General features: G+C 34.9%; 4 protein-coding genes across 4 annotated transcripts; all 4 read left to right on the plus strand.

Annotated features, from left to right (window-relative positions):
* Positions 1-18458: 18458 nt before the first annotated feature.
* On the plus strand, positions 18459-19342 carry LOC138339228 (adenylate isopentenyltransferase 3, chloroplastic-like). The gene is made up of 3 exons (XM_069290809.1): positions 18459-18603; positions 18778-19032; positions 19179-19342. The coding sequence occupies exons 1-3, from the start codon at positions 18459-18461 to the stop codon at positions 19340-19342; spliced, it is 564 nt and encodes a 187-aa protein (XP_069146910.1).
* Positions 19343-19414: 72 nt separating this feature from the next.
* LOC101254755 (adenylate isopentenyltransferase 5, chloroplastic-like) lies at positions 19415-21948 on the plus strand. The gene is made up of 4 exons (XM_069290810.1): positions 19415-19568; positions 20808-21032; positions 21186-21440; positions 21587-21948. Exons 1-4 carry the CDS (start codon positions 19415-19417, stop codon positions 21946-21948), a joined length of 996 nt encoding a protein of 331 aa, XP_069146911.1.
* A 1272-nt stretch (positions 21949-23220) lies between these two features.
* On the plus strand, positions 23221-24160 carry LOC138339229 (adenylate isopentenyltransferase 5, chloroplastic-like). Its single transcript, XM_069290811.1, has 3 exons — positions 23221-23440; positions 23596-23850; positions 23997-24160. The coding sequence occupies exons 1-3, from the start codon at positions 23221-23223 to the stop codon at positions 24158-24160; spliced, it is 639 nt and encodes a 212-aa protein (XP_069146912.1).
* A 16305-nt stretch (positions 24161-40465) lies between these two features.
* LOC138339230 (adenylate isopentenyltransferase 3, chloroplastic-like) lies at positions 40466-41246 on the plus strand. Its single transcript, XM_069290812.1, has 3 exons — positions 40466-40631; positions 40784-41038; positions 41185-41246. The coding sequence occupies exons 1-3, from the start codon at positions 40466-40468 to the stop codon at positions 41244-41246; spliced, it is 483 nt and encodes a 160-aa protein (XP_069146913.1).
* Positions 41247-72089: the final 30843 nt, after the last annotated feature.

The raw sequence follows: 72089 nt of genomic DNA on the forward strand, positions 1-72089 counted from the left end.
TTAGACGAGGCCGACGCTGCAGCGGTCGCGGTTTTGGGAACCTCAGCAGAGGCGGAGGCTTCCTCCGACCACAAAACTCCTAAGGATCCAGACGCTCCTTCTTCGTTGGTGGCTGACCCAGAAGGTGTTCCGGTCAGTGTGCGCTCCCCATCAAACTGGGAGGCAGTGACTACGCCAGACGCCACCTTTGTGGGTGTGGCTCTGGTGGCACGTGAAGCACGGGAAAGGGTGGAAGTGCCTGGGGGGCGCGTACTTGGGCAGACGGGGCGAAAGACTTCGATCGCCTGCGTGCATATATTCGATCTTGCTTGGGTGCCATAGTAGATAGTACCTGAGAATTAGAGAAAAACCAGATGAAAAGTATTTGGTGACCGAGTTGACACCCACAGCAGCAACTCCGACTAGTAGATGATAACTTTTAGGGCTTTGGAGGATTTTTGGGGAACAATGATCGGTTCGTAGAGGGAGAGATTATTGAAGTTGAAAAGGAAGGGAATAGGCGGAATAGTGAAGGAATGGGGGTGAAATGAGGGGTTTGGGGGAGTTTAAACGGTATGATTTGGAAAAAGACTCTAGCTGGGTCGGGTTGGGTACACCTTATTAATGACGCGATGACTCCCTTACGACGGTCCTTCTCAGTTGTGAAGGTCCGTCGTTGGGTCCGTCGTGTGTGCCCTTGTTTGAGAATAACAGAAAGACATACCTAGCACGAAGGATGCATACGACAGTCCGTCGCAGGTGAAACGATTCATCGCTGTATCCGTTAGTGACTGCTGCAGCGTAATTTTCTGCAGAATTTCCTGGTGATGTGCCTAAAAATTTAAAACCCATTAGTAGAAAAATGCTACCATTACTAAAAAGACTATAAGTATTGGGTTGCCTCCCAACAAGCGCCTGATTTAATGTCGCGGCACGACTGAGGACACTTGATTACTCAGCCTTCATCAAGATGGTATGCCTCTATCACTTCATTCACCGATTCAGCATGCCCGAAATAGGGTTTTATTCGTTCTCTATTCACCTTAAACCGAACTCCCTCCTTGGCTTTTAACTCTACTGCTCCATGAGGGAATACTTGGGTAATCAAGTAAGGGCCAGTCCGTTTGGACTTGAGCTTGTCCGGAAGACAAAGCACCCCAGAAGTGTCTACAAGCACCAAATCCCCAACCATAAACTGTAGTTTTGCACTTTTTTGTTCATTTGCCTTCTTCATCTTTTCTTTGTGGGATATGGCGGATACCAATTGGAGTTCACCACTCTGCCTCATGGTCCTACAAACGTTGAAGGTGGCTTCTTCATTGTTTAACCGCAATTTCATCTGCCCCTTTTCCATATCAACTAAGGCTCTACCTGTAGCAAGGAATGACCTCCAAAAAATAATAGGCACTACACAATCGACTTCACAATCAAGAATAACAAAATCTGCTAGAAATATGAATAACTCCACTTTTACTAGCACATCATGGAGTATCCCTATAGGCCTTTTCACTGTCCGGTCAGCCATCAGTAGCCGCATCGTAGTGTGTGTTTTGGATCCCCCAAACCCAACTTCTTGTAAGTCGATCGGGGCATGAGATTTATGCTATTTATGCTTGCCCCCAGATCACATAATGCTTTCGTAAAATGTAATGACCCAACTGTACAAGGAATAGTGAACGCACCCGGATCTTCTTTCTTTTGTACGAGTGATCTTGTAGCAATAGATTTACAATGCTGCAGTCCATCATCATGCTCGAAAGTGATCGATCTTTTCTTTGTGACCAAATCTTTCATAAACTTGGCATAACCGGGCATTTGTAATAGAGCTTCTACCAAAGGGACATTGATAGAAAGCTGCTTCAGCATTGTTATGAAACGCAGATATTTACCATCCTCGGTCTTTTTCACTAATTTCAGAGGGAAGGGTGGTGGTGGCCTAGGCATGGGAATTACCTTCATAGGTACTTCTGCATCTTTTCCATTACTTTCCTCTTCTTCACCACTACCCTTTACCACCTTATCATCATCCTTTCTTACATTTTCTTCTTTTGACGGTAATAGGTGGATCAATGGTTTGCTTACCACCCCGAGTAATGATTTCCATACAGTGCGCATCATTTTTTGGGTTTTGGATAGTGTTTCTAGGAAGAGTGCCCGGTTGCTGTGTGTTCACTGTTGCAGATAATTGGGCCATTTGCAACTCGATCTTCTTAATCGATATTGCATGTGTATCAACTTTTTGCCCAATACTTGCTAAATCACACCTTAACTCTTTAATGTGCTCACCACTAGCATCGAAACTCCTCATCATTTTGTGAAACATATCCTCAACTAGCGCCATACTTTCTCCACCATCCCTAGGAGTAACTTCACGATTTTGAGGAGGGACATAGGGCCTATTCATATCATTTCTGTTACCGTAGTTACCCCTGTTGAAGTTGTTGTCGCGGTTGTAGTTTCCATCTTGGGCATAATGACCCTCACTGTTGTAGTTACAATAGTTTCGACCTTTGTTCCTTAACCTTGGCGCCAATTATACTGATCTGAGCCTTGGGCGCTTGGTCGAAACCCCCCATCTGCTCATTTACTGCATAGGTGTCCTCCGCATAATAGCATTCATCATTGGGAGGTGGTGGTTTAGACAAATAGTTGACTGCATTTATCTTTTCTGCACCCCAGTGATATGTTTTAGCACCAACCCAAGCTCAGTTCTCAACTGAGCCATTTCTTCGCGAATATCATCTGGGGCTGGGTTGTGAGTGGACTGCACTGCGAAGGTGTTTCTCCCGGTATCTGAATTCCTAGTACTCCAAGCTTTATTATTCCGAGAGATTTTCTCTAATTTTCAGCAATCTCAGCATAAGGACACTCTCCATAAGATCCACCTGCTATAGTGTCCAACACCGCTGTATTATTATCATCTTGTCCCCGATAGAATTATTCCTTCAGTGACTCATCATCTATATGGTGATTTGGGAAACTTCTTAAGAACAAGGTCAATCTATCCCAAGAACTACTAACTGACTCTCCTGGTAGTGCCACAAAGTTGTTCACTCTGTCTTTGTGGTTTAGTTTCTTGGAGACGGGATAGTAGCGTGCTAAGAAGACTTTCCTTAGTTGGTTCCAAGTGAAAATTGAGTCATAAGGGAGCTCAGTGAACCATATAGCAGCCTCTCCCGTCACTGAGAGAGGAAACACTCTGAGCCCTATTACATCTATGTCCAAGTCAGGCCTCCCTACACAGCTTTTACACACTGCCTTTACCTTAGCTATATGGGCATGTGAATCCTCAAAAGGTAGCCCTGAAACCAAACCTCAGGCAGTGAGCATTTGCATCAGGCTGCTAGTTACCACAAAGGTGTGGCCTGTGGGTAGAGGAGGCAAGACAAGTGGCCCATCCGAGTCTACTATGTTATCATAGCCTCTGTAGTATGCTTGGGGCCGTGGAACAGGATTTCGTCCCCTGTGTTGGTGTTCACCCGGAGCATCGGGTAATAACCGACCAAGAAAATCAACCGGCGCTGGGATTTTCTTGTTTGGATCATCATCAATTATTCCCATGTTTTGTACGCTCTAATTCGTGATCGTAGTGAAAAAAGGGTTCTCTTCCTCTTTTTGTATTTGGCATACGAGGAGGTTGGTTCTGCACAAATCAAATACAATAAAACAAAGTAAAATCAAGAAAATATCAACCAAACTATAGTAATAAGTTTAAGTTAATCTAAAAGCTATAAGACCATCGGCAGCGGCGCTAAAATTTGATTAACTCAAACTTATTTCTCAAATAAGAAGTAAAGCGGTCGTGTCAAGTAAATAACCCAACTAGTGAGGTTGGGATCATTCCCACGAGGAAAATAGTTTAGACTTAAATTTAACCTATTATTACTATTTTTTGGTCAATGACTTCCTTGGAAAGTAAAAAACAATAAAAGGGGGGTTTCTATTTCTAAATGAATGAAAATAACTAACGAAATTGACACTTAACAACTTTGAATGTTGGAGTTTAATCATTAATCAAAGTAACTAGGGTTTACGTGTTCCCCACAGGTTCATAACTTGATAATTCTAACTATAACAATTCTTTCCTAGTATCTTGCATGCAAAGTGATAAGTTATGTATTTCTAAATCCTTGGTCCGGCATCTAGAATATCTCACTCCACACCTTGGTCTGGCTACGTGTGTTCCTATCCTAACCCTTATATTTACTTCATATTAAGCATCACATTCGATATTTGACTAAGTTATTACCTCCTACCAATCAATACTAGCCTATTAGATAGTATACACTAAATCTATGTTGATAATTCTTATCTACCTCCTTGGTCTGGAAAGTAGCTTTAAGGCGAGTTCTAACGTTGGCCATCCGTTAAAAAGACTTCTAAGCGAAAGAACTATTAATACATGCAAGACACTATTCTAGAATAGTTATTTTAATTAGGTTTTATCTCATTATTTGCCTATGGTTCCCACAACCCTAGTTATGGAGTTTAGTTAATCATAGTCATAATCACAATATTCAAATATATTAGATAAGAATTCATGTACTTACTTCAATGAGAAAGAGTAAAATCCCAAAGTTTACTTGATTAATCATCAAAAATCACCCACAATAAATGATAAAAATCTCAAGATAATCAATAATCTCTCAAAGAGTCTACAAATTAATCAAGATTCTAACACTAATACACAGAGTCTAATAATGATCCAGAGTCTAACAATATGGATTCTAACAATACGGAGTCTAACCTCAAAAACGAACTCTTTGTAGAAAATAAAAAACCTAATTAAACAAGGACTCTATTTGCTGGAAATCTGCCAAAACGCGACTGGGTCGACGGACCTTGCGACGGATCGTCGTGGTCACGACAGACCATCATGGACTCTGTCGTCCCATACTTATGCAATTTCGTCTGCTTCTCTCTTCATTACCTTCGACGGCAAGTATGACGGACCGTCATAGGCACAACAGTCCGTCGAGGGTCTTCGTTTCAAAACACTTGAACTCTTGGAATATGGGTACTGGGACTACTTCTCTGAACTTCATGACGAACCTGCAGGACAGACCGTCATAGACACGACAGACCGTCATGGACTCCGCAACCCCACACTTGGTAAGACTCCCCCATCTTCCTTCAGCAGCTGCACTACGTTGCCACCTACGGACCGTCACAAGCACGACGGAACGTTACAAGCTCCGTAGGTGGTCTCTTCTGCATTTCTTCGCTCAAAATATCTGCATTCATCTTTCGAAAGATTTCCTGCAAAAATAAAGAGAAACTTATATAAAAATTAGCACAAAAAGTCTTTTGGACACACTAAACTTTTAGGAAAAAGTATTAATAATACCGTAAAACCACGGTATATCAACTATAGACAGTTGAACAAGGTCACAATCAAGAACAAGTATCCCATCCCCTGGTTTGATGACTTGTTTGACCAACTTCAGGGTGCTAGTCATTTCTCAAAGATAGACCTCAAATTGGGTTATCATCAGCTAAGAGTCAGAGATAGTGACATTCCGAAAATAGCCTTCAGAACTAGATATTGTCAGTATGAATTTGCAGTTATGTCGTTTGGACTAACAAATGCTCCTGCAGCTTTCATGGATTTAATGAACAGAGTGTTCAAACAATACTTAGACTTGTTCGTTATTGTCTTCATTGATGATATCCTCATTTACTCTAGGAGTGAGAAAGAACATGGAAGTCATTTGAGAGTTTTTTGAAGACTCTCAAAGATTGCCAGTTATTCGCTAAATTTATTAAATGTGAGTTTTGGTTGCAATCCGTTGCTTTCCTTGGTCACATTGTATCTAGCGAAGGGATCCGCGTTGATTCACAAAAGATAGAAGCAGTGAATTAATGGCCCACACCTACCTCTGCTACAGATATAAGAGGTTTCTTAAGTTTAGCAGGTTATTGCAGAAGGTTCATGGAAGGATTTTCATCCATAGCCTCACCATTGACTAGGTTGACTCAAAAGATGGTCATGTTCCAATGGTCAGATGATTGTGAGAAAAGCTTCGCAGAATTGAACACTAGATTGACTACAACTACTTTCTTAACTCTACCAGAGGGTTCAGATGGTTATGTGATCTATTGGGATGCATCCGGAGTTGTCCTTGATTATGTTGATGCAAAGAGATAAGGTTATATCTTATGCCTCTAGAAAGCTTAAGGTGCATGAGAAGAACTATCCAACTCATGACCTCGAGCTTGCAGCAGTGGTGTTTGCACTCAAGATATGGAGACACTACTTGTATAGTGTTCATGTAGATGTATTCACCGATCGTAAGATCCTTCAGTATGTGTTCACCCAGAAAGAGTTGAATCTTCGCCAGAGGACGTTGCTTGAATTCCTTAAGGATTATGATATGAGTGTGCATTATTAATCTTGAAAGGCGAATGTAGTGGCCGATGCTCTTAGTAGATTATTTATGGTTAGTGTAGCCCATGTTGAGGAAAAAAGAAAGTAGCTAGTGAAGGATGTTCACAGGCTTGCTCGCTTGGGAGTTTGCCTTATGAGCATATCAGACAACGGTGTAATAGTTCAGAATGGGGAAGAATCGTCTTTGGTAGTTGAGGTTAAGGAAAACAAGAGAGTGATCCGATCTTGCTTGAACTAAAGGGTGAAGTCAACAATTACAGAGTGGAGGTTTTCTCCCAAGGGGGAGATAGTGTACTTCGTTACCAAGGTAGATTGTGTGTTCCTTATATGGGAGAGTTGAGGCAACATATTCTTGCAGAAGCTCATAACTCTAGGTATTCTATTCATTCAGGTGCCACTAAGATGTACCGCGATCTGCGGGAAGTCTATTGGTGGAATGGCATGAAGAAGGATATAGCAGACTTTGTGAGTAAGTGCCTCAATTTCCAACAAGTCAAGGTAGAAGATCAGAAACCAGGAGGAATGACTCAAGATATCGATATTCCTACTCGGAAGTGGGATGTGATCAATATTGATTTCATCACAGGTTTACCTCCTACTCGCATACAGCATGACTAAATTTGGGTGATAATTGATAGGATGACTAAGTCTTCTCTCTTTTTGGCGATCAAGACTACCCTATTCGACAGAGTACTACGCCAAGCTTTACATTAATTAAATTGTGAGGTTGCATGGGGTTCCTTTATCTATCATCTCAGATAAAGGTCCTCACTTTACCTCTCATTTCTTGAAGTCATTTAAAAAAGGTCTTGGTACTCAAGTTAACCTTAGTACAACATTTCATCCACAAACGGTTGGGCAAGCACAACATACCATTCAGACCTTAGAGGATATGTTGAGAGCTTATGTGCTTGATTTCAAAGGTAGTTGGGATGATCACCTTCCTCTTATTGAGTTTGCCTACAAGAATAACTACCATTCCAGCATTCAGATGGACCCTTATGAATCTTTATATGGGCGTAGATGTATATCTCCTGTTAGTGGGTTTAAGTACGTGAACCAGCTTTGATAGGGCCAGATTCAATCCTTTATGCTATGGAGAAAGTGCAACTCATTAGAGATAGACCTAAGACAGCCCAAAGTCATTAGAAATCTTATGCAAATATAGGGAGAAGGGAACTAGAGTTCCAAGTTAATGATTGGATTTTTTCTAAAAGTCTCGCCTATGAAAGGAGTAAAGATATTTAGAAAGAAAGTGAAGCTCAGTCCTAGATATTTAGGACCTTACAAGATGTTGAAAAGGATTAGCAAGGTGGCATATGAGTTAGAAATACCAGCAAAATTAGTAGCAGTGCATCCACTCTTCCACATCTCACTCTTGAAGAAGTGCGTGGGTGACCCAGCCTCTATAGTGTCGTTAGAGAGTGTGGCGGTGAGATAGTATTTCTTATGAGGATGTACCAGTTGAGATTCCTGACTGTCAGGTTAGAAGGTTGAGAAACAAAGAAGTCGCTTCAGTCAAGGTTTTGTGGAGGAGTCAGTCAGTAGAGGGAGCTACTTCGGAAGTAGAAGCAGCCATGAAATCCAAGTATCCTTAACATTTTCCTTCCGATTCCACTCTAGCTTGAGGTAATAGTTCCTCTACAGTTTTACAGTCATTTATGCATAAATTCAGTTTTTGAATCATGTTTCCTCAGTTTGGACTTTCATTTTTAGCGTAATTGCATGTACTCAGAACTCATTTCAGTCAGAACTCAGTACTAGATGTTCAGTAGTGGGGTTTACATCTCTCTCCCTCTATTTAATCTAGTTTAGTCTTCATTCGAGGACGAATGTTCCCGAAGGGGAGATATTGTAACTCCCCATAGCAAAAACTGACCAAAAATTAGTTTTTCAGAAAAATCTGCAGGTGCTACCAACTGTGGCATCGACGGACTGTAGCCTGAACCATGGTCTGTCCTGCACAACTGTCGATGGGATCAGAAACTCCAAAAATTTTTCAGCCTAGAAAAATTGGTCCAAAATTTCAGCCTAGAAAAATTGGTTAAGTCTTGGACGACAGACGGATTTACGATCCGTAGGTCAAACGACGGTCCGTAGTCCGTGACCGTCAATCAAGACTCCTTTCATACACTCTCCGACAAGAGTTATGGATGACCAACATTGTTCGTAGGTGGACCTACGGTCTGTGGGTATGACTAGGTGGAAAATTTGCAGCCAGTTAAGGGGAAATGTAGTTGGGCCAGTATAAAATTATCATTACTATTACCACAAAATTTATTAGGTCTCCCATGACTTACCCACATATAGATAATTGAATTATCTTTCTATAGCCACCGACCTTGCTAAAATCAGACCTCCGAGTTAAATGTTATGCCCATGTTAGTAAAGGCCGGTTGAACAGGCCCTCACGAACGGACCCAACGATGGGGCGTCAGCCGCCTGATGGACCGTCAGTCCTGGCCGTCGTGAGGCCCAACAGCAACCTTTCCAGGGGTCTTTTTGACCTGTCCTACTCCATTCAAATCCTAAGTTATGTCGTTTTTACCGTAAATCATCATATTTTTGTCAGTATAAGCCTAGAAACATAATTAAAATATATCCAAGTCAAATCATTTAAATAAAAACATAGAAAATTAGAAGCAAGAGAGGAGAAAAAAAGCTCAAGAACCCTAGTTCAAGAATGTCACAAGCTCCAGCAGCTCCAACCCCTAAACTTATGTATTTTTCCATGGATTATATCACCAAGTATGTGGGATTTCACTAGTGGGTTCCTTTCACCCATTGGGTTTGTAGTTTTCAGTCAGATTCTTGATTCCCATATCATGATTAGACCTAGTGTTTCTAGATCTTCATGAACTTATTATTTATATGTTCCAAATCATATTAACATGTTATTATTCAGTTTATTGCATGAATTTCAGAACCCTATCTTTGTATTTCTTTAGTTCTTTAATTACACATGCTAGGTCATAAGTTTCAGACACTTCAGTTATACATGCCTCAGTTATAAATGCATAATTACCAGATTAATTATTGCATTCTCAGTTTGAATGTTCAGTTTCGAGATTTCCAGTATTTACAAATATATAAATATAATAAGTTAATTTACAAAATTCATTAGGAGTAGAATAATAACAAGTTGGACTAGGGTTTAATGTACCCAATAGTCCCAGAACTACTAGCCGAGTAGGTTGTAAGTCCCCTCTATGGGCAATCAGTTTAGTGATCACGCCAGCACGCCTTTATACCTTTGGAAGGGTATATTAGGTCCTCCCGATGGGGCGTATACATCGGACTCCACATTTAGCTCATGTGGATTTATTATTGGTTATTAGTAGATCCCACAGTTCAGTCAGACTCTCTGCATCGACCATTTATCAATATATTCAGTATTCAATTTCAGCATGTTATAAATTGGTCATTGCATCCAATTAGCTCAAACTCAGCACATCACGTTAAAATTATTATTCGTGTTTTGGTGCTTCTCCAGTTATGTTTTATTTCAGCTTTAATCTATCCTACATGTTCAGTACCTTTCAAGTACTAACGCATATGTGCGCTACATCTTCTCATGATGTAGGTTCAGGTTCTCAGCATCCACATATTCAACAGTTTTAGTGGTGTGTTGTCATTCTCTGAGGACAACGATCATGAATTTCATTGCATTCTTAAGTCATTTAGTTTCAGTTTTGCTAGATTTAGCTTGGGCTAGTCCCAGTATTTCTAGTCTAGTTTAGAGTCTATTTTAAGACATAGATTTTTCTTAGTATTGAGTTAATATTTCTTTTGTATTAAACTCATTGTTTTCAAATATCTCATTATAGAATATGGGTATTCCCCATCTTTTCACTTTAAGTATGATTTAGCTTCCGCCACAGCTTATTATCTTTAGTATGCTAATGATCATGCCAGCAGGGTTAGCTTGGGATCACTTGTGGTCTTAGGTTCTGTGTCCGCGTCGCGGGGGTAGTAGTTCATGGCGTTACACAAACCGTCTATAATAACCAGCAAGGCCTAAGAAACTCCGAATCTTAGTAACTGAAGCAGGACTAACCCAATCTCTAAATGCCTTAATATTCTTAGGATCCACCATGATACCCTCTTTAGACACTATATGTCCTATGAATGCTACCAAACTAAGCCAAAACTCACACTTTGAAAACTTTGCATAAAGCTTCTTCTCCTTTAACATCCCAAGAACGATCCTCAAATGATGTTCATGTTCCTCCTTAGTGCGTGAGTATATCAATATATCCTCTATGAATACACTAACAACGGAATCCAAATACGGTCTGAAAACTCCATTTATCAAGTCCATAAAAGCTACAGAGGCATTAGTCAATCCAAAAGACATCACCAAAAACTCGTAATGGTCATAACGTGTTCGAAAAGCTGTCTTAGGGATATCCTCTGCCCTAACCTTTTAGCTGGTGATAGCCAGATCTAAAATCAATAATGGAGAAAACTGAAGCACCCTGCAACTGATCAAATAAGTCATCAATACGAGGTATCGGGAACTTATTTCTGATGGTTACCTTGTTCAACTGCCGATAGTCAATACACATACACATAGATCCATCTTTCTTCTTTAAAAATAACACTGGAGCACCCCAAGGAGATACACTTGGTCTAGTAAAACGTTTGCCCAACAAATCCTACAATTGCTTCTTCAACTCTTTCAATTCAGCCGGTGCCATATGATAAGGAGGAATAGAAATTGGCTGAGTTCCTAGCTCCACATTAATACAAAAATCAATATCACGATCTGGTGGAAGACCTAGCAAATCGAACGCGAATACGTATGAAAATTCACTCACCGCTGCAATAGACTCAAGCATAAGAGTCTAAACACTAGTATCTCGAATGTGTGACAAGTAAGCCAAACATCCTCTCTGCACTAACTGACGAGTCTTAGGAAATGTTATCACACCCATAGGAGGGTGACTAAGAGAACTTCTCTATTCTACTATAGAAATTCAGGCATAGCTAAAGTAATTGTCTTGGCATGACAATTTAAATTTGCATGGTAAGAATATAAACAATACATACCAAGAATCACATCAAAATCTATCATATCTTATACCTTTAAATTCACATGAGTGGCATACCCCATCAAGGTAACAGTACATAATCGATAAACCCGATCTACAACTACAGAATCCCTGACAGGAGTAGAAACATGTATCGGAAAATCAAGAGACTCACACAATATATCTAGACTAGGAGAAAAATATGTTGACACGTAAGAATAAGTAGATCTTAGATCAAATAATAAGTAGCTGGTCGATGTCAAACCGCAATTATACCTTTGATAATAGCATCTGAAGCCTTAGCATTTGGCCTACCTAGAAAAGCATAACAGTGAGAACGACCTCCATTAGATTGTGAACCTCCACGATTAGCACCTCGACCAGAAGGAGAACCACCTCTACCTGAATGAGAACCACCTCTATCATTCTTTGCACAAGTCCTAGCTGTAGGTTGTGCAACCCTTGAAGTTGAAGCCTGAGAACTCTGATGTAAGCAACCACGTCTTGTCATAGGACAGTCTCTCACAAAGTGTCCCATATCACCTCACTCAAAATAGCCCATACAAGACACAGGCTGATGAGAGGAACATGACCGACCAGAATGCCCTCCACAAACTATAGGCCTAGAAGATGAACATGTGAAGTATGCATTGAGCTCGAAGAACTATGCATAGTGTAACTAGCCTCAAACATAGGTATAGCAGCATGAATGGGTCTGATAGACTACGAGTTATAACCTCTTTCTACAAAACCCCGACTCCTAGGAGGAGCACCACCAAAATCACCTAAATAACGGGTCCTATTGCCCTCACGCTGCTCAAATCCCTCATATCGAATCATCTCCAACTCCGCAGCAGCATCCACCACTTTCTGGAATGGAAGACAAGAAGCATTAACTTGAAAAAATCCTAGACGAATCGGAATAATCAGCCCCTTAACCAACCTTCTTTCTCTCTCAGCCTCCGTAGGAAGTATCATCGAAGCATTTCTTGCCAAGGCATGAAATTTACCCTCATACTTTGCAACTAACATACTACTTTGCTTCAAACCCTCAAACTAGGTCCTCTTGCGCGCCCTCTCACTACATGCAACAAATTTTGATAGAAATGCCTGAGTAAACTGAGTCCAAGATAGTGGAGAGGATCCAGCTAGCCTACTACTAATATAGTCCCTCCACCACTGTTTGGCAGAGCTAGTCATCTAAAAATTGTATCGTCAACTCCATGAGACTCTACCAATCAAAGATTATACAACCTCTCATGACAACTAACTATAAATTCATATGCATCGTTAGTTAAGGCACCAGTATAAGTAGGAGGATTCATTAGTATGAACTTCCCAAACATCTTTTGCTCATCAATTGTCATAGAAGGCTTGTTCACCAAATATGATGTCATATCTGGAAACTCCATACTATCCAAACGAGGAGCTATAGTAGAAGCTGGATGAGTCCAGGGAGTCTGAGAATATGGAGTAACTATCGGATATGAAGTCTGACCTCCGACACGGGTCAGTGAGCCATCAGAAGTGACAAAAAAAGCTCCTGCCTGAGCCATCCCCTCTAGGAGTCCTAGCATACGAGCCAAGGTATCTTGAAGCACTGGGTGACAATAGTACTAGGTGGAGCCTGAGCTGGTCTATCCCCAACGACACGATCTTAACCATCCCCATGAATAACTTCTACATCAGAAGGTACGGTCTTATCACGACCCTGGGTAACTATTGGTCCTTGACCTACCACAGGTGCTGCAATACGTCCCCTACCCCGACCTTGAGCTTTTCTCTTGTCTCTACCTCGTATAGTGTTCGTAGAAGCAAGCGCAGGAATAGGATTCTTACCACCACTTGCCGTTGTACGAGTTCTCACCTTCTTAGAGAATGAGATATCAAAATTAGAATTTCAAAAAGGTCAAGTGTGCACGATAGTTAATGAAAGAATAGAATATTTCCTAAATGTCCTATAGACTCTCAAAGATAGGTATGGACGTCTTCATACTGATTCCCAAGACTCTAGTAGACATTGCTCTTGTACTCGTGAGATCGATGAACCTAGGGCTCTGATACAAAATTTTTCATGACCCAAAAATCACGAGTCGTGATGGCAGCTATGTTCCCAACAAATAGGTAAGCCAACCAACATATTCAAACAAACTTAACTAACTAATTAGTGAAAAGACAAAAATTATCCAAATATCCAACTCTGTGTTTCTTATAAGTACGAATGCGTAAAACTTAAAAAAAGTACTACCCATGAATTGGAGCCATAAGTACAAGAGCTTCTAAAATACGATGCAAGTTTGGAACTAAAATGACAAATATAACATAAGGGATATCCTTCCTGAATACTGAATAACAGAATAAGTAAAAGATAGAGGGGGGTGCGGGCCACAGAACAGCCAAGCCGCTCACCACAACTCCAAGACACTCCAAACTCGGACTCAAACTGCTCCTCGCGATGTGCTCCTATTCGGAATTGAATATGCACCATAGAGAGTGCAACACGTGTAGTATGTGTATGAAGCCACGTGTACCAAGTATGTCTCATTGTCCGACAACGAAGAAGTAGTGACGGGAGTTTATATTTCAAAAATAAATTCTTAAATTATATAAGTATATATATTCTACTACTTTAGTTCAATTAATAAAGGTAATCAAACATCAAGTACTTTTCAAATACCAAACAAAAACATATCACCATCAAGAATGGCTGATGTGATGAAATGCAATGTAATATGATACCATGTGATGATATGTTTTAGAATACCATGTACTTACTCAACCGTATATAAACGATACTCCTCGAAAATACATCGATAGCTCATGACCCATGGGGGAATCGCGAGGTCCATATACCAACATGGATGATCTTCACGTGACTGTGTAGACGATCTAAACGCACTATAATAATATCAAACAATTTCCGCACAGACAGTTTCTACGTGCCCAAATTAAAATCTGAACATCTTATCATCCCTATCACCGACGATCTCCATGTACCAAACTTATACCCAATCTCATGTGAGTGCATGTACACAATATTATTGCAATATAAGGGGATGGTGATGCATCTCACTCAATAAAATATCAACATAATACATAACCACCTCAATTATCACAACTATACGGGTGTAATAAAGAAAACATAATCACACAATAATTTCAAGTAAATAATATATAAGCTAATGCCCATATGGTTTGGAAATTCTCAAGTTACAATCCGCATTATATAGTAGTAACTTTTCATTTTATAACACCGGCACTCATACCAATGCCCATCACACCATTGATACGAGACCCCCATATTTCGCCCTTACCCCTTTGTCTATTTTAATTTTTTATATTTAATTAGGAAAACTTCCTTCAACAAGTCTAAAAAGTCTTAACATACCTAAAGTGCCGAATTCGTGTCACGAATCTTCAAGATAGTTCCTTCCCTTTTCGCAAAGTTTCAGAATGTTCAAATATATATGTATGATATGACCCTTATTTCTATATATTTTACTCTTGTCTTTAAACAAATTCTTATCTATAGATGAAATATTTATTTTAAGTTTCGATCTAAGCCAAAGACCCAAGTCCAAGTCTTCTATATTTAATATATATTAATACAAATACGTACGTAAACAATGACATGACATCACTCATAATGTCATGATAATAGAGTGATAAAATAACAAATCACCATAAATGTTCGGGAAGATTTCACCCTAAAAGGATTTTAAAGAATAGAATTCTTAACCCTATACTTAAAAATGTTACATAGACAAAGAAGATAAAATAGCAAATTTGGAATCTATCAGTAATGAATATATACTACCTAATTCTATCACGGTGATTGAAGCTTGATTCAATAAAATCCTTATCTATTATTATATGGTACACAAGTTATTATAAATACTCGTAATTGAATTAGTTTTTGATAATTGTTCACTTCCCTCTTATTGAATTAGACTTAATACTTATTATGTGTTTTGGAATAGGGTAAGATTTGACGCATTACCACTTCAATATATTCCATCAGAAATATTGTTGAGTTCTTTGTACTATCCTTTTGTAACTACTTGTGATCTCATAACAATATACATCTAGAAACCTTATCCTAAAATAATTTAAGCTTAATCGCCAAAATTTAAGGTGAGATATCTCTAAACTTTTTAATGAACTATTCTTATTCTAAAAGATATGAATTTATATATATTTAATTTTTTTTACTAATTAATAAGTCTATAAAAATCACATTTTTACTCTAAAAGCCCAACTCTATGTGATCTGATAACAATGAACACTAATAACTTTATTAGAAAATATATTTAATAATAATTACCAATATTTAAGTTGACCTATCTATAATCTTTTAAAAGTCATTCTTATCCTAAAATATATCAGTAATTATGAAATTCGTATGTCAATTAATAAGTATACAAAATGATTTTACCATAAAAGCTTAATGTATTTTTTTACTCATCGACCATCAAGTAAATTTATATTTTTTGATAGTATATTCAAAGTCAAGCAAGGTTTCTACTTACTAGCTTTATATTTACAAAATTTTTAATGTCTGACTTTATGAATTAACTATGATAAACTAATTTTTTTTTGTGTGTAGATAAAATGAATACTTTCATCAACAATAAAGAGTTCAACAAGAAGAAAGTTATCTTAAGAATGAGGGCCACAGGAACGGGAAAATCCCGTCTCTCTGTTGACCTTGCCACTCATTTTCGAGTAGAAATAATCAACTAGAATAAAATGAAGGTTTACAAGGGACTTGAAATAGGTACAAACAAGATCACACACAGTGAGAAACAAGGTGTACGACACTATTTGTTAGGTATATATGTTTATTCTCAAGAATACTTACATTAAATGATTTCCTAGATAATTTTATAGTAGTAATTATAGATTCTAGTGAAAAATATACTATACTATTAACAAAATATTTCTTTCAATTCTGAGAAAGTTAATTTGATCAATCTTCGTAGGAGAAATTTAACTAATTCAGACTTCAAAGCTAAAGATTTTTGTTTGCAAGTTGTTTTCTATATAGAAAAAATACTTAAGACTCAACGTGTTCCAATTATTGTTTGAGGGTCAAATTCGTATATTGAAAAACTTGTGGAAGATCGCGTGTTAATGTTCAAATATAAGTATGATAGTTGCTTTATTTTGATTGATGTTGAGCAATGAGTCTTGAACCGTAGAGTTGACATGAGGGTTGATCAAATGGTAAAAGAAGGTACTTTTTATGTATCAATCAAGATATACTATCATGCATCTAGCTAAAAACTTTTCATATATAATTTTGTTAATAACACTGTTGGTTATCAAATATATGTTGTACTAAATAAAACTCTTCTTTAAATTTGTGTTGCATGCAAGGCTAGTGGAGGAGGTGCGACAAATTTTCATTCCAGATGCAGATTACACCAAAGGAATCCGACGGTCCATCGGTGTCCCTGAAATAGACAGATATTTAAGGGAAGAAACAAATATAGACGGAGATGATGAATCAAAGCAGATGATTCTTCAAGCTTCAATTTCAAGTATCAAGCGTAACACTCGTATGTTAATTTGTAACCAACTTGACAAGATTCAACGATTAATAAGCGAGAAAATGTGTTTAGTGCATCATATAATTGCTACGGACGTTTTCAAAGAAGACAGAGAAGAAGATACTGACGAAGCATAGACGAATACAGTTTTGCAACCATGCCTAGATATTGTGAAGAGATTTCTCAAAAGCGATCATCACAATATTATTATTGAGTGTACATAAACTTTCATTATCGCCATCTTCTGTTTTGGTCTCTTTTATTTTTTACTTTGGTACTGTTTGATTCGCATTACAAACATATACGTATGATATGACCATTATATCTATATATGTTACTCTTGTCTGTTAAAAAATTCTTACGTATAGATGAAATATTTATTTTAAGTTTCGATCCAAGCCCAAGACCAAGGTCCAAGTCCAAGTCTTCTATATTTATATATAATAATACAAATACGTACGTACATAATTACATGAGATCACTCATAATGTTAAGCTAATAGAGTGATAAAATAATAACTCACCATAAATGTTCGGGAATGTTCCACCCTAAAAAGATTTTGAAGAATAGAATTCTTTAGTCAATACTTAAAAATGTTACATAGACAAAGAAGATAAAATAGTAAATTTGTAATCTATCGGTAGTAAATATATTTTACCTAATTCTATCAAGGTGATTAAAGCTTGATTCAATAAAGTCCTTATCTATTATTATATGGTGCACAAGTCAATAAAAATACTCGTATTTAAAATAATTATCGATAATTGTTCACTTCCCTCTTATGGAATTAGACTTAACACTTATGATGTGTTGTTAAATAGTGTAAGATTTGACGCATTATCACTTAAATATATTCTGTCAGAAATATTATTGAATTCTTTGTACAATCTATTTATAACTACTTGTGATTTCATAACAATATACATATAGAAACGTCATCCTAAAACAATTTAAGCTTAATCGCCAAAATTTAGGGTGAAATACTCTAAATTTTATATTGAAATATTCTTATTCTTAATGATGTGAATTTGTATTTTAATTTGGTTTGCTAATTAATAAGTCTATAAAAAATTATATTTTTACTATAAAAGTCCAGCTCTTTGTGATCTCCTAACAACGTACACTATTTACTTTATTCTAAAATATATTTCATAATAATTACCAAAATTCAAATTGACATATCTTTAAACTTTAAAAAGTCATTCTTATCCTAAATATATCAGTAATTATGAAATTGGTATGTCAATTAATTAGTCCACAAAAAGATTTTACTATAAAAGCTAAATGTAATTTTTTTTCACTTCCCCCATCAAGAAAATTTTATATTTTTAGATAGTATATTCCAAGTCAAGCAAGGTTTTTATTTACTAGTTTTATATTTACAAGATTTTTTAATGTCTGACTTTATAAATTCACTATTCTAAACTAATTAATATTTTTTTTGTAAATAAAATGAGTACTTTCATCAACAATGAAGAGTTCAACAAGAAAAAAGTGATCTTCATAATGGGGGCCACAGGAACAGGAAAGTCCCATCTCTCTGTTGACGTTGCCACCCATTTTGGAGGAGAAATAATCAACCTTGATAAAATGCAAGTTTACAAGGGACTTGACATTGTTACAAACAAGATCACACACGCTGAGAAACAAGGTTTACACACTATTTGTTAGGTATATATGTTTATTCTCAAGAATACTTATATCAAATGACTACCTACATAATTTTATAATAGTAATTATAGATTCTAGTGAAAAAAATATACTTTACAATTAAAAAAATATTTCTTTCAATTCTGAGAAAGTTAATTTGATTACATTTTCTTAGGTGAAATTGAACCAGATTCAGACTTAACAACTGAAGATTTTTGTTTGCAAGCTGTCGTCTATATAGAAAAAATACTGAAAACTCAACGTGTCCCAATCATTGTTGGAGGGTCAAATTTTTATATTGAAAAACTTGTTGAAGATCCTGTGTCCATGTTCAAATATAAGTATGATAGTTGCTTTTTTTGGATTGATGTTGAGCAATCAGTCTTGAACCGTAGAGTTGACATGAGGGTTGATCAAATGGTCAAAGCAGGTAATTTTTGTAATTATTTTATGTATCAATACAGATATACTATCATACAGCTAGCTAAAAACTTTTATTATATAATTTTCTACTTTTGGTTATCAAATATATGTTCTACTAAATAAAACTAGTCTTTAAATTTGTGTTGCATGTAGGGCTAGTGGATGAGGTGCGACAGATTTTCATTCCAGATGCTGATTACACCAAAGGAATCCGACGGTCCATCGGTGTCCCTGAAATGGACAGATATTTAAGGGAAGAAACAAATATAGACGGAGATGATGAATCAAAGAAGATCATTCTTCAAGCTTCAATTTAAAGTATCAAGCGTAACACTCGTATGTTAATTTGTAACCAACTTGACAAGATTCAACGATTAATAAGCGAGAAAATGTGGTCAGTGCATCATATAATTGCTACGGATGTTTTCAAAGAAGACAGAGAAGAAGATATTGATGAAGCATGGAGGAATACTGTTTTGCAACCATGCCTAGATATTGTGAAGAGATTTCTCAAAAGCGATCATGACAATATAATTATTGAGTGTACATAAACTTTCATTATCGCCATCTTCTGTTTTGGTCTCTTTTATTTTTGACCTATTTTGTACTGTTTGATTCGCATTACAAACATATATGTATGATATGACCATTATATCTATATATGTTACTCTTGTCTGTTAAAAAATTCTTATGTATAGATGAAATATTTATTTTAAGTTTCGATCCAAGCCCAAGACCAAGGTCCAAGTCCAAGTCTTCTATATTTAATATATATTAATACAAATACGTACGTACATAATTACATGAGATCACTCATAATGTTAATCTAATAGAGTGATAAAATAATAACTCACCATAAATGTTCGGGAAGATTCCACCCTAAAAGTATTTTGAAGAATAGAATTCTTTAGTCAATACTTAAAAATGTCACATAGACAACGAAGATAAAATAGTAAATTTGTAATCTATCGGTAATAAATATATTTTACCCAATTCTATCACGGTGATTGAAGCTTCATTCAATAAAGTCTTTATATATTATTATATGGTGAACAAGTCAATAAAAATACTCGTAATTGAAATAGTTATCGATAAGTGTTCACTTCCCTCTAATGGAATTAGAGTTAACAATTATGATGTGTTGTTGAATAGTGTAAGATTTGATGCATCATCACTTAAATATATTCTGTCTAAAATATTATTGAATTCATTGTACAATCCATTTGTAACTACTTGTGATCTCAAAACAATATACATATAGAAACGTCATCCTAAAACAATTTAAGCATTATCGCCCAAATTTAGGGTGAAATACTCTAAATTTTATATTGAAATATTGTTATTCTTAAAGATGTGAATTTGTATATATTTAATTTGGTTGGCTAATTAATAAGTCGATAAAAAATTTCATTTTTACTATAAAAGTCCAGCTCTTTGTGATCTCCTAACAACGTACACTACTTACTTTATTCTAAAATATATTTAATAATAATTACCAAAATTCAAGTTGACATATCTTTAAACTTTTAAAAGTCATTCTTATCCTAAATATATCAGTAATTATGAAATTGGTATGTTAATTAATAAGTCCACAAAAAGGTTTTACTATAAAAGCTGAATGTAATTTTTTTTCACTTCCCCCATCAAGAAAATTTTATATTTTTAGATAGTATATTCCAAGTCAAGCAAGGTTTCTATTTACTAGTTTTATATATTTACAAGATTTTTTAATGTCTCACTTTATGAATTCACTATTCTAAATTAGTTAATATTTTTTTGTAGATAAAATGAGTACTTTCATCAACAATGAAGAGTTCAACAAGAAAAAAGTGATCTTCATAATGGGGGCCACAGGAACGGGAAAATCCCGTCTCTCTATTGACGTTGCCACCCATTTTGGAGGAGAAATAATCAACTCGGATAAAATGCAAGTTTACAAGGGACTTGAAATTGTTACAAACAAGATCACACACGCTGAGAAACAAGGTGTACGACACTATTTGTTAGGTATATGTGTTTATTCTCAAGAATACTTATATCAAATGACTACCTAGATAATTTTATAATAGTAATTGTAGATTCTAGTGAAAAAAATATACTTTACTACTAAAAAATATTTCTTTCAATTTTGAGAAAGTTAATTTGATTACATTTTCTTAGGTGAAATTGAACAAGATTCAGACTTCGCAGCTGAAGATTTTTGTTTGAAAGTTGTCGTCTATATAGAAAAAATACTGAAGACTCAACGTGTTCCAATTATTGTTGGAGGGTCAAATTCATATATTGAAAAACTTGTTGAAGATCCTGTGTCCATGTTCAAATATAAGTATGATAGTTGCTTTATTTGGATTGATGTTGAGAAATCAGTCTTGAACCGTAGAGTTGACATGAGGGTTGATCAAATGGTCAAAGCAGGTAATTTTTGTAATTATTTTATGTATCAATACAGATATACTATCATACAGCTAGCTAAAATCTTTTCTTTTATAATTTTCTACTTTTGGTTATCAAATATATTTTCTACTAAATAAAACTCTTCTTTAATTTTGTGTTTCATGCAGGGCTAGTGGATGAGGTGCGACAGATTTTCATTCCAGATGCAGATTACACCAAAGGAAACCGACGGTCCATCGGTGTCCCTGAAATGGACAGATATTTAAGGGAAGAAACAAATATAGACGGAGATGATGAATCAAAGAAGATGATTCTTCAAGCTTCAATTTCAATTATCAAGCGTAACACTTGTATGTTAATTTGTAACCAACTTGACAAGATTCAACGATTAATAAGCGAGAAAATGTGGTCAGTGCATCATATAATTGCTACGGATGTTTTCAAAGAAGACAGAGAAGAAGATATTGACGAAGCATGGAGGAATACTGTTTTGCAACCATGCCTAGATATTGTGAAGAGATTTCTCTAAAGCGATCATCACAATATTATTATTGAGTGTACATAAACTTTCATTATCGCCATCTTCTGTTTTGGTCTCTTTTATTTTCGACCTATTTTGTACTTTTTGATTCGCATTACAAACATATATGTATGATATGATCATTATATCTATATATGTTACCCTTGTCTGTTAAAAAATTCTTATATATAGATGAAATATTTATTTTAAGTTTCGATCCAAGCCCAAGACAAAGGTCCAAGTCCAAGTCTTCTATATTTAATATATATTAATACAAATACGTACGTACATAATTACATGAGATCACTCATAATGTTAAGCTAATAGAGTGATAAAATAATAACTCACCATATATGTTCGGGAAGATTCCACCCTAAAAGGATTTTGAAGAATAGAATTCTTTAGTCAATACTTAAAAATGTCACATAGACAAAGAAGATAAAATAGTAAATTTGTAATCTAACGGTAATAAATATATTTTACCCAATTCTATCACGGTGATTGAAGCTTAATTCAATAAAGTCCTTATCTATTATTATATGGTGAACAAGTCAATAAAAATACTCGTAATTGAAATAGTTATCGATAATTGTTCACTTCCCTCTTATGGAATTAGAGTTAACAATTATGATGTGTTGTTGAATAGTGTATGATTTGACGCATCATCACTTAAATATATTCTGTCAGAAATATTATTGAATTCATTGTACCAACCATTTGTAACTACTTGTGATCTCATAACAATATACATACAGAAACGTCATCCTAAAACAATTTATGCATTATCGCCAAAATTTAGGGTGAAATACTCTAAATTTTATATTGAAATATTGTTATTCTTAAAGATGTGAATTGGTATATATTTAATTTGGTTTGCTAATTAATAAGTCTATAAAAAATTACATTTTTACTATAAAAGTCCAGCTCTTTCTGATCTCCTAACAACGTACACTACTTACTTTATTCGAAAATATATTTAATAATAATTGCCAAAATTAAAGTTGACATATCTTTAAACTTTTAAAAGTCATTCTTATCCTAAATATATCAGTAATTATGAAATTGGTATGTCAATTAATAAGTCCACAAAAAGGTTTTACTATAAAAGCTGAATGTTATTTTTTTTCACTTCCCGCATCAAGAAAATTTTATATTTTTAGATAGTATATTCCAAGTCAAGCAAAGTTTCTATTTACTAGTTTTATATTTACAAGATTTTTAAATGTCTGACTTTATGAATTCACTATTCTAAACTAATTAATATTTTTTTTTGTAGATAAAATGACTACTTTCATCAACAATGAAGAGTTCAACAAGAAAAAAGTGATCTTCATAATGGTGGCCACAGGAACGGGAAAATCCCGTTTCTCTGTTGACGTTGCCACCCATTTTGGAGGAGAAATAATCAACTCAGATAAAATGCAAGTTTACAAGAGACTCGAAATTGTTACAAACAAGATCATACACGCTGACAAAAAAGGTGTACGACACTATTTGTTAGGTATATATGTTTATTCTCAAGAATACTTATATCAAATGACTACCTAGATAATTTTATGATAGTAATCATTGATTCTAGTGAAAAAAAATTTACTTTACTATTAAAAAAATATTTCTTTCAATTCTGAGAAAGTTAATTTCATTACATTTTCTTAGGTGAAATTGAACCAGATTTTGACTTCACAGCTGAAGATTTTTGTTTGCAAGCTGTCGTCTATATGGAAAAAATACTGAAGACTCAACGTGTTCCAATTATTGTTGGAGGGTCAAATTCATATATTGAAAAACTTGTTGAAGATCCTGTGTTCAAGTTCAAATATATGTATGATAGTTGCTTTATTTGGATTGATGTTGAGCAATCAGTCTTGAACCGTAGAGTTGACATGAGGGTTGATCAAATGGTCAAAGCAGGTAATTTTTGTAATTATTCTATGTATCAATACAGATATACTATCATGCAGCTAGCTAAAGACTTTTCTTATATAATTTTCTACTTTTGGTTATCAAATATATGTTCTACTAAATAAAACTCTTCTTTAAATTTGTGTTGCATGCAGGGCTAGTGGACGAGGTGCGACAGATTTTCATTCCAGATGCAGATTACACCAAAGGAATCCGACAGTCCATCGGTGTCCCTGAAATGGACAGATATTTAAGGGAAGAAACAAATATAGACGGAGATGATGAATCAAAGCAGATGATTCTTCAAGCTTCAATTTAAAGTATCACTGGTCAGTGCATCATATAATTGCTACGGACGTTTTCAAAGAAGACAGAGAAGAAGATACTGACGAAGCATAGACGAATATTGTTTTGAAACCATGCCTAGATATTGTGAAGAGATTTCTCAAACTTTCATTATCGCCATCTTCTGTTTTGGTCTCTTTTATTTTTGACCTATTTTGTACTATTTGATTCGCATTACAAACATATACGTATGATATGACCATTATATCTATATATGTTACTCTTGTCTGTTAAAAAATTCTTACGTATAGATGAAATATTTATTTTAAGTTTCGATCCAAGCCCAAGACCAAGGTCCAAGTCCAAGTCTTCTATATTTAATATATATTAAAATTAATACGACTGTCATGACCCAAAAAGAGTCGTGAATGGCACCCACCTTTAGCCTACTAGGTGAGCGAACCAACAAATCTAAAACCCAACATTTACCATTATATCAGTTATGAATAGCAAAAAAAAACGTGGAAGATCCAAAACTTATTAACTTAGTCAATTAAATAAACTTGTAAAGTTTAATACTTATTATCCCCAAAATCTGGAAGTCATCACATCAAGAACATCTATCCTCAAAATACCAAATCTAAAAGTATTTAAGGAGCTAAAATGAATAAAAAGATGGTCCATGTCCGAACTTCAAGGACATCAAGACATGAAGGAGAGAATCCAGCTCGAGCTAAGAATGGTATCTCACCCTGAAGTTTGATGTGCTGGAGAATGGCTAGAGTTTAGGGTGAGTCGAAGTCGATGGTACCCTTGCTGCACTCCACAAAATAACAAGGAAGAAAATCTGAGTAGGGGTCAGTAAAAGGAACACGTACTGAGTAGGTATCATCGGCCAACTCAAAATAGAAATCAATATATATTAAACAATAGTATAAAATCAGCTATAATACTTAACAAGTAGCAAGCAATAAACACATGAACCATTGACAACAACACCGTGATAGGTACACCCTCAATCACAACATCAAGCATACCTATGAGGATTCAGGCCTCCACACCATACTCATTTGGGAAATAGGTTCTTTGAGTTTTAGTATATTAAGTTAATTCAAGATTTGTTTCCTTTAACGTTATTGTGTCGGAATGTGACACTCCGATCCCATATACAGTGACGGAAAAATGCTGACCGGTCTACGATGGATCCCAAGCTACAGCCTGCAGTGAATACTGAATAGGACGGGCTGGGTAACCTCCTGAACTCTGCCCTCTGGAGTAAGAACCACTAAACTCACATCCCTTACGAAACTTCTTAAATGTAGATGTTGTGGTGAAGTCGTTTGGCTTCACCCCCTCTACCTCTATCACAAAATCAACCACTTCCTGAAAAGATTTTGCTGCAGCAGCTACCTGTAAGGCTGAAATCTGCAAATCTTACCTCAATCCTTTCCCAAAGCGACGAATCCGCTCTTGTGGACTGAAGAAAAGCTGAAAGGCATACCTGGATAGTGCACGAAATTTAGCCTCATAAGCAGCAATAGACATCCTTCCTTGCTCTAGGATCAGGAACTCATCTCTCCTCCTATCCCTCAAAGTCCGGGGTATATACTTCTCCATAAATAAGCTAGAAAATGATTCCCAAGTCATGGGTGGTGCCTGCGCTGGTTGACACTCGACATACGAGCGCCACCACATTTTGGCATCTCCCTGAAATTAATAGGTCACAAACTCAACACCGAATCGTTCTACTATGTCCATCTTATGTATCAGCTCATGACAATCAACCAGAAAATCATTGGCATCTTCAGATTAAGCACCCTCGAAGACTGGAGGTTTCAACTTTAAGAACTTAGTGAAAAGTTTATGTTGATCACCTGTTATTATAGACCGTGTACTCAATCGAGGAAATGTGAATACTTCCAATGATGCATCCATGCGGGGAGCCACAGCAGCTGCATGTTGTACTCCCGGAACCTGAGGTACTGGTACAGAAAACACTGGAGGTGTCTGGCCCTGATCAGATAACCCGCTAAGATAAGTAAGAACCTGATTAATTATCTTTGGGGTAGGTTGGGGTGGTAATTCCTCATCTTGAACCTGCTCATTTTCCCCTTCCTCACCCTCTCTTACTACCTCATCAGTCGGTGGAGGAGTCACTACTCTATTCCTCGCTGGACCAGGTGTTTGTCCCCTACCTCTAGTGGGCGTCCTCCTGCGACCTCTACCACGGCCTCTTGCCACTGCTCCTCCTCGAGTTGCAGCCCCAATGGTTGGCTCAAATGCACCCTGTCTTGCCCGTATTGGTGCTGGAACAGTTGTTGCACTAGTTCTAACCATCAGAAAAATAGAGTGAGGATGTCAGATACCAATTTGTATCACCTAGATACCAATTAGATCCAAGTAATAGCACGAAAGAAAGAAAAAATGGAGTTTTACTATAGTCCTATAGCGTCTCAAAGAAAAGTAAGGGCGTCCCCCTACCGTTCCACAAGACTCTACTAGACTCTTTCTTGTGTGATGAGACCCACGAACCTAACACTCTGATACCAAGTTTTTCATGACCCAAAACGAGTCGTGAATGGCACCCACCTTTAGCCTACTAGGTGAGCGAACAACCAAATATAAAACCCAACATTTACCATTATATCACTTATGAATTGCAAAAATAAAATAACGCGGAAGATCCAAAACTTATTAACTTAGTCAATTAAATAAACTTCTAAAGTTTAATACTTATTATCCCTAAAATCTTGAAGTCATCACATCAAGAACATCTATCCTCAAATTACCAAGTCTAAGAGTATTTAAGGAGCTTAAATGAATAAAAAGATTTTCCATGTCCAAACTTCAAAGACATCAAGGAATAATGGAGAGAATCCAGCCCTAGCTAAGAATGGTAGCTCACCCTGATGTCTGATGTTCTGGAGACTGGCTAGAGTTGAGGGCGAGTCGAAGTCGATGTTACCCTTGCTGCACTCCACAAAATAAAAAGGTAGAAAATACAAGTAGGGGTCAGTACAAGGAACACGTACTGAGTAGGTATCATCGGCCAACTCAAAATAGAAATCAGTATATATTAAACAATAGTATAAAATCAACTACAATACTTAATAGGTATCAAGCAATAAACACATGAACAATTGACAACAACACCCTGATAGATACACCCTCAATCACAACATCAAGCATACCTATGAGGATTCAGGCCTCCACACTATACTCATTTAGGAAATAGGTTCTTTGATTTTGAGTATATTAAGTTAATTCAAGATTTGTTTCCTTTAACGTTGTTGTGTCGGAACGTGAAACTCTGATCCCATATACTATGTCGAAACGTGACACTCCGATCCAATTATCTCATTATTCATTCATCAAGCCTTCTTTATTCAAGGCGTCATTTTTAATAGAGAGGGTTCAAAATTAGAAATCCAACAATCTCCTTATGTTAGGCCAACCACAGACCACACAATCAAACATTCAACCACATAATCAACTATATAGGAGACTTTACAATATCACTCAATACATATCGATCGCTATTAAGAGTTTATCTATCACATAGAAATAAACAATAACCTACCTCTACCGAAGAATCGAAATCAAGCAAGCTACCTCCCCAATGCCTTTGCCTTCCTCAGTGCCTATGAATCATCTCAATCTGAAGTCTAAGCCGCTTGCTTTCTTCTTTAGTTCACTCTCTCTCGCTCGTTCGTTCACTTCTAATCTCTTTATTTTTCTTCTACAGATTCTTTTTACCCTAATTATCATATAATCAATTATTATTAAGTTACCCACTATTTATTTCCCTACTATCTGCTTTAACCCCCAATTAAATAAATTATTAAACTTACCCCACTAATTTCATAATTATAATCATGAATAGTCCGAAACACCCCTTTAAAAATTTTAGCGGAAGTCTGACCAAGTCGGGGTTACGTAGCTTGTGACGGTCCGTCGTATCTACGACGGTCCATGCTGCAGGTCCGTCGTGAAGTTCAGAGAGTCGATCTCAGTACCCCGATTCAAGGGTTGAAGTGTTTTTAAAAGAAGACCCTCGACGGACCGTCGTGCCTATGACGGTTCGTCCTGCTTGTCGTCGAGGGTAATGAGGAGAGTATTAGTAAAAATTTTACACCAGTATGGGATGACGGAGTCCATGACGGTCCATCGTGACCATGACGGTCCGTCGCGAGGTCCGTCGACCCTGTCAGTTTTTATCAAAAATAATTCTACTACTCGAACCGACTAAACAGGTTGTTACAATAGATACCAATTTACCCATCGTTCGTCCTTGAATGATCACAGGAAGAAAAGCAAGGCAAGAAAGAGTACCCGAATCTGTGAAAAGATGTGGATATCTTTCTTGCATATCAGCCTCATTCTCCCAAGTGGACTCTTCAACTGGCCGATTCTTCCACTGAACCTTGATAGATGCAACCTCTCTCAACTTGCGGACCTCCCTATCTAGAATAGCAATAGGCTCTTCCTCATAAGACAGATTCTCATCTAGAAGAATTGAATCCCAACGAATAATATAATTTCCATCACTATGGTATTTTTTTCAGCAATAGACACATGAAATACCGGGTGCACTCTTGACAACCCTGGAGGCAATGTCAATTCATAAGCCACATCCCCCACGCGCTTCAGAACTTCAAATGGACCAATATACCTTGGACTAAGCTTACCTCGCTTACCAAACCGCATCACACCTTTCATGGGTGAAACCTTCAGCAAGACTTTTTCACCCTCCATAAAATCCAAGTCCCTAACCTTTCGATCTGCATATTCTTTCTGCCTACTCTGCGCTGCTGGAAGCTTCTCCTGGATGAATTTTACTTTATCTAACGATTCCCTCAAAAGATCGGTACCCCAAGGTCTCACTTCAAATGCATCAAACCAACCAATGGGAGACCTACATCTCCTCCCATACAGTGCCTCAAATGGGGCCATATCAATACTTTAGTGATAGCTATTATTGTATGAAAACTCTGCTAAGGGTAAGAAGTTATCACAATGACCACCAAATTCTATCACACATGCACGAAGCATATCCTCCAACACCTGAATCATTCGCTCAGACTGACCATCAGTCTGAGGGTGAAATGCAGTACTAAGATCCAACCTAGTCCCTAATTCAGCATGTAATGTTCTCCAAAACTTAGAAGTAAATTGCGTACCCCTATCTGATATGATGGAAAGTGGAACTCCATTCAATCGAACAATTTCTGAGATATAGAGTTTGACTAACTTCTCTTCATTGTAAGTCGTCTTGACCGGAATTAAGTGAGCAGACTTAGTTAACCTGTCAACAATTATCCAAATAGAATCAAACCTACCCAATGTCTTTGGAAGACCAACCATGAAATTGATTGCAATTCTTTCCCACTTCCATTCATGAATGGGCATTCTCTGAAGTGTACCTCTAGGCCTCTAATGTTCATACTTTACCTGCTGACAATTCGGGCATTGGGAAACAAAATCAACAATGTCACGCTTCATTCTACTCCACCAATAATGTTGCCTTAGATCACGATACATCTTGGTTGCACCACGATGTATAGAATACCTTGAACTATGAGCCTCTGTAGAAATAGTGTGAATCAAATCATCAACACGGGGCACACATACCCTTCCCTTAATTCTCAAAATGCCTTCCTCATCAATTATTGCCTCTTTAGCCTCTCCTCGCAATACCATATCTCGAATTCGGCTCAGCTTCTCATCAGTAAACTGCTTTCCGTTAATCTTGTCAAGAAAAGAAGATCTTGCCTCCAAACTGTCCAAAAATCCTCCTTTCTCTAGTACTTCCAGCCTCATACAGTCATTAGCCAAAGTCTGAACCTCTCTAGCCAATGGGCGTCTAGAAACCTGTAAGTGGGCTAAACTACCCATGCTTCCTGCTTTTCTACTTAAGGCATCTGCCACAACATTAGCTCTTCCTGGGTGATACAAAATAGTAATATCATAGTCCTTCAATAGTTCCATCAACCTCCTCTGCCTCAAATTCAAATCTTTCTGAGTAAAGACATACTATAAACTACGATGATCTGTATAAACATCACACTTGACCCTATATAGGTAATGTCTCCATTGCTTTAATGCAAACACAACTGCAGCCAACTCCAAATCATGGGTCAGATAGTTACATTCATGCACTTTTAATTGCCTCGAAGCATAAGCAACTACATTCATCAACTGCATTAGCACTGCACCCAAACCAGACTAAGATGCATCACAATAAACAATAAAATTCTTACCTTCCACTGGTAAGGTAAGAATTGGTGCAGTAGTCAACAAGGTCTTGAGTTTTTGAAAATTTTCTTCACATTCATCCGACTATACAAATGGAACATTCTGCTTAGTCATATTCGTCAGCTGCGAAGCAATCGAACAAAATCCCTTGACAAATCGACGGTAGTAGCTAGCTAAACCAACAAAGCTCCTCACCTCTGTAACATTAGTAGGTCTTAACCAACTCTTCAATACTTCAATCTTAGAAGGATCCACCATCACTCCATCCTTAGAAACCACGTGCCCCAAGAAGGACACTGAATCTAGCCAAAACTCACACTTAGAGAATTTGGCATAAAGTCTCTTCACCCTCAACAATTCCAATACGATTCTCAAATGTTCCTCATGTTCTTTCCTGCTCTTTGAGTATATCAGTATATCATCAATAAATACAATATCAAATAGATCCTGGTATGGCTTAAAAATCCAGTTGATCAGGCCCATGAAAGCAGCACGGGCATTCGTAATTCCAAAAGACATTACTACGAATTCATAATGCCCATACTTGGTTCGAAAAGCAGTCTTTGGCAGATCTGCTGCCCGTATTTTCAATTGGTGATAACCAGACCTCAAATCAATTTTAGAGAAGACAGAAGAACCTTGTAACTGATTGAACAAATCATTAATGCGAGGAATGTGATACTTGTTCTTAATAGTTTCCTTATTCAGCTGTCTGTAGTCTATGCACATTCGAAAACTTCCATCTTTATTCATTACAAATAAAATAGGAGCACCCCAAGGGGACACACTCAGTCTAATAAAACCTTTCGCTAACAATTCCTGAAGTTGGGCCTTCAACTCCCTTTACTCAGCTGGAGCCATTCTAGAGGGGGGGATTGAAATGGGGCAAGTAACCAGCTCCAGATCAATACAAATATCAATATCCCTATCCAGTGGCATACCAGGAAGGTCTGCAGGAAACACATCCAGAAACTCACGGACTACCGAAACAGACTCAATCGAAGGTACTTGGGAAGTATCATCCCTGAGATGTGCCAAGAAAGCTAAAAAACCTTTACTAACCATTCTCTTAGCACGAAGAAAAGAGATAATATGAATTGGAGTGGAAATATAGTCACCCTCCCACACTAGAGGATCTGTCCCAGGCTTGGCCAATGTCACAGTTTTTGCATTACAATCTAAGATTGCAAAATTTGAAGAAAGCCAAGTCATACCAAGAATTACATCAAAATCGAGCATCTCTAGAATAATCAAATCTACATAAGTATTGCTCCCCACAAAAGTCACAAGGCAAGACCTATACACCTTCTCAACTACCACAGACTCACCCACAGGAGTAGAGATACGAATAGGCATGTCAAGCAAATCACAATGTAAATCAAGACCGGTAGCAAATGAGGAAGATACATATGAAAATGTGGATCAAGGATCAAATAATACAGAAGCCATGCAATCACAGACCAAAAGAGAACATGTGATAATAGCATCATATGCCTCTGCTTCAGACTTCCCGGGGAAAGCATAACAATGGGCCCTATCACCTGTCTGTCCAGTACCCCTACTAGGTTGCGGTGCAGTAGTTCAAACTTGCCCGAAACCCTAACTGATTTGGTGACCACTATTTCCTTGGCCACCACGTCCTCCAGAATGACGGCCTCTACCATGACCACCTCTACCTCTAGCTATTTGGGGTCTGTAACTCTGTTTTGGACAATACTTCCTAATATGTACAGTCTCTCCAAATCCATAACAATTTCTGGTGTCAAGCATAGGTCTGTGTAGGAATGACGAAGTCTGGGGATAACCTCCAAACTCAGAAAAATGCTGACCGGTCTGCGATGGACCCCCAGCTATAGCCTGTAGTGAAGACTGAATAGGACGGGCTGGGTAACCTCCTGAACTCTGCCCTCTGGAGTAAGAACCACTAAACTCACATCCCTTACGGAACATCTTAAATGTAGATGCTGTGGTGAAGCCGTTTGGCTTCACCCCCTCTACCTCTATCACAAAATCAACCACTTCTTGAAAAGATTTTGCTGCAGCAGCTACCTGTAAGGCTGAAATCTGTAAATCTGACCTCAATCCTTTCACAAAGCGACGAATCCGCTCTTGTGGACTGAAGCAAAGCTGAGTGGCATACCTGGATAGTGCACGAAATTTAGCCTCATAAGCAGCAACAGACATCCTTCCTTGCTCTAGGATCAGGAACTCATCTCTCCTTCTATCCCTCAAAGTCCGGGGTATATACTTCTCCATAAATAAGCTAGAAAATTATCCCCAAGTCATGGGTGGTGCCTGCGCTGGTTGACACTCGACATACGACCGCCACCACATTTTGGCATCCCCCTGAAATTGATAGGTCACAAACTCAACACCGAATCGTTCTACTATGTCCATCTTATGTAGCAGCTCATGACAATCAACCAAAAAATCATTGGCATCTTCTAATTTAGCACCCTTAAAGACTAGAGGTTTCTTCTTTAAGAACTTAGTGAAAAGTTCATGTTGATCACCTGTCATTAGAGACCTTGTAGTCAATCGAGGAAATGTGCCTACTTCCGATGATGCATCCATTCGGGGAGCCACAACAGCTGCATGTTGTACTCCCGGAACCTGAGGTGCTGGTGCAGAAAACACTGGAGGTGTCAGGCCCTGATCAGATAACCCGCTAAAATAAGTAAGAACCTGATTAATCATCTCTGGTAGGCTGGGGTGGTAACTCCTCATCTTGAACCTGCTCATTTTCCCCTTCCTCACCCTTTCTTACTACCTCATCAGTCAGTGGAGGAGTCACTGCTCTATTCCTCGCTGGACCAAGTGTTTGTCCCCTACCTCTAGTGGGCGTCCTCTTGCGACCTCTACTACGGCCTCTTGCCACTGCTCCTGCTCGAGTTGCATCCCCAATGGTTGGCTCAGACGCACCCTGTCTTGTCGGTGTTGGTGTTGGCACAGTTGTTTCTCTAGTTCTAACCATATGCGAAATAGAGTGAGGATGTCAGATACCAATTAGTACCACCTAGATACCAATTGGATCCAAGTAAGGGCACGAAAGAAAGAAAGAATAGAGTTTTCCAACAGTCCTATACCCTCTCAAAGAAAAGTAAGGGCGTCCCCTACCGTTCCTCAAGACTCTACTAGACTCGTTCTTGTGTGATGAGACCCACGAACCTAACACTCTGATACCATGTTTTTCATGACCCAAAATGAGTCGTGAATGGCACCCACCTTTAGCCTACTAGGTGAGCGAACCAACAAATATAAAACCCAGCATTTACCATTATATCACTTATGAATAGCAAAACAAAAATAACGCGGAAGATCCAAAACTTATTAACTTAGTCAACTAAATAAACTTCTAAAGTTTAATACTTATTATCCCCAAAATCTGGAAGTCATCACATCAACAACATTTATCCTCAAATTACAAAATCTAATAGTATTTAAGGAGCTTAAATGAATAAAAAGATTTTCCATGTCCGAACTTCAAAGACATCAAGACATAAAGGAGAGAATCCATCCCTAGCTAAGAATGGTAGCTCACCCTGATGTCTGATGTTCTGGAGACTTGCTAGAGATGAGGGCAAGTCGAAGTCGATGGTACCCTTGCTGCACTCAACAAAATAACAAGGAAGAAAATACAAGTAGGGTCAGTACAAGGAACACGTACTGAGTAGGTATCATAGGCCAACTCAAAATAGAAATCAGTATATATTAAACAATAGTATAAAATCAACTACAATACTTAACAGGTAGCAAGCAATAAACACATGACCGTTGCCCCTACCATGTTGTGCTGCAGTCGCTCCGGCTTGCCCGCCACCCCGGTTTGTTTGGTGACCACCATTACCTTGACCACCACGTCTTCCAGAATGGCAACCTCTTCCATGACCACCTCTACCTCTGACTATTGGGGGTCTGTAACTCTGTTTTGGACAATATCTCTTAATATGTTCAATCTCCCCACATCCATAACACTCTCTGGGTTCAAGCATAGGTCTCTGTGAGAATGATGAAGTCTGGGGGTAACGTCTGAACTCAGAGAAATGTTGACCGGTCTGCGGTGGACCCCCAGCTACAGCCTGCAGTGAAGACTGAATAGGTCGGGCTCCTCCTGAACCCTGCCCTCTGGAGTAAGAACCACTAAAGTCACCTCCCTTACGAAACTTCTTAGTAGTTGATGCTATGGTGAAGTCATCTGGATTCACTCCCTCCACCTCTATCACAAAGTCTACCACCTCCTAAAAGGATTTTGCCGTAGTATATACCTGTAAGGCTGGATTCTGCAAATCTGACCTCAATCCCTTCACAAAACGGCGAATCCTCTCTTGTGGACTGAAGCAAAGTTGGGTGGCATACCTAGATAATACACGAAACTTAGCCTCATACGCAGTAACCGACATCCTGCCTTGCTCTAGGATCAGGAACTCATCTTTCTTCTTATCCCTCAAAGTCAAGGGTATATACTTCTCCATAAACAAGCTAGAGAATGATGCCCAACTCATAGGTGGTGCCTGTGCTGGTTGACACTCAACATACGATCGCCACCACATTTTGGCATTTCCCTGAAACTGATAGGTTACAAACTCAATGCCAAATCGTTCCACTATGCCCATTTTATGTAGTAACTCATGACAATCAACCAGAATATCGTAGGCATCCTCAGATTCAGTACCTTTGAAGACTGGAGGTTTTAACTTCAAGAACTTACTGAAAAGTTCATGCTGATCACTTGTCATTATAGGCCATGTAGTCAAACGAGGAAACGTGCCTATTTCCAATGAGGCAACCATGCGGGGAGCCACAACAGCTACCTGTTGTACTTCGGAACCTGAGGTGCTGGTGCAGAAAACACTGGACGTGTCTGGCCTTGATCAGATAACCCGCTAAGATAAGCAAGAACCTGATTAATCATCTCTGGGGTAGGTTGGGGTGGTAATTCCTCATTCTGCACTTGCTCATTTTCCCCTTCCTCACCCTTTCTTTCTACCTCATCAGTCGGTGGAGGATTCACCGCCCTAGTACTAGATGGGCCAGGTGCTTGTCCTCTTCCTCTAGAGGACGTTCTCCCGCGACCTCTACCACGGCCTCTTGCCACTACTCCTGTTCGAGCTACAACCCAGTGGCTGGCTCAGACGCATCTTGTCTTGCCGGTGTTGGTGTTGGCGCAGCTGTTGCTCTAGTTCTAACCATATGCGAAATAGAGTGAAGATGGTCAGATATCAATTTCCATCACCCAGATACCAATTGGATCCAAGTAATAGCACGAAAGAAAGAAAGAAAGAATGGAATTTTCCTAAAGTCTTATAGCCCCTCAAAGAAAAGTAAAGGTGTCCCCCACCGTTCCTTAAGACTCTACTAGACTCGTTCTTGTGTGAGGAGACCAACGAACCTAATGCTCTGATACCATGTTTGTCACGACCCAAATCGAGCCGCGAGTGGCACCCACACTTATCCTCCTATGTGAGCGAACCAATCAATCTAAACCTCAAATCATTTACTAATAATTGTACCATAATGAACAAAATACAATGCGGAAGACTTAAAACTCATTAACGAAATCAATTATAACTTCTAAAATTCAATCGTACTATTCCCAGAAACTGGAAGTCATCATCACAAGAACATCTATCCTCATATTACTAAATCTAAGAGTATCTAAGAAGCTAAAATAAGTAAAAGAGACGTTCCATGTCCGAACTTCAAGACATCAAGACGCGAAGGAAAGAATTCAGTCCGAGCTAGGAATAATAGCTCACCCTGAAGTCTGATTATGCTGAAGTCTGGCTAGAGTTGCGGATGAGTCGACGTTGTTGGCACGTTTGCTGCACTCCACAAATAACAAGAAAACAAATACAAGTAGGGGTCAGTACAAGGCACAAGTACTGAGTAGATATTATCGGCCAACTCAAAATAGAAAGCAATATATATTAGATAATAGCATAAAATCAACCATAACACTTAACAGGTGACATCAACAATTACCATAACCCTTGGCCACAACACCAAGCACCTCTATGAGGACTCAAGCCTCCACACCATACTCATTTGGGAATTAGGTTCTTCAAACCTGAGTATATTAGCATAATTCAAGATTCATTCCTTTTTACTATCCCGGTGTCGGAACGTGACACTCCGATCCTCTACTATCCTGGTGTCGGAACGTGACACTCTGATCAATCTACTATCCTGGTGTCGGAACGTGACACCCGATCTATCTACTATCCTGGTGTCGGAACGTGACACCCGATCCATCTACTATCCTGGTGTCGGAACGTGACACCCGATCCATCTACTATCCTGGCGTCGGAACATGACACCCGATCCATTACTACTATCCTGGTGTCGGAACGTGACACTCGATCCACTAACCTCATTCCTTTAGTTCATCAAGCCTTCTTTTATACTTAGGCATCATCATTAACAGAGATGTTTTAAGGTTTAAGATTCAACAGCCTCATCATGCTAATTCATTACAATTACATAATCACATCATGCAAGCATACAATTAAGCATATAGAAGACTTTACAATACTACCCAATACATATCATTCGCTATTAAGAGTTTACTACGAAATAGCATAATCCATAACTTACTTCCACCTAAGAATCGCGATCAACCAAGCTACTTCCCAAGCCTTTTCATTTTCCCTTCTCTAGTTCGTTTCTCCCTCTCTCTGTTCTTTCTATATTTCCTTATTCAAACCCCTTTTTCTTTTACCCTAATAATCATATAATTAAGTATAAAAGATGGTAAAAGTAGCCCACTATTTATTTCAAGGTTATGTCCTTTAACCCCCAAGTAATTGAATTATTAACATTAACCCACTAACTTTTTAATTATAAGTGGGAATAGTCCAAAACACCCCTTAAAATATTTAACAGAAATCAAACCCAGTCAAGGGTACGCAGCGTGTGACGGTCCATCGTGCCTATGACGGTCCGTCCTGCAGAGTCGTCACAGAGTTAAGAGACTCACATTCATTAAAGAGTCTATGAGGGCCCGTCATGCCTGCGATGCTCCGTCCAGCCATTCCGTCGTGGGATCAGTCGACCTAGACAGCTATTACCAGAAGTAAACTCTACTTCCCCTAACGACTAAACAGGTCGTTACAAACAATTTAAGCTTAATCGCCAAAATATAGGCTGAAATACTCTAAATTTTATATTAAAATATTCTTATTCTTAAAGATGTGAATTTGTATATATTTAATTTGGTTTGCTAATTAATAAGTCTATATAAAACTACATTTTTACTATAAAAGTCCAGCTCTTTCTGATCTCCTAACAACGTACACTACTAACTTTATTCTAAAATATATTTAATAATAATTACCAAAATTCAAGTTTACATATCTTTTAACTTTTAATAGTCATTCTTATCCTAAATATATCAGTAATTATGAAATTGGTATGTCAATTAATAAGTCCACAAAAAGATTTTACTATAAAAGCTGAATGTAATTTTTGTTTTCACTTCCACCATCAAGAAAATTTTATATTTATAGATTAGATATTCCAAGTCAAGCAAGGTTTCTATTTACTAGTTATATATTTACAAGTTTAATGTCTGACTTTATGAATTCACTATTTTAAACTAATTAATATTTTTTTTTGTAAATAAAATGATTACTTTCATCAACAATGAAGAGTTCAACAAGAAAAAAGTGATCTTCATAATGGGGGCCACAGGAACGGGAAAATCCCGTCTCTCTGTTGACGTTGCAACCCACTTTTGAGGAGAAATAATCAACTCGGATAAAATGCAAGTTTACAAGGGACTTTAAATTGTTACAAAAAAGATCACACACGCTGAGAAACAAGGTGTACGGCACTATTTGTTAGGTATATATGGTTATTCTCATGAATACTTATATCAAATGAATACCTAGATAATTTTATATTAGTAATTATAGATTGAAGTGAAAAATATACTTTACTATTAAAAAATTATTTCTTTCAATTCTGAGAAAGTTAATTTGATTACTTTTTCTTAGGTGAAATTGAACTAGATTCAGATTTCACAGCTGAAAATTTTTGTTTGCAAGCTGTCGTCTATATAGAAAAAATACTGAAGACTCAACGTGTTTCAATTATTGTTGGAGGGTCAAATTCGTATATTGAAAAACTAGTGGAAGATCATGTGTTCATGTTCAAATATAAGAATGATAGTTGCTTTATTTGGATTGATGTTGAGCAATCAGTCTTGAACCGTGGAGTTGACATGAGGATTGATCAAATGGACAAAGCAGGTAATTTTTGTAATTATTTTATGTATCAATACAGATATACTATCATGCAGCTAGCTAAAAACTTTTCTTATATAATTTTCTACTTTTGGTTATCAAATATATGTTCTACTAAATAAAACTCATCTTTAAATTTGTCTTGCATGTAAGGCTAGTGGATGAGGTGCGACAGATTTTCATTCCAGATGCAGATTACACCAAAGGAATCTGACGGTCCATCGATGTCCCTTAAATGGACAGATATTTAAGGCAAGAAAAAAATATAGACGGAGATGATGAATCAAAGCAGATGATTCTTCATGCTTCAATTTCAAGTATAAGGCGTAACACTCGTATGTTAATTTGTAACCAACTTGACAAGATTCAACGATTAATAAGCGAGAAAATGTGGTCAGTGCATCATATAATTGCTACGGACGTTTTCAAAGAAGACAGAGAAGAAGATACTGACGAAGCATGGAGGAATACTGTTTTTCAACCATGCCTAGATATCGAGAAGAGATTTCTCAAAAGCGATCATCACAATATTATTATTGAGTATACATAAACATTCATTATCGCCATCTTCTATTTTGGTCTCTTTTATTTTTGACCTATTTTGTACTGTTTGATTCGCATTACAAATATATATGTATGATATGACCATTATATCTTTATATGTTACTCTTGTCTGTTAAAAAAATCTTACGTATAGATGAAATATTTTTTTTAAGTTTCGATCCAAGCCCAAGACAAAGGTCCAAGTCCAAGTCATCTATATTTAATATATATTAATACAAATACGTACGTACATAATTACAATGAGATCACTCATAATGTTAAGCTAATAGAGTGATAAAATAATTACTCACCATAAATGTTCGGGAAGATTCCACCCTAAAAGGATTTTTAAGAATAGAATTCTTTAGTCAATACCTAAAAATGTTACATAGACAAAGAAGATAAAATAGTAAATTTGTAATCTATCGGTAATAAATATTTTTTACCCAATTCTATAATGGTGATTAAAGCTTGATTCAATAAAGTCCTTATCTATTATTATATGGTGCACAAGTCAATATAAATACTCGTAATTGAAATATTTATAGATAATTGTTCAATTCCCTCTTATGGAATTAGACTTAACACTTATGATGTGTTGTTGAATAGTGTAAGATTTGACGCCTTATCACCTAAATATATTCCGTCAGAAATATTATTGAGTTCTTTGTACAATCCATTTGTAACTACTTGTGATCTCATAACAATATACATATAGAAACGTCATCCTAAAACAATTTAATCTTAATTGCCAAAATTTAGGGTGAAATACTCTAAATTTTATATTGAAATATTCTTATTCTTAAAGATGTGAATTTATAAATATTTAATTTGGTTTACTAATTAATAAGTCTATAAAAAATTATATTTTTACTATAAAAGTCCAGCTCTTTGTAATCTCCTAACAACGTAAACTACTAACTTTATTCTAAAATATATTTAATAATAATTACCAAAATTCAAGTTGACAAATCTCTAAACTTTTAAAAGTCATTCTTATCCTAAAATATATCGGTAAGTATGAAATTGGTTTGTCAATTAATAAGTCCACAAAAAGATTTTACTATAAAAGCTGAATGTAATTTTTTTTCACTTCCACCATCAAGAAAATTTTATATTTGTAGATAGTATATTCCAAGTCAAGCAAGGTTTCTATTTACTTGTTTTATATTTACAAGTTTTTTTAATGTTTGACTTTATGAATTCACTATTCTAAACTAATTAATATTTGTTTTGTACATAAAATGAATACTTTCTTCAACAATGAAGAGTTCAACAAGAAAAAAGTGATCTTCATAATGGGGGCCACAGGAACGGGAAAATCCAGTCTCTCAGTTGATGTTTCCACCCATTTTGGAGGAGAAATAATCAACTCGGATAAAATGCAAGTTTACAAGGGACTTGAAATTGTTACAAAAAAGATCACACACGCTAAGAAACAAGGTCTACGACACTATTTGTTAGGTATATATGTTTATTCTCAAGAATACATATATCAAATGAATACTTAGATAATTTTATAGTAGTAATTATATATTGTAGTGAAATATATACTTTACTATCAAAAAATTATTTCTTTCAATTCTAAGAAAGTTAATTTGATTACTTTTTCTTAGGTAAAATTGAACTAGATGCAGACTTCACAGCTGAAAATTTTTGTTTGCAAGCTGTCGTCTATATAGAAAAATTACTGAAGACTCAACGTGTTTCAATTATTGTTGGAGCGTCAAATTCGTATATTGAAAAACTAGTGGAAGATCCTGTGTTCATGTTCAAATATAAGTATGATTGTTGCTTTATTTGGATTAATGTTGAGCAATCAGTCTTGAACCGTGGAGTTGACATGAGGATTGATCAAATGGTCAAAGAATGTAATTTTTGGAATTATTTTTTGTATCAATACAGATATACTATCATGCAGCTAGCTTAAAACTTTTCTTATATAATTTTCTACTTTTGGTTATCAAATATATGGTCTACTAAATAAAACTCTTCTTTAAATTTGTGTTGCATGCAGGGCTAGTGGATGAGGTGCGACAGATTTTCATTCCAGATGCAGATTACACCAAAGGAATCTGATGGTCCATCGGTGTCCCTGAAACGGACAGATATTTAAGGGAAGAAACAAATATAGACGGAGATGATAAATCAAAGCATATGATTCTTCAAGCTTCAATTTCAGGTGTCAAGCATAACACTCGTATGTTAATTTGTAACCAACTTTACAAGATTCAACTATTAATAAGCGAGAAAATGTGGTCAGTGCATCATATAAGTTCTACGGACGTTTTCAAAGAAGATAGAGAAGAAGATATTGACGAAGCATGGAGGAATACTTTTTTGCAACCATGCCTAGATATTGTGAAGAGATTTCTCAAAAGCGATCATCACAATATTATTATTGAGTGTACATAAACTTTCATTATCGCCATCTTCTGTTTGGTCTCTTTAATTTTTGACCTATTTTGTACTGTTTGATTCGCATTACAAATATATATGTATGATATGACCATTATATCTATACATGTTACTCTTGTCTGTTAAAAAATTCTTACGTATAGATGAAATATTTATTTTAAGTTTCGGTCCAAGCCCAAGACCAAGGTCCAACTCCATGTCTTTTATATTTAATATATATTAATACAAATACTTTAGTACATAATTACATGAGATTACTCATAATGTTAAGCTAATATAGTGATAAAATAATAACTCACCATAAATATTCGGGAAGATTCCACCCTAAAAGGATTTTGAAGAATAGAATTCTTTATTCAATACTTAAAAATGTTACATAGACAAAGAAGATAAAATAGTAAATTTGTAATCTATCGGTAATAAATATATTTTACACAATTCTATCACGGTGATTGAAGCTTGATTCAATAAAGTCCTTATCTATTATTATATGGTGCACAAGTCAATATAAATATTCGTAATTGAAATAGTTATCGATAATTGTTGACTTCCCTCTTATGGAATTAGACTTAACACTTATGCTGTGTTGTTGAATACTGTAAGATTTGACTCATTATCACTTAAATATATTCTATCAGAAATATAATTAAGTTCTTTGTACAATCCATTTGTAACTACTTGTGATCTCATAACAATATACATAGAAACGTCATCCTAAAACAATTTAAGCTTAATCGCCAAAATTTAGGGTGAAATACTCTAAATTTTACATTAAAATATTCTTATTTTTAAAGATGTGAATTTGTATATATTTAATTTGGTTTCCTAATTAATAAGTCTATAAAAAATTATATTTTTACTATAAAAGTCCAGCTCTTTGTGATCTCCTAACAATGTACACTACTTACTTTATTCTAAAATATATTTAATAATAATTACCAAAATTCAAGTTGACATATCTTTAAACTTTTAAAAGTCAGTCTTATCCTATATATATCAGTAATTATGAAATTGGTATGTCAATTAATAAGTCCACAAAAAGATTTTACTATAAAAGCTGAATGTAATTTTTTTTCATTTCCATCATCAAGAAAATTTTATATTTTTAGATAGTATATTCCAAGTCAAGCAAGGTTTCTATTTAATAGTTTTATATTTACAAGATTTTTTAATGTCTGATTTTATGAATTCACTATTCTAAACTAATTAATATTTTTTTTTGTAGATAATATGAGTACTTTCATCTACAATGAAGAGTTCAACAAGAAAAAAGTGATCTTCATAATGGGGGCAACAGAAACGGGAAAATCCCGTCTCGCTGTTGACGTTGCAACCCATTTTGGAGGAGAAATAATCAACTCGGATAAAATGCAAGTTTACAAGGGACTTGAAATTGTTACAAACAAGATCACACACGCTGAGAAACAAGGTGTACGACACTATTTGTTAGGTATATATGTTTATTCTCAAGAATACTTATATCAAATGAATACCTAGATAATTTTATAGTGGTAATTATAGATTGTAGTGAAAAATATACTTTACTTTAAAAAATTATTTCTTTCAATTCTGAGAAAGTTAATTTGATTACATTTTCTTAGGTGAAATTGAACCAGATTGAGATTTCACAGCTGAAAATTTTTGTTTGCAAGCTGTCGTCTATATAGAAAAAATACTGAAGACTCAACGTGTTCCAATTATTGTTGGAGGGTCAAATTCATATATTGAAAAGCTCGTGGAAGATCCTGTGTTCATGTTCAAATATAAGTATGATAGTTGGTTTATTTGGATTGATGTTGAGCAATCAGTCTTGAAACGTAGAGTTGACATAAGGGTTGATCAAATGGTCAAAGCTGGTAGTTTTTGTAATTATTTTATGTATTAATACAGATATACTATCATGCAGCTAGCTAAAAATTTTTTTTATATAATTTTCTACTTTTGGTTATCAAATATATGTTCTACTAAATAAAACTCATCTTTAAATTTGTCTTGCATGCAGGGCTAGTGGATGAGGTGTGACAGATTTTCATTCCAGATGCACATTACACCAAAGGAATCCGACGGTCCATCGATGTCCCTTAAATGGACAGATATTTAAGGCAATAAAAAAATATACACGGAGATGATGAATCAAAGCAGATGATTCTTCAAGCTTCAATTTCAAGTATAAGGCGTAACACTCGTATGTTACTTTGTAACCAACTTGACAAGATTCAACGATTAATAAGCGAGAAAATGTGGTCAGTGCATCATATAATTTCTACGGAGGTTTTCAAACAAGACAGAGAAGAAGATACTAACGAAGCATGGAGAAATACTGTTTTTCAACCATGCCTAGATATCGGGAAGAGATTTCTCAAAAGCGATCATCACAATATTATTATTGAGTATAAATAAACATTCATTATCGCCATCTTCTATTTTGGGCTCTTTTATTTTTGACCTATTTTGTACTTTTTGATTCGCATTACAAATATATATGTATGATATGACCATTATATCTATATATGTTACTCTTGTTTGTTAAAAAAATCTTACGTATAGATGAAATATTTATTTTAAGTTTCGATCCAAGCCCAAGACAAAGGTCCAAGTCCAAGTCATCTATATTTAATATATATTAATACAAATACGTATGTACATAATTACATGAGATCACTCATAATGTTAAGCTAATAGAGTGATAAAATAATTGCTCACCATAAATGTTCGGGAAGATTCCACCCTAAAAGGATTTTGAAGAACAGAATTCTTTAGTCAATACTTAAAAATGTTACATAGACAAAGAAGATAAAATAGTAAATTTGTAATCTATCGGTAATAAATATATTTTACCCAATTCTATTACGGTGATTGAAGCTTGATTCAATAAAGTCCTTATCTATTATTATATGGTGCACAAGTCAATATAAATACTCGTAATTGAAATATTTATAGATAATTGTTCACTTCCCTCTTATGGAATTAGACTTAACACTTATGATGTGTTGTTGAATAGTGTAAGATTTGACGCATTATCACCTAAATATATTCTGTCAGAAATATTATTGAGTTCTTTGTTCAATCCATTTGTAACTACTTGTGATCTCATAACAATATACATATAGAAACGTCATCCTAAAATAATTTAAGCTTTATCGCCAAAATTTAGGGTGAAATACTCTAAATTTTATATTGAAATATTCTTATTCTTAAAGATGTGAATTTTTAAATATTTAATTTGGTTTGCTAATTAATAAGTCTATAAAAATTATATTTTTACTATAAAAGTCCAGCTCTTTGTAATCTCCTAACAACGTACACTAATAACTTTATTCTAAAATATATTTAATAATAATTACAAAAATTCAAGTTGACATATCTTTAACCTTTTAAAAGTCATTCTTATCCTAAAATATATCTGTAAGTATGAAATTGGTTTGTCGATTAATAAGCCCACAAAAAGATTTTACTATAAAAGCTGAATGTAATTTTTTTTTCACTTCCACCATCAAGAAAATTTTATATTTGTAGATAGTATATTCCAAGTCAAGCAAGGTTTATATTTACTAGTTTTATATTTACAAGATTTTTTAATGTTTGACTTTATGAATTCACTATTCTAAACTAATTAATATTTTTTTGTAGATAAAATGAATACTTTCTTCAACAATGAAGAGTTCAACAAGAAGAAAGTGATCTTCATAATGGGGGCCACAGGAACGGGAAAATCCCGTTTCTCAGTTGACGTTGCCACCCATTTTGAAGGAGAAATAATCAACTCGGATAAAATGCAAGCTTACAAGGGACTTGAAATTGTTACAAAAAAGATCACACACGCTGAGAAACAAGGTCTACGACATTATTTGTTCGGTATATATGTTTTTTCTCAAGAATACATATAACAAATGAATACTTAGATAATTTTATAGTAGTAATTATAGATTGTAATGAAATATATACTTTACTGTTAAAAAATTATTTCTTTCAGCTCTGAGAAAGTTAATTTGATTACATTTTCTTAGGTGAAATTGAACCAGATTCAAACTTCACAGCTGAAAATTTTTGTTTGCAAGCTATCGTCTATATAGAAAAAATACTGAAGACTCAATGTGTTCCAATTATTGTTGGAGGGTCAAATTCATATACTGAAAAACTAGTGAAAGATCTTGTGTTCATGTTCAAATATAAGTATCATAGTTGTTTTATTTGATTGATGTTGCGAAATCAGTCTAGAACCGTACAGTTGATATGAGGGTCGATCAAATGGTCAAAGCAGGTAATTTTTGTAATTATTTTATGTATCAATACAGATATACTATCATGCAGCTCGCTAAATACTTTTCTTATATAATTTTCTACTTTGGTTATCAAATAGATGTTCTACTAAATAAAATTCTTCTTTAAATTTTAGTTGCATGCAGGGCTAATGGATGAGGTACAAACAGATTTTCAATCCAGATGCAGATTACACCAAAGGAATCCGACGGTCCATTGGTGTCCCTGAAATGGACAAATATTTAAGGGAAGAAACAAATATAGACGGAGATGATAAATCAAAGCATATGATTCTTCAAGCTTCAATTTCAAGTATCAAGCGTAACACTCGCATGTTAATTTGTAACCAACTTGACAAGATTCAACGATTAATAAGCGAGAAAATGTGGTCAGTGCATCATATAATTGCTACGCACGTTTTCAAAGAAGACCGAGAAGAAGATATTGACGAAGCATGGAGGAATACTGTTTTGGAACCATGCCTAGATATTGTGAAGAGATTTCTCAAAAGCGATCATCACAATATTATATTGAAAGTACATAAACTTTCATTATCGCCATCTTCTGTTTTGTTCTCTTTTATTTTTGACCTATTTTGTACTGTTTGATTCACATTACAAATATATATGTATGATATGACCATTATATCTATATATGTTACTCTTGTCGGTTAAAAAGTTCTTATGTATAGATGAAATATTTATTTTAAGTTTCGATCCAAGCCCAAGACCTAGGTCCAAGTCCAAGTCTTCTATATTTAATATATATTAATACAAATACGTACGTACATAATTACATGATATCACTCATAATGTTATGCTAATACAGTGATAAAATCATAACTCACCATAAATGTTCGGGAAGATGCAACCCTAAAAGGATTTTGAAGAATAGAATTCTTTAGTCAATACTTAAAACTGTTACATAGACAAAGAAGATAAAATAGTAAATTTGTAATCTATCGGTAATGAATATATTTTACCCAATTCTATCACGGTGATTGAAGCTTGATTCAATAAAGTCCTTATCTATTATTATATGTAAATACTCGTAATTAAAATAGTTATCGATAATTGTTCACTTCCCTCTTATGGAATTAGACTTTACACTTATGATGTGTTGTTGAATAGTGTAAGATTTGACGCATTATCACTTAAATATATTCTGTCAGAAATAATATTGAGTTATTTGTACAATCCATTTGTAACTACTTGTGATCTCATAACATTATACATCTAAAAACGTCATCCTAAAATAATTTAAGCTTAATTGCTAAAATTTAAGGTGAAATACTCTTATTTTTTTAATGAACTATTCTTATTCTTAAAGATACGAATTTATATATATTTATCTTTGTTTGATAATTAATAATTCTATAAAAGCCCAGCTCTATGTGATCTACTAACAACGTATACTAATAACTTTATCCTAAAATTTATTTAATAATAATTACCAAAATTCAAGTTGACATATCTTCAAACTTTTAAAAGTCATTCTTATCCTAAAATATATCAGTAATTATGAAACAGGTATGTCAATAAAGAAGTCCACAAAGAAATTTTACTATAAAAGCTTAATGTAAATTTTTTTCACATCCACCATCAAGAAAATTTTATATTTTTAGATTGTATATTCCAAGTCAAGCAAGGTTTCTATTTACTAGTTTTATATTTACATGATTTTTTAATGTCTGACTTTATGAATTCACTATTGTAAACTAATTAATTATTTTTTTTGTAGATAAAATGAATGCTTTCATTAACAATGAAGAGTTCAACTAGAAAAAAGTGATCTTCATCATGGGGGCCACAGGAACGGGAAAATCTCGTCTCTCTGTTGACGTTGCCACCCATTTTGGAGGAGAAATAATCAGCTCGGATAAAATGCAAGTTTACAATGGACTTGAAATTGTGACAAACAATATCACACAGGCTGAGAAACAAGGTGTATGACACTATTTGATAGGTATATATGTTTATTCTCTAGAATACATATATCGAATGACTACCTAGATAATTTTATAGTGGTAATTATAGTTTCTACTGAAAAATATACTTTACTATTAAAAAAGTCGTTCTTTCAGTTCTTACAAAGTTAATTTGATTACATTTTCTTAGGTGAAATTGGACAAGATTAAGACTTCACAGCTGAAGATTTTTGTTTGCAAGCTGTCGTCTATATAGAAAAAATACTGAAGACTCATCGTGGTCCAATTATTGTGGAGGGTCAAATTCGTATATTGAAAAACTTGTGGAAGATCTTGTGTTCATGTTCAAATATAAGTATGATAGTTGATTTATTTGGAATAATGTTGAGCAATCAGTATTGAACCGTAGAGTTCACATAAGGGTTGATAAAATGGTCAAAGCAGGTAATTGTTGCAATTATTTTATGTACCAATACAGATTTACTATTATGGGCTAAAGTGATAATTTTTTTAAGACCCTATACTCTTTAGACTATATTTAATTAAATATGTGGGTAAAACCTATCACTTTTAGTACTTAAATAATTCAGAAAAAAAAAGGGCGAAGGGTTTCTTTCTGCACTTGTGGCTACGAACTTTTGAAGGTGAGTTTCTTTTCCTTTAGTTTCTTATTTTCCGCACATAGATGTGCACATAGATGTGCATACATATCAATTTTATATATATATATATATAGGTAATGATTGTTATATTATGTGTGGTTAGTAGATAATTTAATTTAATTTCTTATTCTTATCACATTATGGGTTAAGTTTTGGAATATTAAATTAAGTAATTAAATATTAGATATATCATATTATATAGATACCAATCGAATTATGAGAGTTGAAATGTTAATTGACATCGAGAATTACAAATTTGATTATAAATTTGGGGTGTATTTTTAGGTTAAGGTTAAACACATAAAAGTGTGAGTGTTGTTAATTCTAAAACCTTATTGTGAATATATATTTGAATAGATTCCATTGGTTCAGAAGCTCAACGGAAAGGGAGGGCTCAAGTCCAAGAGTAATTATTCGATTGGCTAAGGCAAGTGGATTTCTAAACTCCTGTTAAGCGTATGAAATTCGAGTATCTTCTTGTGTGATGTTCAGAATGATTTGGAGACTTGTTGCTTATTTGTTGGTGTTGTATTCCTTGTTGTAAATTGCGATTTGGTATCAAAATTGTTATCTCCTCATTTTTATTTGAGCATGTCATTTGCATTATATCTGAGACATGGTTATGGTAAGAGTATGTACCATTTCGAGGGTCGTATCGCGCGCCGCGATGGATATCATATTTCGAGGGACGTATCACGCGCCGTGAAGGTTACTATTATCGAGAGTCGTGTCGTGCTCCGCAACAGATGCATGGATAGATATGTCCCCCATGGGTCCCGAACTGAGAGACAGCGGGTGTGTATCGTTAAGAAAGACATGCATCACTATATTTGACAATGCATCTCATGGCATTGCACATTTATTATTGATGAACTTGAACATGTGTTTTGCTGATCTTGTGAGTGTGTTTCTGTGAAGCTTGTGACTGTTGAATATTGAGTTGTTATTGAGAATGTGTAAATTGATAGAATGTTGTTATTGAGTTGTGGTTTTGGTAAACTGTTTAGGCTATAGCGTGGAGGTCTAGATAGGGTGTAAGGAGTACCCGTATTTTGTTCACTTAACTTGTGTTTAGAGGTTTGCTTGTTGGGTACCGCGTGGTTTGGTGCTCACCCCTTGCTTCTACAAATTTTTGTAGGTTACGAGCCCAAATTTTTGTGGTACCTTCCATTCTCTTCGATTCCGAGGCATCTTGTAGAGGATTGTGAGGTAGCTGCTTGTCATCTCAGCGAACTTTCCTACTCCAGTTTATGACTTTGTTTTTACTTGAAAGACAACTTCATTTAGACTTCTATTTTGTTTCAATTCTAATATTTACATTAGAGGCTTGTGCACGTGACAACCTGGTTTTGGGGATTGAATTAATATGAGTTGGTTTTTTTATAGAAATTGTTGTTGGATTGTCATTTACTTCCGCACTTTGTCAGATATTGGGTTTTAGGATGACTTGTCTTGGTAGGATAAGACGAGTGTCATTACACCCATTTCGGGTCGTGACAAAATGGTATTAGAGCCCCAGGTTCATAGGTCTCACGTATATACAAGACGAGTCTACGTAGAGTCTCAAGGATCAGTACAGAGACATCTGTACTTATCTCTGAGAGGATACAAGGATTACTAGGAAACTTCTTTTTGTTCATTGTTTCTCATCGTGTGTAGTCACCTTCTTTAGTACTGAGTTGTTGTATACTCTTTTGACAGATGACGAGGACTAGAACTAATGTTACTGGTGATAGAGGGAAGAAACTTCCCGAGGCAGTTGTTGAGGCCCCAGCTAGAGGTAAGGGTAGATCTCGAGCTAGAGGCCGTGGTAGTAGTACGACAGTAGCAAGAGGTCGTGGACGTGGAGCAGCACCAGTGAGAGGTCGTGCTAGAGAGGTCTCTACAGAACCTCAAATTGATGGCAGAGAGGACCAGGTTCCTCCAGATCCTATAGTCACACCTTTGCTTCAGGATACATTATTGAGGGTGTTAAGTGTGCTAGAGGGGTTTTCTCAGGGTGGTGGGGCGACTACCCCACCACATGACTCTCGTACTAGAGAGGGGGCTCAGACCCAAGAGCAGCAACAAGCTCCAGTTCTTCAGGATGCGGTGGAACAACTACTAGTAGATCTCGCGGTTTAGAATGATGCTGCACCAGTAGTTGGGGGTCACGTTGCATCGATGATTGTTCAGACAGAGGATGAGTAGCGTAGGTATGAGAGATTTCGAAAGATGGACCCACCCCAGTTTCAGGGTCGGAAGAGCGAGGACGCTCATGAGTTTCTAACTACCTGCCGAGAGTTACAAGAGGTGGTTGGATTAGCTGAGTCACATGGGGTTCGATATGCTACACTCCAGCTTCGTGGACCAGCGAGAGAATGGTGGAGGACTTATTCAGGATGTTTGCAAGTTGGATCTCCTCCAGTGACTTGGGAGCAGTTTGCTAGTGCATTCCAAGATCGTTTTATCCCATGGAGTGTGAGAGAGGAGAGTCGCTTGAGGTTTGAGAGTCTGAGACAGGATGGTTTATCAGTTACAGAGTATGAGGCGCGTTTTTGCCAGTTGTCTAGGCATGTGTTGGCCATTATTCCAAATGAGACAGAGAGGATCTGCAGATTTGTGAGTGGATTGACTTTCTCTATCAGGTCAGCTGTGTTTCGGGCATCTAGGGAGGGGACTTCTTTCCATTCCATTGTGAGTGCCACCAAAGAGGCAGAATTGATGGAGATTGAGGAGTTTGGGGACCTAAAAAGAGCCCGTATATCAGGCCAGTTTCATGGTGCCTCATCTGGAGGTAGGGGATCACAGAGAGTGAGTGGTTCTTTTCAGCAGCGGGGACCTATTCATGCATCTATGCCGACATTTGAGGGTGGCTAGACATCTAGGGGTTCTTATAGCCCGGGTCAGAGCTCGTACGGTTCACAGCAGCGACCTACAGGGCGAGGAAATTATAGTGGGTTTTCAAGGTCCACACAACAGTTCCCAGGTCAGAGATTTTTGTTTTACTTGTGGAGATCCCGATCATCTAATGCGGCAGTGTACTTCACAAAGGGGTCGTGGTGGGCCTCGACCTAATTCTTCATTCCATACTAGACCACCAGCACCACAAGGTAGAGGTCGTGGCAGAGTTCAGTCAGGTAGAGGTGATAGAGTTTCTAGTAGTTGTGTAGCATCTCAGCAGAGTGGGGGTAGAGGTACCACCCAAGATGGAGGTGGACGAGGAGGCCACTGCTATGCTTTCCCCGGGAGACCTGAGGCGGAGACCTCTTATGCAGTTATTACAAGTATCATCCCAGTATGCCATCGACCTGCGTCTGTGTTGTTTGATCCAGGTTCTACATTCTCTTATGTGTCTACGTATTTTGATGCTAAATTTGATATGATATGTGATAGCATGACTGTACCTATTCGTGTTTCTACACCCGTGGGTAAGCCCTTAGTGGTTGATCGAGTGTATTGATCCTATCTTGTTTCTTTGGCTGGGTATGACACTTGGGTAGACTTAATCATTCTGGGGATGGTAGACTTTGATGTTATCTTGGGTATGGATTGGCTTTCTCCTTATCATGCTGTCCTTGATTGTAATGCTAAGACTGTGACTTTAGCAATGCCAGGTGTTCCGAGGGTTGAGTGGAAGAGTGTTAGTGGTTCTTATCCTAGAAAGGTCATCTCTTTTATCCGTGCTCAGAGATTGGTGGAGAGGGGGTGTTTGTCTTACTTAGCTTTTATTCGGGATACTAGTGTTGAACAACCTTCCATGGACTCTGTTCCCGTGGTTCAGGAGTTTCTCAATGTATTTCCTTCTGATCTTCAAGGTTTTCCTCCCGATAAGGATATCGATTTTGCTATTGATTTGGAGTCGGGCACTAAGACTATTTCTATACCTCCATATCGTATGGCCCCAGCAGTGTTGAAAGAATTAAAGGATCAGTTGCAAGATTTCTTGAGTAAGGGTTTTATTCGCCCTTGTGTATCACCTTGGGGTGCCCCTGTATTGTTTGTGAAGAAGAAGGATGGGACTATGAGAATGTGTATTGATTACAAACAGTTGACCAAGGTAACAGTTAAGAATAAGTATCCTCTTCCGCGTATTGATGACTTATTTGATCAGTTACAGGGAGCATCATTGTTCTCTAAGATTGATTTGAGGTCTGGGTATCATCATTTGAAGATTAGGGCATCAGATATCCCTAAGACAGCTTTTCAGACCCGGTATGGGCATTATGAGTTTCTAGTGGTGTCCTTCGGATTGACTAATGCCCCTGCAACATTCATGGAGTTGATGAATGGGGTGTTTCGACCATTCCTTGACTCTTTTGTGATCGTTTTCATCGATGACATCTTGGTTTACTCTAAGACTGAGGAGGACCATGTCCGACACTTGAGGATTGTACTTCAGAGGTTGAGAGAAGAGAAGTTGTATGCCAAGTTCTGAACGTGTGAGTTCTGGCTTACTTCTGTGACATTCTTGGGACACGTGGTGTCCAAGGAGGGTATTAGAGTAGATCCAGCCAAGATTGAGGCAGTTAGAGGCTGGACGCGACCTACTTCACCTACTGAGATTAGGAGTTTTGTGGGATTGGCAGGCTATTATCGACGATTTGTTTAGAGTTTCTCTACTATTGCAGCTCCATTAACTAGATTGACTCGACAAGATGTGCGTTTTCAGTGGTCTGATGAGTGTGAGCAGAGCTTTCAAAAACTCAAGACTTTATTGACTTCACCTCCTGTGTTGACTCTACCTGAGGAGGGTGTAGACTTTGCACTGTATTGTGATGCTTCAGGAGTTGGATTGGGTGGTGTGTTGATGCAGAAGGGGAAAGTGATTGCTTATGCTTCTACGCAATTGAAGTCCCATGAGAAGAACTACCCTACTCATGATCTAGAGTTGGCAGCTGTGGTATTTGTACTTAAGTTATGGCGTCATTATTTGTATGGAGTGCATTGTGAGATCTTCACTAATCATCGGAGTCTCCAATATATCTTTAGTCAGAGAGATTTGAACTTGAGGCAGCGGAGATGGCTTGAGTTGCTGAAGGACTATGATGTGACCATTCTGTATCATCCGGGGAAGGCTAATGTTGTGGCCGATACTTTGAGTAGGAAGGCTCATAGCATGGGGAGTCTTGCATCTCTTAATATTGAGGAGAGACCATTGGCTAGAGATGTTCAACTGTTAGCTAAGAGTCTTGTCCGATTGCAGATCTTAGAGGAGAGTGATGGGATGATTGCTTTTATTGAGGCTCGATCTTCTTTAGTCGAGCAGATCCGTGCACACCAGTTTAATGATGAAAAGTTATGTCTCATTCGAGACAAAGTATTGAGAGGGGAAGCTAAAGAGGCTGTCCTTGACTCTGATGGTGTCTTGAGGATTGGAGGCAGGATTTATGTTCCCAAGACAGGTGATTTTATTAGATTGATCCTTGAGGAGGCCCATTGTTCTCGGTATTCCATCCATCCGGGAGCGGCGAAGATATATCATGATCTGAGTCAGCATTACTGGTGGTGTGGAATGAAGAGAGATACTATAGACTTTGTTTCTAGGTGTTTGACTTGCCAGCAGGTCAAGTGTGAGCACCAGCGGCCCGGGGTTGTATCTCTGAGGATGCCTATTCCTATTTGGAAGTGGGAGCGGATTACTATGGACTTTGTTGTGGGTTTACCTATCACAGCGAGTGGTTATGACTCCGTTTGGGTTATTGTTGATAGGCTGACCAAGTTTGCCCACTTCATTCCGGTTCAGGTGAATTCTACGGCAGAAAAGTTAGCCGAGCTATATATTAGTTAGATTGTGCGACTACATGGAGTTCCGATTTCTATCATATCAGATCGGGGTTCACTATTTACTTCTCATTTCTGGAAGGCATTACAACATGGTCTGGGTACCCAGTTAGATATGAGTACGGCATTTCACCGTCAGACAGATGGTCAATCTGAGTGGACCATTTAGGTATTGGAAGATATGCTTTGAGCGTGTGTGATCGATTTTGGTGCTAGATAGGATCAACATTTACCATTAGAGGAGTTTGCCTATATTAACATTTATCACTCTAGTATCCAGATGGCCCCATTTGAGGCGTTATATGGAAGACATTGTAGGTCTCCGATTGGTTGGTTTGATTCGGCGGAGATGGACTCTTTGGATACAGACTTGCTTAGAGATGCTATGGAGCAAGTCTGTATGATTCAGTATAGATTATTGACAGCTCAGAGTCGACAGAGGAGTTATGCAGACAGGAGAGTTAGAGCCTTGGTGTTTATGGAGGGTGATCATGTTTGGCTCTGAGTATCACCCATGAAGGGTGTGATGAGGTTTGGAAAGAAGGGCAAGCTTAGCCCTATGTTCATTGGACCTTTTGAGATTTTGAGCCGAGTGGGAGAGGTGGCCTATAAGTTGGTCTTGCCACCTAGTTTGTCGGCAGTTCATCCTGTTTCCATGTCTCTATGCTTCGGAAGTATATTCCGGATGAATATCATGTGCTTTCACTTGACTCTGTGGAGTTGGATCAAGACTTGACATTTGAGGAGGAGCCTATAGCTATATTGGATAGGCAAATTCGAAAGCTTAGGACCAAAGAGATTGCTTCAGTGAAGGTGCAATGGAAGCACCGATCAGTGGGAGAGGCAACTTGGGAGACTGAGTCTGGCATGCGTGCCAGACATCCTCAACTTTTTGAAGCTTCAGGTAATTACTTTTTACTCTATATTCGAGGACGAACATGATTTTTAGTGGTGGATAATGTAATGACCCGAGAGGTCATTTTTGGAAATTTTAAATATTTGCTTAACTTGAATTAATTAATTGATAGTTTATGGGCTAAAGTGATAATTTTTTTAAGACCCTATACTCTTTAGACTATATTTATTTAAATATGTGGGTAAAACCTATCACTTTTAGTACTTAAATAATTCAGAAAAAAAAGGGCGAAGGGTTTCTCTCTGCACTTGCGGCTACGAACTTTTGAAGGTGAGTTTCTTTTCCTTTAGTTTCTTATTTTCCACACATAGATGTGCATACATATCAATTTTATATATGTATATATAGGTAATGATTGTTATATTATGTGTGGTTAGTAGATAATTTAATTTAATTTCTTATTCTTATCACATTATGGGTTAAGTTTTGGAATATTAAATTAAGTAATTACATATTAGATATATCATATTATATAAATACCAATCGAATTATGATAGTTGAAATGTAAATTGACATCGAGAATTACAAATTTGATTATAAATTTGGGGTGTATTTTTAGGTTAAGGTTAAACACATAAAAGTGTGAGTGTTGTTAGTTCTAAAACCTTATTGTGAATATATATTTGAATAGATTGCATTGGTTCAGAAGCTCAACGGAAAGGGAGGGCTCAAGTCCAAGAGTAATTATTCGATTGGCTAAGGCAAGTGGATTTCTAAACTCCTGTTAAGCGTATGAAATTCGTGTATCTTCTTGTGTGATTTTGAGAATGATTTGGAGACTTGTTGCTTATTTTTTGGTGTTGTATTCCTTGTTGTAAATTGTGCTTTGGTATCAAAATGGTTATCTCCTCATTTTCATTTGAGCATGTCATTTGCATTATATCTGAGACATGGTTGTGGTAAGAGGATGTACCATTTCGAGGGTCGTATCGCGCGCCGCGATGGATATCATATTTCGAGGGACGTATTGCGCGCCGTGAAGGTTACTATTATCGAGGGTCGTGTCGTGCGCCGCGATAGATGCATGGACTTATATGTCCCCCATGGGTCCCGGACTGAGAGACAGCGGGTGTGTATCGTTAAGAAAGACATGCATCACTATATTTGACATTGCATCTCATGGAATTGCACATTTATTATTGATGAACTTGAACATGTGTTTTGCTGATCTTGTGAGTGTGTTTCTGTGAAGCTTGTGACTGTTGAATATTGAGTTGTTATTGAGAATGTGTAAATTGATAGAATGTGGTTATTGAGTTGTGTGTTTGGTAAACTGTTTAGACTATAGCGTGGAGGTCTAGATAGGGTGTAAGGAGTACCCGTATTTTTTTCACTTAACTTGTTATTAGGGGTTTGCTTGTTGGGGTACCGCGTGGTTTGGTGCTCACCCCTTGCTTCTACAATTTTTTGTAAGTGACGAGCCCAAATTTTTGTGATACCTTCCATTCTCTTCGATTCCGAGGCATCTTGTGGAGGATTGTGAGGTAGCTGCTTGTCATCTCAGCGAACTTTCCTACTCAAGTTTATGACTTTGTTTTTACTTGAAAGACAACTTCATTTAGACTTCTATTGTGTTTCAATTCTAATATTTACATTAGAGGCTTGTGCACATGACAACCTGGTTTTCGGGATTGAATTAATATGACTTGGTTTTTTTTATAGAAATTGTTGTTGGATTGTCATTTACTTCCGCACTTTGTTAGATATTGGGTTTTAGGCTGACTTGTCTTGGTAGGATAAGACGAGTGCCTTTACACCCATTTCGGGTCGTGACAGATAGAGAAGCAGATATTGACGAAGCATGGAGGAATACTGTTTTGCAACCAAGCCTAGATATTGTGAAGAGATTTCTCAAAAGCGATCATCACAATATTATTATTGAGTGTACATAAACTTTCATTATCGCCATCTTTTGTTTTGATCTCTTTTATTTTTGACCTATTTTGTACTGTTTGTATTGCATTACAAATATAGATGTATGATATGACGATTATATCTATATATGTTACTGTTGTTTTTAAAAAATTGTTATGTATAGATGAAATATTTATTTAATGTTTCGATCCAAGCCCAAGCCCAAGGTCCAAGTCCAAGTCTTCTATATTTAATATATATTAATACAAATACGTACGTACATTATTACATGAGATCACTCATAATGTCAAGCTAATAGAGTGAGAAAATAATAAATCAGCATAAATGTTCGGGAATATTCCACCCTAAAAGGATTTTGAAGAATATAATTCTTTACTCAATACTTAAAAATGTTAAATAGACAAAGAAGATAAAATAGAAAATTTGTAATCTATCGGTAATGAATATATTCTACCCAATTCTATCACGGTGATTAAAGCTTGATTTAATAAAGTTCTTATCTATTATTATATGGTGCACAAGTTAATATAAATAATCGTAATTGAAATAGATATCGATAATTGTTCTCTTCCCTCTTATGGAATTAGACTTAACACTTATGATGTGTTGTTGAATAGGGTGAGATTTGACGCATTATCACTTAAATATATTCCGTCAGAAATATTATTGAGTTCTTTGTACAATCCATTTGTAATTACCTGTGATCTCATAACAATATACATCTAGAAACGTCATCCTAAAATAATTTAAGCTTAATCGCCAAAATTTAAGGTGAAGTACTATAAATTTATTAATGAACTATTCTTATTCTTAAAGATACAAATTTATATATATTTAATTTTGTTTGATAATTAATAAGTCTATAAAAAAATTACAGTTTACTATATAAGTCCAGCTCTATGTGATCTCCTAACAACGTACAATAATGACTTTATCCTAAAATATATATAATAATAATTACCAAAATTCAAGTTGACATATCTTTAAACTTTTAAAAGTCATTCTTATCCTAAAATATATCAGTAATTATGAAATTGGTATGTCAATTAATAAGTCCAGAAAAAGATTTTACTATAAAAGTTGAATGTAATTATTTTTTCACATTCACCAATAAGAAAATTTTATATTATAAAATAGTATATTCCAAGTCAAGAAAGGTTTCTACTTACTAGTTTTATATTTACATGACCTTTAAATGTCTTACTTTATGAATTCACTATTGTAAACTAATTAATTATTTTTTTGTAGATAAAATGAATACTTTCATCAACAATGAAGAGTTCAACAAGGAAAAAGTGATCTTCCTCATGGGGGCCACGGAACGGGAAAATCCCGTCTCTTTGTTGACATTGCCACCCATTTTGGAGGAGAAATAATCAACTCATAAAAAATGCAAGTTTACAAGAGACTTGAAATTGTTACAAACAAGCTCACACACACTGAGAAACAAGGTGTACGACACTATTTGTTAGGTATATATGCTTATTCTCAAGAATACTTATATCAAATGACTACCTAGATAATTGTTTAGTAGTAATCATAGATTGTGGTGAAAATATACTTTAAAATTAAAAAATTATTTATTTCAATTATGAGAAAGTTAATTTCATTTAGATTTTCTTAGGTGAAATTTAACCAGATTGAGACTTCATAGCTGAAATTTTTTGTTTCCAAGTTCTGTATATAGAAAAAATACTGAAGACTCAACGTGTTGCAATTATTGTTGGAGGGTAAAATTCGTATATTTAAAATCTTGTGGAAGATCCTGTGTTCATGTTAAAACATAAGTATAATAGTTGCTTTTTTTTGGATTGATATTGAGCAATCAGTCTTGAACCGTAGAGTTGACGTGAGGGTTGATCAAATGGTCAAAGCAGGTAATTTTTGTAATTATTTTATGTATCAATACAGATATACTATCATACAGCTAGCTAAAAACTTTTCTTATATAATTTTTTACTTTTGGTTATCAAATATATGTTCTACTAAACAAAACTCTTCTTTAAATTTGTGTTGCATGCCGGGCTAGTTGATGAGGTGCGACACATTTTCAGTCCAGATGCAGATTACACCAAAGGAATCTGACGGTCCATCGGTGTCCCTGAAATGGACAAATAATTAAGGCAAAAACAAATATAGACGGAGATGATGAATCAAAGCAAATGATTCTTCAAGCTTCAATTTCGAGTATCAAGCGTAATACTTATATGCTTATTTGTAACCAACTTTACAAGATTCAACGATTAATAAGAGAGAAAATATGTTCACTGCTTCATATAATTGCTACGAACGTTTTCCAAGAAGATAGAGAAAAATATATTGACGAAGCATGGAGGAATACTCTTTTGAAACCATGCCTAGATACTGCGAAGAGATTTTTCAAAAGCAATCATCACAATATTATTATTGAGTGTACATAAACTTTCATTATCGCCATCTTCTGTTTTAGTCTCTTTTATTTTTGACCTATTTTTTACTGTTTGTATCGCATTACAAATATATATGTATGATATGACCATTATATCTATATATGTTACTCTTGTCTGTTAAAAAATTCTTACGTATAGATGAAATATTTATTTTAAGTTTCGATCCAAGCCCAAGCCCAAGGTCCAAGTACAAGTCTTCTATATTTAATATATATTAATACAAATACGTCCGTACATAATTACATGAGATCACTCATAATGTCAAGCTAATAGATTGATAAAATAATAAATCACCATAAATGTTCGGGAAGATTCCGCCCTAATAGGATTTTGAAGAATAAAATTCTTTACTCAATACTTAAAAATGTTACATAGACAAAGAAGATAAAATAGTAAATTTGTAATCTATCCGTACTGAATATATTCTACCCAATTCTATCACGGTGATTGAAGCTTGATTGAATAAAGTCCTTATCTATTATTATATGTTGCACAAGTTAGTATAAATACTCTTAATTGAAATATTTATAGATAATTGTTCACTTCCCTCTTATGGAATTAGAATTGACACTTATGATGTGTTGTTGAATAGTGTAAGATTTGACGGATTATCACTTAAATATATTCCGTCAGAAATATTATTGACTTCTTTGTACAATCCATTTGTAACTACTTGTGATCTCATAAAAATATACATCTAGAAATGTCATCCTAAAATAATTTAAGCTTAACCGCCAAAATTTAAGTTGAAGTATTCTAAATTTTTTAATGAACTATTCTTATTCTTATAGATATGTATTTATATATATTTAATGTGGCTTGATAAATAATAAGTCTATAAAAATTACATTTTTACTATAAAAGCCCAGCCATATGTGATCTCCTAACAACGTAAACTAATAACTTTATCCTAAAATATATTTAATAATAATTACCAAAATACAAGTTGACATATCTTTAAAATTTCAAAAGTCATTCTTATCCTAAAATATATCAGTAATTATGAAATTGGTATGTCAATTAATAATTCCACAAAAAGATTTTACTATAAAAGTTGAATGTAATTTTTTTTTGAACATCCACCATCAAGAATATTTTATATTTTTAGATAGTATATTGCAAGTCAAGCAAGGTTTCTACTTACTAGTTTTATATTTACAAGATCTTTTAGTGTCTGACTTTATGAATTCACTATTCTAAACTAATTAATATTTTTTTGTATATAAAATGAATATTTTCATCAACAATGAAGAGTTTAACAAGAAAAAAAATGATCTTCATAATGGGGGCCATAGGAAAGGGAAAATCCTATCTCTCTGTTGACATTGTCACCCTATTTGGAGGAGAAATAATCAACTAGGAAAAAATGCAACTTTACAAGGGACTTGAAATTGTTACAAACAAGATCACACAGGCTGAGAAACAAGGTGTACGACACTATTTGTTTGGTATATATGTTTATTCTCAAGAATACTTATATCGAATGACTACCTAGATTATTTTATAGTAGTAACTATAGATTCTAGTGAAAAATATACTTTACTACTAAAAAATTATTTCTTTCAATTCTGAGAAAGTTAATTTGATTACATTTTCTTAGGTAAAATTGAACCACATTCAGACTTCATAGCTGAAGATTTTTGTTTGCAAACTGTTGTCTATATAGAAAAAATATTGTAGACTCTACGTGTTCCAATTATTGTTGGAGGGTCAAATTCGTACAGCTTTTATCGCATTACAAATATATATGTATGATATGACCATTATTTCAATATATGGTACTCTTGTCTGTAAGAAAATTCTTATGTATCGATCAAATATTTATTTTAAGTTACGATCCAAGCCTAAGCACAAGGTCATAGTTCAAGTCTTTTATATTTAATATATATTAATACAAATATGTACGTACATAATTACCTGACATCACTCATTATGTCAAGCTAATAGAGTAATAAAATAATAAATCACCATAAATGTTCGTGAAGATTCCACCCTAAAAGGATTTTGAAGAATAGAATTCTTTACTCAATACTTAAAAATGTTGCATAGACAAAGAAGATAAAATAGTAAATTTGTAATCCATTGGTAATGAATATATTCTACCTAATTCTATCACGTTGATTGAAGCTTGATTCAATAAAGTACTTATCTATTATTATATGGTGCACAAGTTAATATAAGTACTCGTAATTGAAATAGTTATCGATAATTGTTGACTTCTCTCTTATGGAATTAGACTTAACACTGAAGATGTGTTGTTGAATAGCGTAAGATTTGAAGCATTATCACTTAAATATATTCCGTCAGAAATATTATTGAATTCTTTGTACAATTCTTTTGTAACTACTTGGGATTTCATCTAGAAATGTCATCCTAAAATAATTTAAGCTTAATCGCCCAAATTTATGGTTACACATTTCTAACTTTTTTGAATGAATTATTCTTGTTCTAAAAAGATATGAATTTATATATATATATTTAATTTGGTTTACTAATTAATAAGTCTATACAAAATCACATTTTTACTATAAAAGCGCATCTCTGTGTGATCTCCTAACAACATACACTAATAACTTTATCCTAAAATATATTTAATAATAATTACCAAAATTCAAGTTGACATATCTATAAACTTTTAAAAGTCATTCTTATCCTAAAATATATCAGTAATTATGAATTGGTATGTGAATTAATAATTCCAGAAAAAGATTTTACTATAAAAACTGAATGTAATTTATTTTTTCACATCCACCATCAAGAAAATTTTCTATTTTTAGATACTCGTATACTAATTTGTAACCAACTTGAAAAGATTCAAATATTAATAAGCGAGAAAATGAGGTCAATGCATCATATTATTGCTACAGACGTTTTAAAAGAAGAAAGAGAAATAGATCTTGACGAAGCATGGACGGATATCGTTTTGAAACCATGGTTAGATATTGTAAAGATATTTCTCAAAAACTATCATCACAATATTATTACTAAGTGTACATAAACTGTCATTATCGCCATCTTCTGTTTTGGTCTCTTTTATTTTTGACCTACTTTATACAGTTTGTATCACATTACAAATATATATGTATGATATGACCCTTATTTCTATATATGTTACTCTTGTCTGCAAAAAAAATTCTTATCTATAGATGAAGTATATTTTAAGTTTCGATCAAAGCTAAAGCCCCAAGTCCAATTCCAAATCTTCTATATTTAATATATATTAATACAATTGCATGAGATCACTCATAATGTCAAGCTAATTGAGTGAAAAAATAATAAATCACCATAAATGTTCAGGAAGATTCCACCCTAAAAGGATTTTGAAGAATAGAATTCTTAACTCAATAATTTAAAATGTTATATAGACAAAGAAGATAAAATAGTAAATTTGTAATCGATCGGTAACGAATATATTCTACCTAATTCTATCACGGTGATTGAAGCTTGATTCAATAAAGTACTTATCTATTATTATATGGTGCACAAGTTAATATAAGTACTCGTAATTGAAATAGTTATCGATAATTGTTGACTTCTCTCTTATGGAATTAGACTTAACACTTAAGATGTGTTGTTGAATAGTGTAAGATTTGACGCATTATCACTTGAATATATTCCGTCAGAAATATTATTGAGTTCTTTATACAATCCTTTTGTAACTTTTTGTGATCTCATAACAATATACATCTAGAAACGTCATCCTAAAATAATTTAAACTTAATCGCCAAAATTAATGGTGACGTATCTCTAAATTTTTTTAAAGAACTATTGTTTTTCTAAAATATATGAATTTATATATATTTAATTTGGTGTACTAATCAATAAGTCTATAAAAATCACATTTTTACTATAAAAGCCCAAATCTATGTGATCTCCTAACAACGTACACTAATAACTTTATCCTAAAATATATTTAATTAAAATTACAAAAATTCAAGTTGACATATCTATAAACTTTCAAAAGTTATAGTTATCCTAAAATATGCCAGTAATTATGTAATTGGTATGTCAAGTAATAAGTCCACAAAAAGATTTTACTATAAAAGCTTAATGTAATGTTTTTTTGACATCCACCATCAAGAAAATTTATATTTTTAGATAGTATATTCCAAGTCAAATAAGGTTTCTATGCACTAGCTTTACAAGATTTTTTAATGTCTGACTTTATGAATTCACTCTTATAAACTAATTTTTTTTTTGTGTATATAAAATGAATACCTTCATAAACAATGAAGAGTTCAACAAGAAGAAAGTGATCTTCATAATGGGGGCTACAAGAACGGAAAAATCCTATCTCTCTTTTGACCTTGACACCCATTTTGAGGAGAAATAATCAACTCATATAAAATGCAAGTTTACAAGGGACTTGAAATTGTAAAAACAAGATCACACACACTGAGAAACAAGGTGTACGACACTAACTGTTAGGTATATATGTTTACTCTCAAGAATACTTATATCAAATGACTTCCTAGGTAATTTATAGTAGTAATTATAGATTCTAGTGAAAAAAATACTTTACTATTAAAAATTATTTCATTCAATTATGAGAAAGTTAATTTGATCACATTTTCTTATGTGAAATTTAACAAGATTTAGATTTTACAGCTGAAGATTTTTGTTTGCAAGTTGTCGTCAATATAGAAAAAATACTGAATACTGAACGTGTTCCATTTATTGTTGGAGGGTCAAATTCGTATATTGAAAAGCTTGTGGAAGATCATGTGTTCATGTTCAAATATAAGTATCATAGTTGCTTTATTTGGATTGATTTTGAGCAATCAGTCTTGAATCTTAGAGTTGACATGAGGGTTGATCAAATGGTCAAAGCAGGTAATTTTTGTAATTATTTTATGTATCAATCAATATATACTATCATGCAGCTAGCTAAAAACTTTTCTTATATAATTTTCTTAAAAATACTTTTGGCTATCTAATATATGTTCTACTAAATAAAACTATCTAATGAAGTTGTGATGCATGCAAGTCTAGTGGATGAGGTACGACAGATATTCATTCCAGATGGAGATTTCACCAAAGGAATCTGACGGTCAATCCGTGTCCCTGAAATGAACAGATATTTAAGGCAAAAAACAAATATAAACAAAGATGATGGATCAAAGCAGATGATTCTTCAAGCTTCAATTTCAAGTATCAAGCGTAATACTCGTATGATGATTTGTAACCAACTTGACAAGATTCAACGATTAATAAGCGAGAAAATGTTGTCAGTGCATCATATTATTGCTACGAATGTTTTCAATGATGAAAGAGAAATAGATCTTGACGAAGCATGGATGAATATTGTTTTGCAGCCATGGCTAGATATTGTAAAGATATTTCTCAAAAACGATAATCACAATATTATTATTGAGTGTTCATAAACTATCATTATCGCCATCTTCTATTTTGGTCTCTTTTATTTTTGACCTATTTTGTAAAAATTTTATCGCATTGCACATATATATGTATGATATGACCCTTATTTCTATATATGTTACTCTTTTCTGTAAAAAAAATTCTTATCTATAAATGAAATATTTATTTTATGTTTCGATCCAAGCTAAAGCCCCAAGTTCAATTCAAAGTCGTCTATATTTAATATATATTAATATAAATACGTACGTACACAATTACATGAGATCACTCATTATGTCAAGCTAATAGAGTGATTATAATAATAAATCACCAGAAATGTTCCGGAAGATTCCATCCTAAAAGGATTTTGAAGAATAGAACTCTTAACTCAATAATTTAAAATGTTACATAGACAAAGAAGATAAAATAGTAATTTTGTAATCAACAGTAACGAATATATGCTACCTAATTCACTCATGGTGATTGAAGCATGATTCAATAAATTCCTTATCTATTATTATATGGTGCACAAGTTAATATAAATACTCGTAATTGAAATAGTTATCGATAATTGTTCACCTCCCTCTTATGGAATTAGACTTAACACTTATGATGTGTTGTTGAGTAGTCCAAGATTTGACGTATTATCACTTGAATATATTCGGTCAGAAATATTAAAAGTTCTTTGTGCAATCCTTTTGTAACTACTTGTGATCTCATAACAATATACATCTAGAAACGTCATCCATAAATAATTTAAGCTTAATCGCCAAAATTTAAGGTGACATAACTCTAAATTTTTTAATGAACTATTCTTATTTTAAAAGATATGAATTTATATATATATAATTTGTTTTACTAATTAATAAGTCTATAAAAAATCATATTTTTACTATAAAAGCCCAGCTCTATGTGATCTCCTAAGAATGTACACTAATAACTTTATCCTTAAATATATTTAATAATAATTACAAAAATTCAAGTTGACATATCTATTAACTTTTAAAAGTCATTCTTATCCGAAAATATATAAATAATTATGAAATTGGTATGTCAATTAATAAGTCAACAAAAAGATTTTACTGTAAAATGCAAGTTTACAAGGGACTTGAAATTGTTACAAACAAGACCACACACAGTGAGAGACAAGGTGTACGACACTATTTGTTAGGTTTATATGTTTATTCTCAAGAATACTTATATCAAATGACTACCTAGATAATTTTATAGTAGTAGTTATAGATTCTAGTGAAAAATATATTTACTATAAACAATTATTTCTTTCAATTATGAGAAAGTAAATTTGATCACATTTTCTTAGGTGAAATTGAACCATATTCACACTTCACAGCTGAAGATTTTGTTTGCAAGCTGTCGTCTATATAGAAAAAATATTGTAGACTAAACGTGTTCCATTTATTGCTAGAGGGTCAAATTAGTATATTGAAAAACCTGTGGAAGATCATGTGTTCATGTTCAAATATAAGTATGATAGTTGCTCTATTTTGATTGATGTTGAGCAATCAGTCTTGAACCATTGAGTTTTCATGAGGGTTGATCAAATGGTCAAAGCAGGTAGTTTTTGTAATTATTTTTTTGTATCAATCAAGATATACTATCATGCAGCTAGCTAAAAACTTTTCTTATATAATTTTCTTAATAATACTTTTGGTTATCAAATATATGTTCTACTAAATAAAATTCTTCTTTAAATTTGTGTTGCATGCAGGGCTAGTGGATGAGGTGCGACAAATTTTCATTCCAGATGCAGATTACACCAAAAAAATCCAACGGTCCATCGGTGTCCCTAATATGGACAGATATTGAAGGGAAGAAACAAATATAGACGGAGATGATGAATCAAAGTAGATTATTCTTCAAGCTTCAATTTCAAGTATCAAGCGTAATACTTCTATGTTAATTTGTAACCAACTTGACAAGATTCAACGATTAATAAGCGAGAAAATGTGGTCAGTGCATCATATTATTGCTACAGACGTTTTCAAAGAAAATAGAGAAGAAGATATTGATGAAGCATGGACGAATACTGTTTTGCAACCATGACTAGATATTGTGAAGAGATTTCTCAAAAACGATCATCACCACATTATTTTTCACTGTACATAAATTGTCATTATCGCCATCTTCTGTTTTGGTCACTTTTCTATTTGACTTATTTTGTACAGTTTATATCGCATTACAAATGTGTATGTCTTATATGACCCTTATTTCTATATATGTTACTCTCTTTTGTAAAAAAAATTCTTATCTATAGATGAAATATTTATTTTATTTTTCGATCCAAGCCCAAGCCCCAAGTCCAAGGCCAAGTCTTCTATATTTAATATATATTAATACAAATACGTACATACACAATTACATTAGATCACTCATAATGACAATATAATAGATTGATAAAATAATAATTCACCATAAATGTTCGGGAAGATTCAACCGTAAAAGGATTTTGAAGAATAGAATTCTTAACTCAATACATAAAAATGTTACATAAACAAAGAAGATAAAATTGTAAATTTTTAATCTATCGATAATGAATATATTCTACCTAATTCTATCACGGTGATTGAAGCTTGATTCAATAAAGTCCTTATCTATTATTATAAGGTGCATCAGTTAGTATAAATACTCGTAATTGAAATAGTCATCGATAATTGTTCACTTCCCTCTTATGGAGTTAGACTTAACACTTGTGATGTGTTGTTGAATATTGTAAGATTTGACGCATTATCACTTGAATATATTCCCTCAGAAATATTATTGATTTCTTTGTACAAAGATCTCATAACAATATACATCTAGAAACGTCATCCTAAGATAATTTAAGCTAAATCGCCAAAATTTAAGGTGACATATCTCTAAATATTTTTAATGAACTATTCTTATTCTAAAAGATATGAATTCATATATATTTAATTTGGTTTGCTAAAAGATAAGTGTATAAAAATCACATTTTACTATAAAAGCCTTGCTCTATGTGATCTCCTAACAACATGCACTAATAACTTTATCCCAAAATATATTTAATAATAATTACCAAAATTCAAGTTGACATATCTATAAACTATTAAACGTCATTCTTATCCTAAAATGTATCTGTAATTATGAAATTGGTATGTCAAATAATAAATCCACAAAAAAATTTTACTATAAAAGATGAATGTAATTATTTTTTTAACATCCACCATCAAGAAAATTTTATATTTTTAGATAGTATATTCCAAGTCAAGCAAGTTTTCTACTTACTAGCTTTATATTTATAAGTTTTTTTAATGTCTGACTTTACAAATTCACTATTATAAACTAGTTATTTTTTTATGTAGATAAATTGAATACTTTCATATACAATGAAGAGTTCTACAAGAAGAAATTAATCTTTATAATGGGGGCCACAGGAACGGGAAAATCCCGTCTCTCTGTTGACCTTGCCACCCATTTTCGAGGAGAAAATAATAAACTCGGATAAAATGCAAGTTTACAAGGGACATGAAATTGGTACAAACAAGATCACACACACTAATAGACAAGGTGTACGACACTATTTTTTAGGTATTATGTTTATTCTCAAGAATACATATATCAAATGACCACCTAGATAATTTTATAGTAGTAGTTATAGATTGTAGTGAAAAATAAACTTTACTATTAAAAAAATATTTCTTTCAATTCTGAGAATGTTAATTTGATAAGATTTTCTTAGATGAAATTGAACTAGATTCTGACTTCACAGTTGAAGATTTTTGTTTGCAAGTTGTCGTCTATATAGAAAAAATACTGAAGACTCAACGTGTTCCAATTCTTGTTGGAGTGTCAAATTCGTTGAAACATGAGTCTTAAAATAAAGTTAAAACATAGTTAAAGACCCTTGAAAACTCTAAAAAAAATTACTTTAACTTGCTTCTTAAGTTCTAGACTTGACTCCGAACTTTTGTTTTCTTGAATTGGATTATGAATCAAGGTTTATGATCTCATGTATATAGATGATTTCATAATGTTAATATGTACTTTAGAGTGTTATAATCAATTTGGAATCGTAGGTACATTACTTAAGAATTAGTACAAAAAGATGATGGAACACTGGGAAGAATTAGCGTCCCTGGCGCTCTGAGAGGCGTGGGGCGCCAAGCCTAAAAGTTCAGAGAACTTTTTGTGGTGCTCTTGCTAGTGCGACGCGCCAGAGGGGAAAGTTTAGATGAACTTTTGTGGCAATCTAACAGGCGCGATGCCCCAGCCCTTGCCCAGAAAATCTCTGACTTTTACCCTTTGTTTTTCATCTCTAAACCCTCCAAACTTCCCCGGTTCTTTCCCCAAACACATAGGATCATTAGTACCCTCAATATCCAATGGATTTGACTAAAAAAATGACCCGAAAATACTAATCAAATCAATACTATACATGTAACAACTGAACAACAAGATGTAACCAACTCAAAATTGCTGAATTTAAACAAGCTGGTGTGCGGGTGAACTAACCCAACACGAAAAGATCTCACACACCTTGCCAGTTATCACTCTGACGAATTCCACTCGCAAACCTTGGTGTTCTTGGCAAATTCTTGACTTTTCTTTTTTTTCAAGCCCTAAGCGTGATTTTGATTTTCAAAAACTAAATTAAACTTAAATTTTCCCTCAATAAACCCATCAAACCAAATAGAAAATTAATTGGTGAAAAGACTAGTTGGTCCTTCCTTAAATCCGGATTGGGACTTTCCCTACTTAAACAGCCCGACTTCCGATAGGCATATCTCTCTTATATGATATCGAAAATGCGCAAAATCGGCAGCGCCGAAAGGATCTATCCAAGGGTTTTCCAATCATATCAAGAACTACCTCTAACTTATCCTGAGATAGAAGTTATGACCGTTTGAAAATGACCAAAAATCATTTTCTTAACTTAGGAAATTTTTCATATTTTCCTCTTTCTTTCCAAAATTAAATATTTTTAGTCTATTAGCTATTTCCAATTTGTGAGATGTCACATAAATAATGTATCATTTTTTGCCCCAAAAATCATATACAATACACATGATAAAAATAATGTATAGGCTTATTTTGATCCAACACACTATAAACCATATCAAACATAAAAAATCATAAGAGAATTCTGCCGCCAAGGATTGAACTACCAAAAGGTATATGGGATATTTATCTATCCGGTTGATTTGAGAATTAGGTAGAAATAAGGGATTTTGGAAATTTTTTGAAATGGTAGAAAATAATGAAAAATAAAGGTGTTTATATATATATATATATATATGTAATTTAGCATAAAATTATTATATTATTAAACAAATCAAATTGAGCCAATTTGTAGGTCAAAGTAAGTCTGGATTGGTGATATGACCCAACTCAAATATCTACAATTTCAACGCATGAATTTCTTGTGGCACAAGATAACTTATTTCAGGTACAACAAGAAATATGAATGAGTGAGGTTATCCCCAATCGTACTGTCAATAATGAATTCATATACAGACTTCTTCCCAAGTGGATTTTTTGATTGATTGTTAATTTGCATCGGATCTCAGGTTCTGTATGGCTCAATGATATTCCACGATCAGAATGCACTGTTGTTTTGAAGTTATTATATATACAATGCCCTGTTGCAGCTTCTTACACTTTTCCTTTGATCGTTGTAATATTTCATCTGCGGGTCCATTAATTATCACATTCATGTTGGAAGTGAATCTTTTGTGTAATATTTTTTGAAACTAGGCAGTACTATTTATGATAAAAGAGCGTACAAGGTCTTATATATATATATATATATATATATATATATATATATATATATATATATATATCATCCATCAAAGAAGTTAATATTACAAGCCATATTCCATCTAACAAAAATGCCAGTTCCTAGCTTGTTTACTCTGATACAACAGCTTCAAAAGAGGAATTGATGATCAAAAATAAAATCTACACGAATTCATAAGACATATCGTGAGTAGAGTCAATGTGTATGACAGGGTACTGATCCATAGGCTGACTGCGTTGTCGAATATGAACCAATATCATTGTACATGAAAGGGTACTGATCCATAGGCTGCGTTGTCAAACTTGAACCAATCTCATTATTCTCCATAAGTTGCATAGTCATACTTGAATCAATACTCGCATAATTATGCCCCAAAGCTGCTGCATTATTGAACTTGAATTAATTCCATTATTTGCCAAATTATGCTGCATCATTGTCGAACTTGAACCAATTCCATACCAATTTTCAGAGTCATTCATATTCATAGAATAATTAGCATTGTAAAATTGATAATCCATTCTTGCTTCCATTGAATTCACACCAATATTTGATTGAAACAAGTTGTTGTTAGATAGAGTAGTATTTTGGTTAATCAAGTTGTTATAGTCCCATATATGTTGTCGATGAAAAAGTGAGCAACTTCCATTCATGCTCTTCAACAATTCTATTCTTCCTTTTGCAGTCTCCATCCTTTTTGAGATAACAACAACAATATTTTGTATTTCTTTTTGAGATAAATAGTCAAATCTTGTATCCTTAGAGGAATACTTTTCTACTTTGATCGCATCACCCTTTTTCTTTTCATCATTTTCAAAATAGTCAAATATTGAATCCAGATCCTTTTCTACTTTGATCTCATCACCCTTTTTCTTTTGATCATCATCTTCGAAATAGTTGAACAACGTTTTACCCCTTTTGATTCGTCCTTCAAATGGTTGATTTTTGTAGAGATTTATGAGCCCATTTGGATCATTCGGCCACATTTCACAATTAGTATTATTTTCCTTCATCATATATGCGCATGCATGCTTTGATATCGCAAAGTATAGAGAGTTCAAAAATTTTCTTGAGCAAGCCAGACTTTCGTGTCACTAAAGTTTTCATCCTCTTCTTGTCATCTTGAATTAGTTCCACCTTTATTTTTGATCTTCCCTTTTTTTTTCTAGTAAAAAAAAAAAAGAAAGCAGACACTGTATTATATATATAATGAAAAGAAAGTTATGTTTTTATTCCTCTTTAATTCATAAAACTGTAGGACTAACAGATGAACTAAAGCTTCAGAATTAGGTTATGTGATTTCGTTGTATAAGAATACCAGGAGTGAATTAATACTTGTTGTACAAGTATGTTACAGTTGTTTCTATAATTATTTATTTTATACATATAAGAAGTTTAGCATGTGGTTGCCTCTTTTTAGAAACTATACTAATTATTTATTTTATATATAATACAAGTTTAACGCGTCCTTCTCTATTTTTATAAACTATATTAATTATTTATTATTATTATATATATATATGTATATATATATATAT

This window comes from Solanum lycopersicum, chromosome 11 (assembly GCF_036512215.1).
Source record: "Solanum lycopersicum chromosome 11, SLM_r2.1".
Lineage (NCBI taxonomy): Eukaryota > Viridiplantae > Streptophyta > Magnoliopsida > Solanales > Solanaceae > Solanum > Solanum lycopersicum.

Excerpts from the sequence above, each read along its gene's own strand:
- LOC138339228 (XM_069290809.1), top strand. The coding sequence starts at position 18,459 with ATGGGGGCCACAGGAACAGGAAAGTCCCATCTCTCTGTTGACGTTGCC. Across the intron at positions 18,604-18,777 it reads CACACACGCTGAGAAACAAG|GTGAAATTGAACCAGATTCA; the intron begins GTTTACACACTA and ends ACATTTTCTTAG. Across the intron at positions 19,033-19,178 it reads TGATCAAATGGTCAAAGCAG|GGCTAGTGGATGAGGTGCGA; the intron begins GTAATTTTTGTA and ends TGTTGCATGTAG.
- LOC101254755 (XM_069290810.1), top strand. The coding sequence starts at position 19,415 with ATGTGGTCAGTGCATCATATAATTGCTACGGATGTTTTCAAAGAAGAC. Across the intron at positions 19,569-20,807 it reads TGACAATATAATTATTGAGT|ATAAAATGAGTACTTTCATC; the intron begins GTACATAAACTT and ends ATTTTTTTGTAG. Across the intron at positions 21,033-21,185 it reads TGTACGACACTATTTGTTAG|GTGAAATTGAACAAGATTCA; the intron begins GTATATGTGTTT and ends ACATTTTCTTAG.
- LOC138339229 (XM_069290811.1), top strand. The coding sequence starts at position 23,221 with ATGACTACTTTCATCAACAATGAAGAGTTCAACAAGAAAAAAGTGATC. Across the intron at positions 23,441-23,595 it reads TGTACGACACTATTTGTTAG|GTGAAATTGAACCAGATTTT; the intron begins GTATATATGTTT and ends ACATTTTCTTAG. Across the intron at positions 23,851-23,996 it reads TGATCAAATGGTCAAAGCAG|GGCTAGTGGACGAGGTGCGA; the intron begins GTAATTTTTGTA and ends TGTTGCATGCAG.
- LOC138339230 (XM_069290812.1), top strand. The coding sequence starts at position 40,466 with ATGGGGGCCACAGGAACGGGAAAATCCAGTCTCTCAGTTGATGTTTCC. Across the intron at positions 40,632-40,783 it reads TCTACGACACTATTTGTTAG|GTAAAATTGAACTAGATGCA; the intron begins GTATATATGTTT and ends ACTTTTTCTTAG. Across the intron at positions 41,039-41,184 it reads TGATCAAATGGTCAAAGAAT|GGCTAGTGGATGAGGTGCGA; the intron begins GTAATTTTTGGA and ends TGTTGCATGCAG.